Here is a 71,411-nt window from a genome sequence, read left to right on the forward strand (position 1 = left end):
GAGGAACTAACAGATGTATTTATTTTTTGGGGGTGTGTATGGAGAGGGGGGAGATATTTTAAAGTCAGCAGAGGAGGAGGGGGGGGTTCTGGCTGCAAGCCTCAAACCCCCTCCAGAAGAGGAAGCTGCGATCCATTAGCTCACCAAGGACTGGATGTTCCTCTCTCCAAGCTCACTTGCCTGCTCACAAATAATGATTAATTCATAATGGGAGTTGTTGGAGGCTGCCCAGGATTGGCCCAGCCAACCCAGGGAAAAGGAATATCTTCTGTTTGTCGTTGGGAGCATGGAAAGGAGAATCTGAAATGTGACAAGAGTTGGGCCCTTTGGGTCACGTAAAGAGTTGTGATGTGTGATCTCGGGGTGAGATCGACAAATTGAACAAGCTAGGAGTTGTTTTGAGGTCTTCCCTGTATGGCAGGAGTGTCCAACTTTGGAGACTTGTGGACATCAACTCCCAGAATTCCCCAGGCAGCATGGCTGCCTGGAGAATTCTGGGAGTTGATGTCCACAGGTCTTACATAATAGAATAGAAAAAGTGCAGAGAAGAGCAACAAAGAGGATTAAGGGACTGGAGGCTAAAACAAATGAAGAACGGTTGCAGGAACTGGGTAGGTCTATTTAATGAAAAGAAGGACCAGGGGAGACATGATAACAGTCTTCCAATATCTCAGGGGCTTCCACAAAGAAGAGGGAATCAAACTATTCTCCAAGGCACCTGAGAGTAGAACAAGAAGCAATGGGGGAAAACTAATCAAGGAGAGAAGCAACTTAGAACTAAGGAGAAATTTCATGACAGTGAGGACAATTAATCAGTGGAACTGCTTACCTCCAGAAGTTGTGAATGCTCCAACACTGGAAGTCTTTAAGATGATGTTGGATAACCATGTGTCTGAAGTGGTGTAGGGTTTCCTGCCTAAGCAGGGGGCTGGACTAGAAGACCTCCAAGATCCCTTCCAACTCAGTTATTCTATTCTATTGTAATATAGTGTTTCTTAATCTTGGCCACTTTTAAGATGGATGGACTTCAACTCCCAGAATTCTCTAGCTAGAGATGACAGAAACACTACTCCGAGAAGCTGCAAGCCCATGGAATCTCACTCCGCAAGATTTTGGTAATGGCCATCCCAGGAGATAAGACACGGTTGTGACAAATCGTGGCATCAGTGGCAACTTATCTTCCGTACGTGTCTCTCAAGAGTAGAAGTTACTTTGACTAAGATGTTGGCGGTGACCTCCTCTTTGCCAACTGCCCAGAAGTCTGATTGGCCATAATGTAAGAAGGAAGCCATGGGTGGATGGTTTGGGTGGGTCAGTGATCCCATCTTTTTCACGGGATAGTTGAAAACTTGATTCCTGGGAAGCAACAGCTAGTTTTACAGATTTAACAGATGAAAAGAGTTGGAAGGGGCCTTGTAGGTCATTTAGTCCATCCCTCCCCTGCCCAAGCAGGAGACCCTACACGGTTTCTGACAGAGGGCAGTCCAGTCTCTTCTTGAAAGCCTCCAGTGATGAAGCTCCCACAACTTCCGAAGGCAACTTTTGTTCCATGGGTTGATTGTTCTCACTGTCAGGAAATTCCTCCTTATTTCCAGGTTGAATTTCTCCTTGGTCGGTTTCCATCCATTATTCCTTGTCTGGCCTTTGGGGAGGGAGAGAATTTCATTGAAGGAAACCGTGGGGTGGCTGTAGATTCTTCAGAGGTGGATGCAGCCTACGGGTGGCTGCTTCCTGAGGAAGAGAGGCCTAGTTTTCACGCCCTTCGGTTAAGGAGGCCAATCATTATGAAACGAATGTCAGCCACAAAGGGTGCTTGATGGTGTTGCCAAGGCCCCAACTGGGGATCTCCAAGAAGTCTTGGAAAGTCCAAAAGAGAAACAGGCTCATGGATTCAAATGCTTCTACCCACTGGGCAAGAGAGCAATTCAGTAAAGAAAAGGATCAGATGCCCATGGCCACTAGCTTCTCCATTTATGGTCCAACGGCCCTCCTCAAATGCTTCTCCTATAAAAGAACCTAAAAGCGTGAAAAGATGTAACTATGAGAGGTCACTAAATAAATTGTACGTCAAGGAGTGTCTGTACCTGGAATCTGGTCATTTCCAGGTGCATTCCAAATTGAACAAGGAGAGATTCAACCTGGAAATAAGGAGAAACTTATCAATGGAACCGAAGTTTCCTTCGGAAGTTGTGGGAGCTTCATCCCTGGAGGCTTTCGAGAAGAGACTGGGCTGCCCTCTGTCAGAAATGGTGTAGAGTCTCCTGCTTGGGTGTGGGGTTGGACTAGATGACCTACAAGGTCTCTTCCAACTCTGTTAATCTATATTCAAAGGAATGATTTGCCTTCGGAAGTTGTGGGAGCTTCATCCCTGGAAGCTTTCAAGAAGAAACTGGACTGCCATCGGACAGAAATGGTGTAGGGTCTCCTGCTTGAGCAGGAGGGGTTGGGATAGAAGACCTTCGAGGTCTCTTCCAACTCTGTTATTCTATTATTCTGTTAGGGTGAAAAATGAGGCTATATTTTCCTCCCGTCTCCTTAGTTTTTCCTGTTTTTCCTGTTTAAAAGATATGTTGGCAGCTCACCCTTGCAAACCTTTAAACCTCTCCCAGAGATACAGAAGCCAGACAAAAATCAAGGACATCGTTGATTTATTTAGACTATTATTTGACCTCCAAGAAGACAAAACAATTCAGAAATGGCTTCTGTTTAAGGAGGAAAATCGAAAGAGGAAAAGTTAAAATCAAAGGGTGAATAATTGTTTGGGGGGGGGGAGACCAGGAGGTTCATTTTGGAGATGGCCGCGGGGAGGTGGGAGGTAGATTTGACTTTTCATGTCGATGAATCTTCCCTGCAGCTGATGTTCTTAGAAAGAACACGCACCAATTGAGGACAACCTCAAGAAGGGAAGCAGATGATCCAGAACTCATCCCTTGACTCATCCTTTGGCTTCGCACCTGGTGTCTGGAGGGAACACTGGTACTTACTGTAGGTGGTGCGAAGTACACAAACGCAGCTTTGGCAGGAGAGGAGGGGAGAACAGCATCCTTTTCCACGAGAAAACAACTAACTCTTTAAGGAGGCCAATCAGAGGGCAGTCCTCAGTTACTGGATCCACCAGGAGTCCAAACTCAACTCAAAGGAAGACAGAGAGCCCTAGCAACGGAGGATAGCAATAGCAGTTAGACTTATATACCGCTTCATAGGGCTTTCAGCCCTCTCTAAGCGGTTTACAGAGTCAGCATATTGCCCCCACAGTCTGGGTCCTCATTTCACCCACCTCGGAAGGATGGAAGGCTGAGTCAACCTTGAGCCGGTGAGATTAGAACCGCTGAACTGCAGATAAGAGTCGGCTGAAGTGGCCTGCAGTACTGCACTCTAACCACTGCGCCACCTCGGCTCTTGGACGTTAGAACGTAAAACCTAGAATAAGACAGTCTTCTAGTTCAACCCCCTACTTGAACAGGAGGTCCTACACCATTCCAGGCAAATGGTTGTCCAATCTCTTCTTGAAAACCTCCAGTGATGAAGCCCCCACAACTTCTGGAGGCAAGTTGTTCCAGCAATTGTTCTCACTTGTAGGAAATTTCTCCTTGATTCTGGGTTGGATCTCTCTTTGATAAGCTTAAACCTCTTGCTTCTTCTCCTGCCCTTGGGTATTTTGGAGAACAGGTCAAACTCCTCTTCTCTGTGGCAGCCCCTCAAGTACCAGAAGACAGCTGTCACGCCCTCCCTAGTCCTTCTCTTCACTAGACTAAATGTAAAGGTTCCTCTCGCACAGATGTGTTAGTCATTCCCGACTCTAGGGGGCGGTGCTTATCTCCGTTTCAAAGCTGAAGAGCCAGCACTGTCCGAAGACGTCTCCGTGGTCATGTGGCCGGCATGACTCAACGCCAAAGGGGCACAGAACGCTGTTCCCTTCCCACCAAAGGTGCTTCCTGTTTTTCTACTTGCATTTTTTACGTGCTTCCGAACTGCTAGGTTGGCAGAAGCTGGGACAAGTAACAGGAGCTCACTCCGTTACATGGCACTAGAGATTCGAACTGTCGAACTGCCGACTTTTCTGATCGAGGAGCTCAGCTTCTTAGCCACTGAGCCACCATGCCCCACTTCACTAGAGTAGACACCCCCAATTTCTGCAGCAGTTCTTTGTATATTTTAGCCTCCGGTCCCTTAATCATCTTTCTTGCTGTTCTCTGCACTCTTTCTAGAGTCTCCGCAATGCACTTGTCCACAGCCTTCCTCAGTGTTGTGAGATGACACTATGGGGAGTTTGATCTAGGATTATACCAATTCTTTCTAAACTTTCAATTACAGCTAGAAATTAACAACAGAGGCAGAATGCGAAGGAGTCGAACTACAACTCCGGGTAAGGTTGGAGAATACAGAGGTATAGCTGGTGTGTGCTAGAGGGTTGTGCATGGATATGAGTCAGGGAAAATTCATGTTTCAACTTTCCTCTTGTTTGACTCACATCTAATCTATAGCCTTTTCCTACAAAGGCACAACGTTAAAGCAGTATCACTACCCACTAGTCCAGTGATGGCTAACCCTTTTCCAGACCAAGTGCCCCAAGTGCAATGCACATGGGGCGGGGATGGGTTCGCTCATGTGCACTTCGCACACGTACACACTTGTGTGTCAAGCTGGACACGCTCACCCAGTTGGCCATGCCCAGTGTCAAACTGGCTGCACCCACAGTTGGCCACACCGAGTGAGTGGTGTCAAGCTGGCCACGCCCATCCTGTCAGCCACATCGAGTGGTGTCAAGATGGCCATGCCCACCCAGTCATCCACATCCAATGAGTGGTGTCAAACTGGCCACGCCCACCCTGTCAGCCACATCGAGTGGTGTCAAGCTGGCCACGCCCACCCAGTCATCCACATCCAATGAGTGGTGTCAAACTGGCCACGCCCACCCTGTCAGCCACATCCAGTGAGTGGTGTCAAGCTGGCCACGCCCACCCAGTCAGCCACATCCAGTGAGTGGTGTCAAGCTGGCCACGCCCACCCAGTCAGCCACATCATGAGTGGTGTCAAGCTGGCCACACCCACCCAGTCAGCCACATCCAGTGAGTGGTGTCAAGCTGGCCATGCCCACCCAGTCAGGCACATCCAGTGAGTGGTGTCAAGCTGGCCACGCCCACCCAGTCAGCCACATCCAGTGAGTGGTGTCAAGCTGGCCATGCCCACCCAGTCAGCCACATCCAGTGAGTGGTGTCAAGCTGGCCACGCCCACCCAGTCAGCCACATCCAGTGAGTGGTGTCAAGCTGGCCACGCCCACCCAGTCAGCCACATCCAGTGAGTGGTGTCAAGCTGGCCACGCCCACCCAGTCAGCCCCCCCCCTCCGAGATGAACCACAGCCCTGATGCGGCCCTCAATGAAATTAGAGTTTGACACTCCCAATCTAGACCTTCGGGGTGGAGGGGCTATTCCTTAGAGAACAAGTGAAAGCAAGAATGTCCATCATGAACCCCAGAGGTCACTCTCCTGAGGCTGCCCGGACACTCCTAATCCTGAATCCCTGAGCCACTCTATGCCACCTGCGTGCAGTTCGTGAAACCTTTGCTTCATATTCTCAATAACAACAACAACAACAACAACATTCTTGCTGATGCAAGCCTGCAGGAGGCAGCTTAAAAGGTAGATCACGTTCCAGAAGACGGTGCCAGCAGACGTAATGCGCCGTTGTTGGGCTGTGGCTGGGCTGGACAAGGTGCCAAGCGGTTTCTGGTAAGCAGCTAGACCGCAGCAGTAATGCAGCAACTGCACACCGAGGAGTAAACTGCGAGGCAGTTCGGTAAAAAGCCCGGAGAATCTCTGCTCCGTTCCCTGACACAAGGGATCCCGCAGCAAAGAGAAAAGGAAATAGTTTGCAGTTTTGGTAGCTTCCCCCCAAGGTGAGAGCACCGAGATTGCCAACGGAGTAGTAAATACTCCAAACATGATCGGAAACTGGATAGAGACGTCTTTAAGCAGGGGGAAATCCGGAAGGGGCCTGTAGCAGGGGTGAAATGCTACCGGTTTCACCCGAACCAGTAGTAAAAAAAATACTAAAAAAGAAAAAAAAGTTTCGATGATTGCACTTTGCACAGCTGATTTTCAGAACCTTTTTTTTTTAAAAAAATAAACTTTTTAAGCATTTTTTTTACTACAGGTTCTCCAGAAACACAGGGGTGGAGGTCCGTTTTTTCTCCCAGAAGGCCTGCTAGTCTAAAAAGGGGGGGGGAGACTGAGAAAGAAAGAAAGAAAGAAAGAAAGAAAGAAAGAAAGAAAGAAAGAAAGAAAGAAAGGAGGGCGGAAGGAAGGAGGGAAGAGAAAAGAAACAAAAGAAAGAAAGAAGGGAGAAAGAAAGAAAGAAAGAAAGAAAGAAAGAAAGAAAGAAAGAAAGAAAGAAAGGAGGGCGGAAGGAAGGAGGGAAGAGAAAAGAAACAAAAGAAAGAAAGAAGGGAGAAAGAAAAAGAAAGGGATGGAGGGGAAAAGGAGAGGAAGGAAGGACTACAAAACCTGGCACTAGACGCAGCTTCAGAGGATAATCTATGGCTCAAAGGTACCTGGAGGTCATCTAGTCCAACCCCGTTCCAGCAGGACATTGTAAAAGTGAGTTTCTGTCTTCCAGTTACATGACTACAGAGCCACGCCCACTCAGTCACATGATTCCACCAAGCCACGCCACGCCAAGCCACGCCCACAGCACCGGTACTAAAAAAAAAAAAAATAGATTTCACCACTGGCCTGTAGGATCTTTTCTAACACATTTTATATTCCTAAGTAGAAGCTTTCATGAGCTCAGTTCACCAGATGCTTTCCTATTTCTTAGTTGGATAAGATGCTCCCCCAGATCTTTGGCTTCATTGGATTAACATGGGGTCTCCCCCCACCTCCAATTTTTAACAGCAGCGAAACAGGGAGTCCTCAATTTACGGCCACCAGTGAGCTTATCGAGACGGTTGTTAAGGGAGTTTGCACCCATTTTACAGCTTTTCTTGCCACTGTTGGACTAGAAGACTTCTAAGATCCCTCCCAACTCTGCTACTCTACTCTACTCTACTCTACTCTACTCTACTCTACTCTACCCTACCCTACCCTACCCTACCCTACCCTACCCTACCCTACCCTACCCTACCCTACCTTAAATATGAGTCAATTGTCAAGCATTTGATCCAAAGACCATGGGGATGCTACAATGATTCTAAGTATGAAAAAGTTTTTCCTACTCATAAATAACTATTCTCAATGCTGTTGTAACTCTGAGAAGCCACTAAATAAATAGTTAGTTGTAGGTCAAGGAGTATCAGTACCTGGAATCTGGCCATTTCCAATTGCATTCCAAGTTGAACAAGGAGATTCAACCTGGAAATAAGGAGGGATTTCCTGACAGTGAGAACAATCAACCCATGGAGCAGAAGTGGCCTTCAGAGGTTGTGGGAGCTTCATCACTGGAGGCTTTCAAGAAGAGACTGGACTGCCATCTGCCAGAAATGGTGTAGGGTCTCCTGCTTAGATAGGGTGGTGGTGGACTAGATCAGTGGTCTCCAACCTTGGCTACTTTAAGACTTGCGGACTTCAACTCCCAGAGTTCCTCAGCCAGCAAAGCTGGCTGAGGAACTCTGGGAGTTGAAGTCCACAAGTCTTAAAGTGGCCAAGGTTGGAGACCACTGGACTAGATGACCTACAAGGTCCCTTCCAACTCTGTTAATCTGAATTTATCTCAGATGATCAAAGGCCTAGAGACTAAAACATATGATGAATGGTTGCAGGAACTGGGCATGGTTAATTTAGTGAAGAGAAGAATCAAGCAGTGTCTGAATATTTGAGGGGCTGCCACAAAGAGGAAGGGGTCAAGCTATTTTCCAAAGCACCCAAAGGCCAGACAAGGAAGAATGGATGGAAACTGACCAAGGAGAGATTCAACCTAGAAATAAGGAAGAACTTTCTGACAGTGAGAACCATCAACCCATGGAACAGAAGTTGCCTTTGTGGGAGCTTCATTACTGGAAGCTTTCAAGAAGAGACTGGACTGACACCTGTCAGAAATGGCGTAGGGTCTCCTGCTTGGGCGGGAGGGCTGGACTGGATGACCTACAAGGTCCCTTCCAACTCTATTAAATTGGAGGAGGAGAGTCCGGTTAATCCACCACAGCCAAACATCTGGAGGAAATCTGGTAGCCTCTTCTCCAACTAAAACATCCGAGGAACCGAGCTACAGTTCACGGCAGGGAATTCTGGGAGTTGAAGTCCACAGGTCTTAAAGTTGCCAAGGTTGGGCATCCCGGGAAAGATATTTCCAAAGGGAAAGATTTGGGAATCCTGGTTCCCTGCGAACCTCGAAGAGGACTAGAATGTCTCTGGCAGAATGCCTGTTCTGCTTCTCTTTTATCTATCCCTCCCCACAGGCTTGTGGCATGCAGACTTCCTCCAGTGCTCCCTTATCAGTCAACACTCTCCAAACACCAGGAGAAAACTGCACGTAGGGAAAAAAAAAACAAAATATTCCCTTGTGCAAACCTATTCATGGTAAGGGCAGTGCAAAAGCCTCATCCAACCCCTTGCGAGGAGAGGGGGGGAGAAGACTTCTGGGAATAAAGTTTAAACTCAACCTAAAAATATATTGCAGCCGAGGCAGAGAGATAAGTGCAATGCTTGGGAGGTTAAGATAAGAATTGAAACATGCTGGCTCGTTGCAAATTTACTACGTGCCCGAATGGCTCAGCTGACCTTGGGCCTGTTGTAAGGAAGCATTGTTGTAAGGAATTATTGTAAGGAAGCACTTACGGTGTTTTATTGTTGTAAGGAAGCATTTACGATGCTAGCTTGGTCTAGTGGTGAAGGCACCGGGCTAGAAACCAGGAGATGAGGGAATTCTGGTTCCACCTTCGGTGTGAAAACCGTCTGGGTGACTTTGGGCCAGTTCCCAGGAGATAGTGAATTCTAGTTCTGTTTTAGATAGCAAAGCCAGCTGGGTGACTTTGTGCCAATCCGCAGGAGACAGTGAGTTCTAGTTCCACCTTAGGTGTAAAAGCCTTAGGTGACTTTGGGCCCATCCCCAGGAGACAGTGAGTTCTAGTTCCACCCTAGGTGTGAAAGCTGTCTGGGTGACTTTGGCCCAATCACCAGGAGATAGTGAATTCTAGTTGGGTGACTTTGTGCCAATCCCCAGGAGACAGTGAGTTCTAGTTGCACAGGTGTGAAAGCTGTCTGGGTGACTTTAGCCCAATCACCAGGAGACAGTGAGTTCTAGTTCCACCTTAGGTGTGAAAGCTGTCTGGGTGATTTTGGCCCAATCACCAGGAGAGTGAATTCTAGTTGGGTGACTTTGTGCCAATCACCAGGAGACAGTGAATTCTAGTTCCGCCTCAAGTGTGAAAGCCATCTGGGTAACTTTGGGTCAATCCAGGAGACTGGGAATTCTAGTCCTATCTTAAACATGAAAAACTGGGCTGGGTGAATTTGGACCAACCCCTCTCTCAGCCCAACTCTACCTTCAAAGGGTTGAAAAAGAGGAGGAGGAGGAAGGAACATGAGATATGGTGCCACCTAGGTATAAAACGAATAAAAGCAAGATATAAATAGAGATTGGCAGAGGTAGTTTGGTATAATAATTAAGGCGCCGGGCCTAGAAACCAGGAAGCTGTGAATTCTAGATTCACCTTCGCCTTTGGCATGGAAGTTAATGTAGGTGACTATGGGTCAGTCGTACTCTCTCTGCCCAAGCCACCTCACAGGGTTGTTGTGAGAAAAATAGGAAAAGGAAGGAGTATGGTGTATGTTCACCACCTTGAGTTACTTATAAATGAACAAAGGCAGGATAAAATAATCTAAAACCCAAGGAACCCAGAATCAGGATGCCATCTTGACTGAGAAAACGGGACAGATTAAACAAATTGTTTTGGAAGGGAAAATAAACAAATAAATGCAAAGGCTCAAATATCTCTCAGCCACCAAAAGATACACAAGGCAGGGACCAAAGATTTGCACATACACTGAGCCTTACACAGTTACCTCACATTGCAAAAAAATAATTTTTTTTTTCTAAGCCAGGTGAGAGTCAGCATAAATTTGCTCCTTTAATTACTCCAAGCAACACAGACACACAAATGCTCATTTTGTTCCAACCAGTTTCCATAAAAGGCCACTGATAAATAGTTGCCCCCCCCCTCCCAAAAGTAAAATTGGGAGAACTCACCTCCAAAAGGTTTTTCAAGCCTGCACAATAAGGCCCAAATGCACATCTGGTATGAAAAAGGTAAAATAAAATGGCTGCAGGAAGACCCCCAAAGTTCACAGGTGTTGCTGGACGAAACCAGCAATTAACCCCTTAGCTGCAGAAGCTAAGCCTTCCATGCTTTTAAAGGAACAGAGCAGTTTTCCTGACCTGCATTTAAATGGCTTTTCCGAAACACTCTCTTTTTTGGAGACAGATTAACAGAGTTGGAAGGGACCTTGTAGGTCATCTAGTCCAACCCGCTGCCCAAGCAGGAGACTCTACGCCATTTCTGACAGACGGCAGTCCAGTCTCTTCTTGAAAGCTTCTATCAGAGTGCTATTAAGTCTGAGTAAGTGGAGCTTTAAAATAATAATCATAATAATATATTTTTTCTATTTATTTATTTTTTTTCCTCTTCTAGCTGCTCCTGTTTTATTTCTTGGCTGCTGAAGCAAAACTTCAACCAGGTCCGGAGGGCAAATAAGGTTAGACAGTTTGGCCTAGTGATTAAGGCACCAGATTAGAAACTAGGAGACTGTGAGTTCTAGTCCTGCTTTAGAGATGAAAGCTTACTGGGCTACTTCAGGCCAATCACTAGGAGACAGTGGGTTCTAGTCCCACCTTAGGCATGAAAGCCGACTGGGTGACTTCAGGCCAATCACCAGGAGACGGTGAGTTCTAGCCCCGCCTTAGGCATGAAAGCCAACTGGGTGACTTCAGGCCAATCACCAGGAGACGGTGAGTTCTAGCCCCGCCTTAGGCATGAAAACCGACTGGGTGATTTCAGGCCAATCACCTGGAGACGGTGAGTTCTAGTCTTGCCTTAGGCATGAAAACCGACTGGGTGATTTCAGGCCAATCACCTGGAGACGGTGAGTTCTAGTCCTGCCTTAGGCATGAAAACCGACTGGGTGATTTCAGGCCAAACATCTCGAGACGGTGAGTTCTAGTCTTGCCTTAGGCATGAAAGCTGACTGGGTCACTTCAGGCAAATTACCAGGAGACGGTGAGTTCTAGTCCCGCCTTAGGCATGAAAGCTGCCTGGGTGATTTCAGGCCAATCACCAGGAGACTGTGAGTTCTAGTCCCGCCTTAGGCATGAAAACCGACTCGGTGATTTCAGGCCAATTACCCGGAGACAGTGAGTTCTAGTCCCGCCTTAGGTGTGAACGCTGGCTGGGTGACTTCAGGCCAAACGCCAGACAGACAGATGAGGAGAATTGGAAGGGGCCTTGTAGGTCATCTAGTCCAACCCCCACACCCAAGCAGGAGACCCTACACCAGTGATGGCTAACCTTTTTCAAAAGGTGTGCCAAAACTGTGCACACCTTTAGAAAAAGGTGTGCATGCACACTTACCTGCACATGTGACCCCCTTCTGCCCCCACTGATGTCTGACTCTGAATGCAGCTGATAACTGTCAGATGGCCCTAGCCCCCTCTCTGTCTCCGACACAGAGTCCTCCTCAGAGCCTTCCCCAGACTCCAGGACTGGCCCATCTTCCTCCCCATCCTCCTCACTATCCGAATCTGCTGCCAGCTCCACTGGCCACTGATGAGGCCACAACAGACTGATCTGAAAAGCAATTTCAACATGTGTTTATGTATTTGTGGCATAGAGGCTGCCCTCCTTGGTCCTTTCCTTTCCTTCAATGCGCCCTGGGCTTTTATCAGCTGGAGCTCACTGACACAGCCGGGGCCTCTTAAATGACAAGGAGCCATCTTCCTCATGTCCCTGCAAGCCACTGCATTTGGCTTGGATCCATGCGCTCCTTAAAAGCCTCTTAATGATCTGCCAAAAAACCCTGGCCTGTCACATCCTTGATCGAGACAGTAACAATTAGACCGAACTATTACTTTCTGGGGAGACAAGGCAAGCCAGACGGAGGTGCATTCTGCCTGCAGGAGACAGCCTGGCTCGCTTTGATCTTTCAAAGCTCGATGGACAGCAAGGACCTGGTCATGAATACCCATCAGCCTGATCCTAAGGGTCTGATCCTAATTTGCACCATGGAAAAGACTGCAGAGCTGGTGGGAGGTGGAAGCCCTTTCCTACTCCCTGCTGCTCGGGGGGCAAGTATTCAGGTGAAAAGAGTTACTACGGATGGATGTCCAACCTCTGCTTGACCCATCCAGCTAGGTTCTAGTTAAATGTTCAGCCACAAATTCCCTTTCTCTAGCTCAGTGTTTCTCAACCTTGGCCTACCTGAAGATGCGTGGACTTCAACTTCCAGAATTCTGGGAGTTGAAGTCCACGCATCTTCAGGTGGGCCAAGGTTGAGAAGCACTGCATCTAGTTGAAAACTGTTAAGTGTTTCCTACAATCCAGGACAGACAAAAGTAAGACAAAAAAATCCCAAACAGGTCTTGATCTCTTTCAGATATCTGAAAAGTGCCAAATTATCTTCCATCCTTCATTCTGTTCTTCTCAACTACCCAACTCCTTCCATCAACCAACCAACCCAACCCTATCAACCAAACCAACCAACCAACCAACCCTACCAACCAACCCTACCAACCAACCCAACCCTACCAACCAACCCAACCCTACCAACCAACCCTACCAACCAGCCCTATCAACCCAACCCAACCAACCCAACCCAACCAACCAACCCATCCCAACCAACCAACCCAACCCTACCAACCAACCATACCAACCAACCCAACCAATCAACCAACCCAACCCTACCAATCAACCCAACCCTACCAACCAACCCAACCCTACCAACCAACCCAACCAATCAACCAACCCAAGCCAACCCAAACCTACCAACCCAACCCTACCAACCAACCCAACTAATCAACCAACCAACCAACCAACCCAACCAGCCAACCAACCAAAATAGAGCTGGAAAGGACCTTGGAAGTCTTCTAGTCCAGCCCCCTGCTCAAGCAGAAGATCCTATACCATTTCAGACAAGTGACTGTCTAATCTCTCCTTAGAAACCTCCAGTGATGAAGCAGCTACAACCTCTGAAGGCAAGCTGTTCCACTGATTAATTGTCCTCACTGTTAGGAAGTTTCTGTTTAGTTCTACGTTTCTTTTCTCCTTGATTACTTTCCATCCATTCTTTCTTGTCTGGCCTTCTGGTGCTTTGGACAATAAATTGACCCCCCCACTCTTCTCCGTGGCAGTCCCTCAAATACTGGAATGCTGCTATCATGTCACGCCCTAGTCCTTATTTTCTCTAGACTTTTCTCTAGACAAACTTTCTGAATTTATTTATTTAGCTCATGACGTTTCTTCAATCTTTCGGCATTTCCGAGTCCTACGACATTCCGAGTGCACTTTCCGGTTGTTCTCCACATTTCTGGCGCTCAGAAATTGGTCATTACACTTGAGCCGGTTCTGTTAAAACGGGGGAAATGTACAGGGACGGTTACTTCCCACGGTTTGGAAACCGAGTTGGTTCTTGTTTTGGCTGCTGCATTTCGCTGCTGAATCACGTTCAGCTTTGTCAACAAGCATCAAGCTTGAAGCTTTGGCTGCCGAAGGCTCAATCAAGAGTGTCGAGGAAATGGCAATGGCAATTTCAAAGCAATTTTAATGACATTGAAATGAGCGGCTTTGATTCACGGCTCGTCTGGAGAGAAAAAGTGCAGAGAAGAGCAACAAAGAGCATTAGGGGACCGGAGGCTAAAACATATGACGAACGGTTGCAGGAATTGGGTATGTCTAGCAAGGTGAAAAGAAGGACTAGGGGTGACATGATAGGAGTCTTCCAATGTTTGGGGGACTCCCAGAAAGAAGGGGGGGGTCAACCTATTTTCCAAAGCACCAGAAGGGAAGGGAAGAAACAATGGATGGAGGCTAATCAGGGAGAGAAGCAATCTAGAACTAAGGAGAAATTTCCTGATAGTGAAAACAATTAACCAATGGAACAGAAGTTGCCTCCAGAAGTTATGGGTGCTCCCAACACTGGAGGCTTTTAAGAAGAGACTGGACAGGCCCTTGTGTGGAATGGTATAAGGTTGCATGCTTCAGCAAGGGGTTGGACTAGAAGACCTCCAAGGTCCCTTCCAACTCGTTATTCTGTTATCAAAAGCAACCTACGACGGCCATTTCTGCACAAGGCCTTACTAGTCGTTTCCAAAGCGGATTATGGATGTCCACCACTTTTCTCCGAAACTACTCACCTTCTGCAACACAGACAAATGGTTTCAACAGCTGGGGGTGCAAGAGTGAGATGATTCTCTGTGTCCCAAACATAACACGTTTGTCGGTTTGCAAACTTTGCCTTCTGATTTCAGTTGAGATCGGGCCGAATTCAGCTGCACCTACATGTGCTCCTTGATTTACGACCACAATTGAGGCCAAAACCTCTGTTGGAAATCAAATGGTGAGCTAGGTGCAAATGACCAGAGCCTTACCTGTGGTTCCCTAAAACATCTGGCAGGGACCAGCCAGAAACAGATCCAGAATAAATAGCGCAGCTTGATTTAATCAATAAACCCAGCCCACGAAAGTTAAGACACTGTATATTTAGGGCAGGATGTGATGGCTCAGATGCTGAGCTTGTCAGTCAGAAAGGTCGGCAGTTCAAATCCCTAGCGCCGCATAACGGAGTGAGCTCCTGTTACTTGTCCAGGCTTCTGCCAACCAAACAGTTCAAACGCATGTAAAAAATGCAAGTAGAAGAAATAGGAACCACCTTTGGTGGGGACAGCGTTCCATGCGCCTTCGGGCGTTGAGTCATGCAGGCCACATGACCACGGAGACGTCTTTGGACAGAGCTGGCTCTTCTGCTTTGAAACGGAGATGAGCACCACCCTCTAGAGTCGGGAATGACTAGCACATACGCTATGTGCGAGGGGAACCTTTACCTTATTTATGGCGGACAAATCGTCATGATTACAATCCCCAAAAGGTGCTGAAGTCAGAACTGAAGAAGCTTCTGGGATGAGAAGCAAAATGTTTTCAATGAAAAAAACAAACCAAGAAAAGCCCAGTTGCCTTTTTGAAAAAGCACCTTTGGGGACAATCCTGGAAGGTTGAGAATTTCCATGGACATCGTGATTGTAAGAGGATACTTTCAACAGGAGGTCTATCTGAGGAAGAATGAGAGGGGAAATCCTGGGCTTTCATATTTGAAGCTTGAACCTTGAGACATCCGATTGGTCACTGCTAAAACAGCCAGTCTGCTCCTATAGCTGGCTACTCTCCTTTTTCTGCGTTCTCCTTGGTCAAGCTCAAATGCTTGAGAGCAAGTCCTCCTAAACTCAATGCAATACACTTCCAAATCTAAGCTCTTCTGACCGAGGCTTCCCAAGAGCAGGAAGCAACTCTTTGTCCTGACAAAAACCCCTTTTATGAATTGACTGTGAATTCTGCTCATTCACATCCAGCAAAAGTCTTTCGAGGGAGGATTTACAGTCACAGACCTTATCTGGCTTGGAGAGCTGCCAGGCCAATATCTGCAGAACTTTTGGCAAGCAGTCTCGGAGAGTCAGGAACCAATGAAGCGAACTAATTGTCTCCTGCAAACTCCACTCACCTTTCGCTCCTCTTTTATTTCCTCTGGGAGGGGCCATTCACCGTCCGTCTGTGGCCTTACTCCCAAGTCGACCCTTGTTCTTTAGCTGTTCCCTTCGTCTGGCAACTCTGCGCATGCACACACTGGGAACAGGCTCCAGCTGTTCTTCTGCCTCACTGTCTGACTCTGAACGCAGCTGATAACTGGCATATGGCTCTGGCCCCCTCTCTGCCTCCGACACAGAGCCCTCGTCCGAGCCTTCCCCAGACTCCAGGACTGGCCCATGTTCCTCCCCAACCTCCTCACTGTCCGAATCTGCTGCCAGCGCTGCTGCCCGCTGCCAGCTACGTGTCACATCCACCCAACCCACTAGAGTGGGGAAACAAGGAACATTGTGGGTCCCATCCCCTAAGGAGATACGTCTGGCGGGATGCAGAAGGGGGGCCTTCTCCGTGGTGGCTCCCTTTCTCTGGAACATTATCCCTCTGGATATTAGCTCAACTTTTGGAAGCCCCTGAAGACGTGGTGCTACCAGTGAGCCTGGGGAATCCAAACCTGGATGGAACCCATTAAATGGCTGATATGAGTGGGTGTGGTTGTTATTTTTATTTCTTTATATCGTGTTTGTATTTCCTGTAAGCCCCCTTGAGTCATTGTGAGCAAGTAGGCGGCAATATAATTTTTCCAAATAAATAAATTAAAGGTCGGGTAACAGTCTTTTAATTCTTTATGCTCCCCACCCCTCCTTTGAATGTGTCATATTTTTATGGATAAAGGTTTAGCGACTGTTGCGGAATCCAGGGGTCAACTGTTTTGAGACTTAAAGAGTTTATTTTCAGGAAACAAGAGTGCAGATTGTGAATATGAAGTGATCCAAGAAAAAAATAAAACACCTCTAGGAATGTACACAATGTGTGGTCTTTTTAAAAGGAAAGCCGAGAGCTTTTCCAGGACAGTTGGGATTTGGTTGAAGGCGGACAGAAAGGAAATTAATTCCAAACTGGCTTGGGCCCAAAACCCCTTTTCTCTTCTTGAGAAAAATATCATTATACAGCGTTTCAAAAAAGGCTTTTTGGAGAGTCAGTGACAGTCAGTTCAAATGTTCCCAACAATTACCGTGGATTCAGATTTCATAAATTGGTAATCACGGTTATCGAGTGTTTTTAGGAGGAGGACTTCCCATTGGCTTATGCCTAACTTCGATATAGAAAACGCCCCCAAGAAAAGAAATGGCTTGATATTAGAAAGAATATGGTACAGTTACAAGATGAAAAGGGTGTCATTTTATTCCAGAAATACCATTAAGTGCTAGGAAGGAGGGAGAGAAACATATCCCTTACATTTGTAACTCTCCTAAAAAATAAATAGTACATTTCACGTTCAAAACTGCATACGGGATTGATGGGCTGTACAAAGTCTGTTTTTTTTTTTTTGATATCTTCAAAATGCTTGAAGGTAACTAGAGGGATGGATAGATAGATGATAGAGATAGATAGATGGAAATAGGTAGGTAGATGATATAGTTAGATGATACAGATAGATGATATAGATTATCATCTATCTCATCTATCTATCTAGAGATAGATGGATGATATAGATATAGATAAGATAGATGATAGATAGAAGATAGAGATAGATGATAGAGAGATAGACAGACAGACAGAAAGAAGTAGATTGGTAGGTAGTTGTAGATAGATGATATAGATTATCATCTATCTCTATCATCTATCTAATCTATCTATATAGAGATAGATGATATAGATAAGATAGATGAGAGATAGATAGAAGATAGAGATATAGATGATAGAGAGATAAGATATAGATCATATAGATAGAAGTAGGTAGGTAGGTAGATATATGATATAGATACAGATAGATATAAATTATCATCTATATCTCTATCATGTATCTATCTATCTATCTATCTATCTATCTATCTATCTATCTATCTATCTATCTATCTATCTATCTATCTATCTATCTATCTATCTATATGATATATAGATCATACAGATAGATAGAAGTAGGTAGGTAGGTAGGTAGATAGATGATATAGATAGATGATACAGATAGATGATATAGATTATCATCTATATCTCTATCATCTATCTATATCTATCTATCTATCTATCTATCTATCTAGATGATAGAGATAGATAGAAGAGATATAGATGATAAGAGATAGATAAGATATAGATGATATAGAAGATAGAGATATGATAGATGATATAGATAGATGAGAGAGAGAGAGATGATATAAATAGATATATAGAGAGATGATAGAGATATAGGTCATAGAAAGAGAGAAAGAGATAGATAGAGACACAGATATGGATGGATTTATATAGCACCATTCAGATGAAGGAGGAATTCCAAGCGCTTTAGGGGAAAAAACGAGTTTAGGAGAGAAAGAGGCAGGCATGCACAACAATCCAGAGGGGGAAATGAAAACACTTCTGATCGAGCTTATCTGACCAGGGATAAGAGGGACCCGCAGCCAGCTGCAGGCTGAAGGGTGCAGTCTGAGGCAGCTTTGTGGTTCGTTTCTCAGCCGCACCGTCTCCCCATCGATGGGGGGGAGACCGTGCATGGCTAAAATAGGGAGGGGGTATTGCTAAAAACCCCTCACAAGTTAACGGGAGGGGGCGGTGCTGCGTGAACTGCATAGGTTAGTTCGTCCCATTGGGCTTTTGAGATTGGCTTTCGAGCAGCCGCGAAGGAAGGGGAGGGGTGGTCTTCGTAGCTCCCCCCCCCGCTTCTGCGTCTTCGTCGGTCACCTTCGTTGGATCTCGCAGGGTGATTCAGACAGGATCCTGCGCCTGGGAGTCAGCACGGGCTCCCGTTTCTAGGGAGGCGATCCCCGTGGGCGCCTGCCTTGGCAAGAGACAACAATGTCAGTCTGATGCAACCCACCAGTGGATTCGGCTGTCACCGCCACGATCCAAAGATCTACAGGTAGTCCTCGACTTACGACCGTTCCCTGTTCAAAATTTTGACTGTTCAAAATTACGCTGGACCTGCCAAGAGGTGTCTACGTCCTAGTTCTGAAGTTCCGAGGGACACTCCCATCCCTGCACCTGCATTTTGGGTGGTGGGCAATCATTTACAGTGTCCCGTGTGTGTGTGTGTGTGTGTGTGTGTGTGTGTGTGTGTGTGATGATTGCAATTGACAATGTGTTTGCTGAAAACAAGCATTTACTTTTGGTTTTTGGCACAAATGCCTCGTTGTGCCCAATGGCCTTGTTAGAACCACCATGGTGATTTGCTTAATTGCCACAGCACACAAGAGGCCGTAAAAATTGGGTTGGTTATGCGATGACCTGCTTTATGACACTGCGTGGTGTCAACCCTGAAGCTGACCTCACCGGGGCCATTTCGAAGCTTTAGTGTTGCCACACTGGAGCCGAGGGACAGGGAGGGAGGGGGAATAGAGATTGCTTGGGTTTTGTAGCCAAAACAAAATACTTTCTCCTGGGAACCAAGGACATTCTCACACCTAGTCAGAGGAGGAGGAGTGACGTTACCAGGCAACCAGCCCGGAAGTCATCTTTTGCACTGGGCCTTCTGGCCATGCAACATTTTATGCTGTGGGAAAATGAGAGGTGGGGGGAATTATATGGAGAATGGGAGATACATAGTCAAAACAGCATTCTTTTCTCAGAGAGTCAAGGACGTCTTGCCCTGCACCTGGAATGGCGTGACTGGGAGGCATCTCCAGTTTAGCATAGTGCCTGGTTGGGCCATATGATGGACATGTGGGTGCTGGGATTTGGGCTTTCATTTGGATGGGGAAAACCGGGAAGCTTTCAGATTCTGGTTTTCCCAGAGGTGCCAATAGGACATCTCTAATAAAATGGAGCTTTGAGGATCCTCAACCCTCGGAGTCTTCTCTCGTTGGGGGTGTCACTTGGAAACCCCGACACGGGACAGCACCTTGACATGACTGGATTGTTTGGGGACAAGGGGGAAAAAAACGTTTACTTTTAATTAGGTGAAAACCGTGGGAATCTTCAGAGTCGATTTTCACCAGAACTGTGCCAATATGATTATACCCAATAAAACTATTCTTTTGAGGAATCTACCTGCATCATATCGGCACGGTTCTGGTGAAAACCGACTCTGAAGATTCCCCCCGTTTTCACCTAATTAAAAGTAAAAGTTTTGTTTGTGATGGGTTGTATTGCTTGGAACCCCGACAGTAGGATCCAATAGGAGTTGGTCACCAGGACCAAAGGTTTATTCTTCCAGGTTTTGGGCCTCGAGTTGGAGCTCATCCTCAAGGGAACCCCTCCCTCTCTCTCCGGAATACGTCTTATGGACATAATGGGCAGGCTCCGTTACGGACTACCTGTACGCATGTCGAAGGGTGCACGCGTGTTGCCAGAGAGATAATCTAACTCGAACCTCCGAGCTGTTACTCCCTGTAGGTTAAACACTTAAATTTCACAGGGAAATGCGCTTGCAGAAGTGTATGAAAACACAGCATGCAAATGAAGGGGGTGATCCTGTGAAAATAGCAATTTCACTGCTACAAAACAGCAACGTTCAGGACTTAAAAAGATCGTAGAAGCGTATCATTTTATCCTTTTACAACGCGATAATTAAAAGCTTACCTCCTCTCTGTCCCTAAAAGGCGTGAATCCAGCCGGTGTCAGCGGCACTCTGCCCAGACACACCAGCTCAGAAAATTACATCTTCCAACCGCCTCGAAATATATTATTTACAACAACCGACGAAATCAGTTCTTTCTGCCAGACGGCGTGCAAAAAATCAAAACGGCGCCGATCTTTACCCTGAGAAAAGGACATTTTTAGACAATTAACGCCGCGTCCTTCAGTGGTTTCTGTTCCTCCCGGTTATGCTTGAGAAATACGCTGTTTTGTCCTCTTTTTTTTTTTTTTTTAATGGAGTGAGCAGCAAGCAAACAAGCAGAACGAAAGGAGAAGGATGCTCATCTCTGGCTTCATCACCCAGGTGATTTCTGTCTAACGGAATATTCTGTAGGAAAATGACATACAACCCAGGGCATTTTTTTTTTAAAAAAAAAATTGAGTTGTTGGCCTGAAGCAGTGAAGAGAGAGACCCTGACAATGTTTCTATAGGAGGATCTTTTGAGTAAGGAAGAAAATCAAATGTCATTCCTAAGATTTTGGCATCTCGTTGCTGGTCAAAGCTGAACCAAAGACAGATGTTGCGTTAGTTCCAGAAACGTCCTACCTAGAAATTATCCACAGCTTCCAATTGGCAGAATTTCCTGAATGAGAAGTTTTTTTAAGTCTCGGAAGTTCTTCATTTTGGAGCCCGGGGAAGGGGGGGCGGGAGAAGAAAGAACTTCAGAGAAGGTTTCTAAAACTCTGCACGACCCACGTGGGTTTTTGACAAGTGTCAGCACAACGCAGCCGAGGGGGGGTTACACAACACGGAGTTTCACTACTAGCTAGCAAAATGCAGTTCCTCAGACCAGCAGCTGCTTCCTCGTGATGAAATCCCCACCGCCGCTGTACGAAGTTTCTTCTGTCCTCGCAAAGGGGAAGGGCGTGGAAGAAAAGAGAGAGAGAGAGGGAGAGAGGGAAAGAGAGAGAGAGAGAGAGAGAAATCTCATTCTTTGCTCTCTTCTGTTTTCTGGCCAGCTAAACGCGTGAGCTCCATATCCTCGGGGTATCGGATCTCCAACTCCGGGTTGGCCAGGTAGTACGTGTTGGCAAACTCCTCAAAGTAGCGACCGATGTCTGGGTGAGGGATCTCGTGAGGTTCTGGGTTGAGTTCCAGATTCTCTGCAAAGGGAAAGAAGAGGGAACGTCTGCACGGAGGGCGGGAGGCTCATGGAGAGGGGCTTCAGAGAGAAGCAACCAAGAGAGAGGAAGCTTAACTCAATGGGGTCGCGTCAACGGGGAAGCCAGATTCGCTTAGCGGCCACGTTGCTAACTGCAGCGATTCGCTTAACCATCATGGCAACAAAGACCATCAAACGGAGCAAAACGTACACAAGTGTCTCGCTTAGCAACAAAAATCTGGGGGTGCATTGTGGTCGTAAGCCGAGGACTACCTATACGTTAGCCATGGTGCCGTGGTGGCGCAGTGGTTAGAGTGCAGTACTGTGGCTATTTCTGCTGGCTGCCTGCAATTTGGCAGTTCAAATCTCACCAGGCTCAAGGTTGACTCAGCCTCCCGTCCTTCCGAGGTGGGTAAAATGAGGACCCAGATTGTTGGGGGCAAGAGACTGACTCTGTAAACCGCTTAGAGAGGGCTGGACAGCACTGTGAAGCGGTATATAAGTGCAATTGCTATTTTCCTTCCTTCCTTCCTTCCTTCCGGTTGACTAAGCCTTCTGTCCTTCCGAGGTGGGTAAAAGAAGGACCTGGATTGTTGGGGGCAAGAGGCTGACTCTGTAAACCGCTTAGAGAGGGCTGGACAGCACTGTGAAGCAGTATATAAGTCTAAGTGCTATTGCTATTGTCCTTTCTTTCCTTCCTTCCTTCCTTCCTTCCTTCCTTCCTTCCAGTTGACTCAGCCTTCTGTCCTTCTGAGGTTGGTAAAAGGAGGACCCAGATTGTTGGGGGCAAGAGGCGGACTCTGTAAACCGCTTAGAGAGGGCCGGAAAGCACTGTGAAGCAGTATATAAGTCTAAGTGCTATTGCTATAGTCCGTCCTTCCTTCCTTCCTTCCTTCCTTCCTTCCTTCCTTCCTTCCTTCCTTCCTTCCAGTTGACTCAGCCTTCTGAGGTTGGTAAAAGGAGGACCCAGATTGTTGGGGGCAAGAGGCGGACTCTGTAAACCGCTTAGAGAGGGCCGGAAAGCACTGTGAAGCGGTATATAAGTCTAAGTGCTATTGCTATAGTCCGTCCTTCCTTCCTTCCTTCCTTCCGGTTGACTCAGCCTTCCGTCCTTCCGAGGTGGGTAAAATGAGGATTCAGATTGTTAGGGGTCAAGAGGCTGACTCTGTAAACTGCTTAGAGAGGGCTGTAAAAGCACTATGAAACGGTATATAACTCTATGTGCCATTGCCATTAAATTCACCTTCCTGAAATCTATTCAATTCCTCCTTTTTTTTTTTTTGAACTTGCCAAGCTGGGTGGGGCTTGACACCCATGGTTTTCCAGGAAAACCATGCTTGCTGCTCTCCATCAACTTCAGTTGTTATTTGAAACGAAGAGGCTGAATAAAATCCAAGGCTCATGCATGTTTTGATGAGATTCCTGGATGAAATTTCCCTAGAGGTGGAGATTTTTTTTAATATCCCTATCACCAAAGTTGAGTTGTAGACCAAGTTTACATTATTGGGGCAGGAGGATGACGAAGAGAAGAAAGAGAGACAGGAGGAAAAACTACCATATTTTTTGGAGTATAAGACACACCTTCCCCCCCCCCCAAAAAAAGAGGGTGAAAATCTGGGTGCATCTTATACACTGAATACAGCATTTTTGATGTCCCGAAACCCCGCCCCCTTCACAAAAATGGACATGCATAGCCTTTAGGAGCCTTGCAGAGTGCTCCTGGGGGCTGAGGAGGGCAAAAACAAGCGAAAAATGGGCTGGTTTTTTTGCTTGTTTTTGCTCCCCCCTCCCCCCAACAGCACCCTACAAGCCTCCTAAAGGCTATGTATGCCCTTTTTTTTGGCAAAAAACAGGCCCATTTTTGTGAAAAACAGGCAATTTTTTGCTCCTTTTTGCTTCCTCCCCACCCCCAGGAGCACTTTGTAGGTCTCTCAAACTCTGCATGCTCCATTTTTTACAAAAAACGAGGCGTGCAGAGGATTTGGGAGGTTCGCAGAGTGCAAAAACCTTTTAAAAAATTACCTCTTCAAAATCCTGGTGCGTCTTATACTCCAAAAAAATACGGTATTTGTCATCAAAATCTACAAGTGTACAGAACGCCCTCTGCTGGGAGAACGTTTTTTTCCTAAGCCTAAAGATAGCTAAATAATGATAAAAGGTCAAAATAACTGAAAAATAACAGGAAATGTGCAGATTGGTTTTCCTTCTGATGCTATTCTTATCCTGGAATGACCACTGTGAGAGGACGATCAGTTCCACAGATGTGAAAAAACCCCACCCACAACCGCTACGAAAACGTGTTCTGCAGGAAAGTTATCTTGGGTTGAACTACCATTTAAACCAGCACTGTGGATACGGGTTGGTTGGGTCACAGTGGTAGGTTTCAAATATTTTTAGAACCTCTTCTGTAGGTGTGGCCTGCTTTGTGGGAGTGGCTTGCCGGCCATGTGACCGGGTGGGAGTGGCTTGCCAGCCATGTGACTGGGTGGGAGTGGCCAACTTGCAAAATGTGGTGAAACTCAATTAATAATGCTCTTGCTTAGCAACCAAAATGTTGGCTCAGAAACTCTGGCATTTGAAGCACGCAAGTCTTAAAGCTGTCAAGTTACAAGACCCTCGCACCCCTAACCCTTTAGAAAAAAAAAAACCAGGAGTGTTCAAACTTGACAGCTTTAAGACTTGTGGACTTCAACTCCCAGAATTCCTCCTCTTGCTCTTCATCTTGATGATGTGCGGACAGGTGGGGGGAGGAAGTTGGAAACGGTTCTAAACGGTACTGTAGATTTGTGGAACCTCTTCTATAGAAGAGGTTGGAACTGGCAGGAACCCACCCCTGGGAATTACTGGGAGTTTTCCCCAGCTCTATCAAGAAGCAGCAGAGACTGAACGGAACGTGGCTCTACCCTTAGCCGTAAAAAAGAACCACCAAATCTCCTGCTGTTGAAATGACACAAGGGGTCCTTGGTGCTCTCTGAGCTCAGTGGTTTATGTGGCGCTGGGGATTCGAACCGTCGAACTGCCGACCTTTCTGATCTTAGCTGCTGAGTCTTAGCCACTGAGCCACCGCGCCAGAGGGTGGATAAGCAACCATAAATAAGCCTGTTGGAAATCCTGCCTGCCTACCTTGGGCGGCGTATCGGCACGAGCCATCTTCCACTAAAACATTGTAGAAAGGCTGGTGAGGGCCATGGGGCAGGCTGTGGACATTCATGTTTCGGATCCATTCGTGCCCCATCATGCACGCTGGGTCCCACCCGTAGATCACACAGTTGTAGCCGTATCTAAATGGAAGCAGAAAGAGGATACACAATGCCATCATCAAGGGTTGAAGGGAATCTACCACATTCAAATGGGGAAAAGAAAAAAATAATAACTGAGAACTATTACAACAACATGAGAGGATACCAGAAGGGAAAAATAAGACAGTCCTTAGAGAAAACTAGAATAACTAAAACCCCAGAAAAATTTATCAAGGCACTAGAAGAAAGAATAACAATGATGGGAATAATAGAAGGCATCAAAAGGCAAAAGAAGGGTAAAACACCAGGACCAGATGGATGATTGGGGGAACTGTAGCAAACACTACAAGAAGTAGCAAGGTAATGTTGGAACTATTTAATGACTTACTAAGGGAGGCAAAGATACCAGAAATGTGGATGGAGGCGTATATAACACTTATGCCAAAAGAAGATCTACAACAAGTAAAAAAAACTATGGACCTATTTAACTACTAAATGTGGATTATAAAATTTTTGCAGAAAGAATGAAGAGGCTTTTAAATGAACTTATGCACGTAGGCCAAAATGGATTTCTCTTAGGGAAGAAGGAAGGGAAAGAAGAGGAGGAAGGAAGGAAGGAAGGAAGGGAGGGAGAAAAGAAAAGGAAAATAAGGCGATGTCACAACAGGAGGAAGGGATGGTAAACAAAGCGACCCAAACTGTATATTATAACCTATTAAATGAAGTAGGCATCTGAGGGTAGAACAAGAAGCAATGGGTGGAAACTAATCAAGGAGAGAAGCAACTTAGAACTGAGGAGAAATTTCCTGACAGTTAGAACAATTAATCAGTGGAACAGAATTTGCCTCCAGAAGTTGTGAATACCCCAACAGTGGAAGTCTTTAAGAAGATGTTGGATAGCCATTTGTCTGAAACGGTATAGGGTTTCCTGTCTAGGCAGGGGGTTGGACTAGAAGACCTCCAAGGTCCCTTCCAACTCTGCTATATTATTGTATTAAATAATAAATGTATAAGAATGATAAGTGTCAAGAAGAATAACAATTATGTGAATGTATACTTAAAATGGTATTTAAGAGAATAAAAAATAAAAAAAAATTCTGAGGGAAAAAATGTTTGAAGGGCAGGCTGAGAGATTCTGTAATGAGAAGAAGGATGGGTATTGTGGAATATCATCGGAAGCAGTGTCTCTTGGGTGAAAACTCTTTGGCATGTTTGAGGAGGAAGAGGAGGAGGAGGAGGAGGAGGAGGAAGGCTGTGGGGTCCCTTGGGGCTCTCTGAGCTTGTTTTCTTGCAGACCCAAAGTAGGTTTACATCCTCAGTGCTAGTACTACCCTGTTTTCCCGAAAGTAAGACCTCCCCAGGTAATATGCCCAGTCGGGCTTTGGAGCGCATGCACTAAAAATAAGACGAAAATATTGCAACACAGCAGCAGCCATGAGGTGACCACACTCTCCGCCTGCTGCACCCCAAAAATAATAAGACCTCCCCGAAAATAAGGCCAAGTGCTTATTTCGGAGGTGGGGTTCCAAAAGAAAATAAGACCCTGTCTTATTTTTGGGGAAACATGGGATGGTATTACCTAGTTGAGTCATGAAAGAAAACACCTCAGAGAGCACCAAAGATCCCATAGATCTCCTCCTCCTCCTCCTCTTTGCAAACTTCACTCCCTTCTAGCACTGATGATGTTCCCTAGTTAGGTCATGAAACGTCTGCAAGAAAACAAGCAAGCTCAGAGAGCACCAAGGACCCCGCAGTCCTCCTTCTCCTGCTTCTCTCTCTCTCTCTCTCTCTTTCCTTCTTTCTCTTTCTTTCTCTGTCTGTTTCTTTCTATCTATCTATCTATCTATCTATCTATCTATCTATCTATCTATCTATCTATCTATCTATCTATCTATCTATCTCCAGACCCAATCCCTTCTAGCACTGATGATGTTCCCTAGCTGGGTCACGAAACGTCTGCAAGAAAACAAGCAAGCTCAGAGAGCACCAAGGGCCCCTCGTTTCAACACCAAATATTCTCCTTTATTGTAGACATATAAACTCACAGTCTCATTCATGACTTAGGGAAGATTTCACCCATATACTACAACTTAGAAATACTTATGTTCTCCCCTTGTTGCTAACCGTGGGAAACATTCTCTCCTACAAACACATTTATTACATATTTCTCCACTGATTATACACCTTCTAGAGCTGTTACTTATCAGCAGCTTCATTGAGCAGTTAAGGGTCTGTTTGTTTCGTTTGGCTTGGGCAAAAGTCAGGAAGCAAAGCTTGTTCTGAGCCAAAACCTTTCCCTCCAATATATATATTCTACTCTTAAAAAGTGTGGGATTTAAAAGACGGGCATTCACCACTATGTCCCTCTGCTCCCACCAAGTTCTCAGATTCACTTAACTATATGTTTTTTTTTAAAGTGATCAAAACGGAATGTAGATTATCGGCACTGGGGCTGCACCTTTATTTTCAGAAGATTTTAGCCTCAAGCTAGATTTCAAGTTCCAAGCAAACAGGAGATGGGAAAGGCTGGAGGTCAGAGCTGCATGGAAGTCTGCCCAGTTGCTGGCGGTGGGGAGGAGGATAAAAATAAACTAGGATGGTGGAGGAGGGCCTGGGAGATCAAGAAGCAGGGACAAGCAATTATCTCAAAAGTTTTGTCTTCTAGGAAATGTTAGTTGGGAAATGAGGGAGAGAATGAGAATGGGAACGAAAGAGGGAGAGAATGAGAAAGGGAGAGGGAGAATGAAAGAGAGGGAGAGAATGAAAGAGGGAGAGAGAGACAAAGAGAAAGGGGGAGAAGAAAGAGAGAGAAACAAAGGAGAGAGAAAGAGAGGGAGAGAAAGAGGGAGAAAGAGAAGAGAATGAGAAATAGAGAAATAAAGGAGAGAGAAAGAGTCAGAGAAAGAGAAAGAGAACAAAAGAGGGAGAGAACGAGAGATGGAGAGGGAGAATGAAAGAGGGAGAGAGAGACAAAGAGAAAGGGGGAGGAGAAAGAGAGAGAGAAACAAAGGAGAGAGAAAGAGAGGGAGAGAAAGAAAGAGAAGAGAATGAGAAATAGAGAAACAGAGAGAGAAAGAGTGAGAGAAAGAGAATGAAAGATGGAGAGAATGAAAGAGGGAGAGGGAGAGAATCAAAGAGTGAGAGAGATACAAAGAGAAAGGGGGAGAAGAGAGAGAGAAACAAAGGAGAGAGAAAGAGAGGGAGAGAAAGAGGGAGAAAGAGAAGAGAATGAGAAATAGAGAAACAAAGGAGAGAGAAAGAGTGAAAGAGAATGAGAGCGAGAACGAAAGAGGGAGAGAATGAGAGAGGGAGAGGGAGAATGAAAGAGAGGGAGAATGAAAGAGGGAGAGAGAGACAAAGAGAAAGGGGGAGAAGAGAGAAACAAAGGATAGAGAAAGAGAGGGAGAGGGAGAAAGAGAAGAGAATGAGAAATAGAGAAACAAAGGAGAAAGAGTCAGAGAAAGAGAGAGAACAAAAGAGGGAGAGAATGGGAGAGGGAGAATGAAAGAGAGGGAGAGAATGAAAGAGGGAGAGAGAGACAAAGAGAAAGGGGGAGAAGAAAGAGAGAGAGAAACAAAGGAGGGAGAGAGAAAGAGGGAGAAAGAGAAGAGAATGAGAAATAGAGAAACAAAGGAGAAAGAGTGAGAGAAAGAGTGAGAGAAAGAGAATGAGAGAGAGAAAGAAAGAGGGAGAGAACGAGAGATGGAGGGAGAATGAAAGAGAGGGAGAATGAAAGAGGGAGAGAGAGACAAAGAGAAAGGGGGAGGAGAAAGAGAGAAAGAAGGAGAGAGAAAGAGAGGGAGAGAGAAAGAGGATGAGAAATAGAGAAACAAAGGAGAGAGAAAGAGTGAGCGAAAGAGAATGAAAGAGGGAGAAAGAGAGAGGGAGAAAGAGAGAGGCAGGCAGGCAGGCAGATAGACTGACAGAAAGACAGATGAGATAATCTATTTAGGAATTCATTATTCTTGTTTCATCTCTTCTACTTATTACTCTAACAAAAAATAAAACAAGCGTCCCACTTGGTGATGTGTTTTCCTGGTCTACCTTACAAGGCTGACAAAAACACGCCTCTCTTGCACTGTTTGGAGTTGGGTTTTTTGTTGTTGTACAGATGTGGATTCCCACTTTTGCAGCTGGTGGTGGCTCTCACCTTTTGTGCTTCATAACCAGGCCGATGGAAAAGGTGATGTCTTTGTGTTTCTCGTCCGAATGGAGTTTCACATCGGGCCCGGCCTCGTCTTTCCGACGCTCGATGTGCTCGAGGGTGTGCTGGACTAGATACCCCACGGCTCCTTGCTGGGAAGGGTCCAAGGCCTGGATGTGCTGCAGGATGTCCAGAACCTTTAAGAGAGTTAAGCAGCTCTCAATCAATCAATCAATCCTCCTATAACTCGACATTTAGTAAGTCCAATCTAGGATATTCATTTCAGCCTTTTCAGAAGGTAGCATAGGGCGCCATAATCCTCAACTTACGACTATGATTGAGCCCAGTACATCATGCCGATCGTTAAACTTGTAAGAATAGAATAGAAAGATAGCATAGGATAAAATAGAATAGAAGGATAGCATAGGATAGGAATAGAATGGAATAGGATAGGATAGGATAGAAGGATAGGATAGAATAGCAGGATAGGATAGGATAGGATAGGATAGGATAGAAGGATAGGATAGAATAGAAGGATAGAATAGAATAGCAGGACAGGATAGGATAGAATAAAAAGGATAGGATAGGATAGAATAGAAGGATAGGATAGGATAGAAGGATAGGATAGAATAGAAGGATAGGATAGAATAGCAGGACAGGATAGGATAGAATAGAAGGATAGGATAGGATAGAAGGATAGGATAGAATAGAAGGATAGGATAGGATAGAAGGATAGGATAGAATAGCAGGATAGGATAGGATAGAATAAAAGGATAGGATAGGATAGGATAGAAGGATAGGATAGAATAGAAGGATAGGATAGGATAGAAGGATAGGATAGAATAGCAGGATAGGATAGGATAGAATAAAAGGATAGGATAGGATAGGATAGAAGGATAGGATAGAATAGCAGGATAGGATAGAATAAAAGGATAGGATAGGATAGAATAGAAGGATAGGACAGAATAGCAGGATAGGATAGGATAGAAGGATAGGATAGAATAGCAGGATAGGATAGGATAGGATAGAAGGATAGGATAGGATAGAATAGAAGGATAGGACAGAATAGCAGGACAGGATAGGATAGAAGGATAGGATAGAATAGCAGGATAGGATAGGATAGAATAAAAGGATAGGATAGGATAGAATAGAAGGATAGGATAGAATAGCAGGACAGGATAGGATAGAATAAAAAGGATAGGATAGGATAGAATAGAAGGATAGGATAGAATAGCAGGATAGGATAGGAATGGGATAGAATAGAAGGATAGGACAGGATAGGATAGGATAGAATAGCAGGATAGGATAGAATAAAAGGATAGAAGGATAGGATAGGATAGAATAGAAGGATAGGATAGAATAGCGGGATAGGATAGGATAGAATAGAGCTGGAAGGGACCTTAGAGGTCTTCTAGTCCAGCCCTCTGTCACTGTTTGAACAGTTCTAAGTCAAGGACTAGCTGTGATTGTGTACCTGAAATTCTGTGTATTTCCTTTTTGACACTGTTTTTATAAGTTAATTTTTTTAAAGGTTATTTATAATACAATGGATTGAAGCTTAAACCAATATATCTGGATCCTCTCCCTTTTTCCCATTTCACTTAATATAATATTTACAAAAGGGTGGAGTTAGAATGGGAGACAGAAACTGTGTTTTCTGATTTAGAGACAGGTCTAAAAACAGTTATTTTAGTCCAAAGTGAGCCACGTTTATCTGAATTTATGTAGTTGTTTTTTTTTACTACCGCCTTGCTGGATACACTGCCCTCTGAAGACGGTTCAAAAGGGTAAAACACACAAAATACTGTTATTGCCCAGCCCCAAATGATAAGTCAAATAGGTTAGAGCTGATTTTTTTAAAATTGCTTTTTCAGCAACGTAGATACTATCTGGCAACTGTTAACTTAAAACAAAAATCCTCATCCTGCAAGAAAAAATGAAGCTGAATTATACAGAAAAGGCAACAAGAGATGAAAAAAAATAAGTTACACAAAAAACAAAACAGCTAAAATAACAGCAGTAAATCAAAGCAAACAAACAAACAGCAGCGATACAGAGAATAATATCCAGATGGTGAAAACGACTCATTCAAAACCTGAATGGGATAAAAAAAAGAAAGTCCTTTTCAGCCACAAAGGACGATGAGAGAGAAATATATACATGAGAATTTTATAGAACAGTGCTTGCCAACAAGGGTTTTAAGGTTTGTAGGAGTTTAGCCAATTAAGAGAAGCAAGTACTGGGGGATATCAAAAATACAAACTGGTTGAGTTCAACACACTTTCAACTAAGTGGGGAAAGCCAGGACGTAAGTTAAGTTAGATACAGTTAAGTTTTGATTATTAGGGGTAACATGTTATGATACAGGATATAGTCAAATAAAGGAGGGATAATGATGACAACATGTATGTATGTATGTATGTATGTATGTATGTATGTATGTATGTATGTAAGAGCCGAGGTGGCGCAGTGGTTAAATGCAGCACTGCAGGCTACTTCAGCTGACTGCTGTTCTGCAGTTCGGCTGTTCAAATCTCACCGGCTCAGGGTTGACTCAGCCTTCCATCCTTCCGAGGTGGGTAAAATGAGGACCCGGATTGTTGTTGGGAGCGATATGCTGACTCTGTAAACCGCTTAGAGAGGGCTGAAAGCCCTATGAAGCGGTATATAAGTCTAACTGCTATTGCTATTGCTATGTATGTATGTATGTATAATATAAGGAAACTAGATGAAAATTGCCAACAGCGATTTGGAAAGGAGGATTAGAAAAGTCTGTTATTAAATATTATGGATGTTTAGCTAGAATAGGACATAAGGATTCAGTGTTATTGGAGGATTTTAGAAATATTAAATGAAATGCCAGTATGTGGTTATGTATTACATTTCGGTATATTTTATGATGGACATTTAAATAATTATAGTCAAATATAAATGGAGGTATAAGGGTAACATGTATAAATATTTGAGTTAAAATACTTGAGTTAATATGAATTATGCTTGATGACTGTGGAAGAGATGCACGAAAACTTTTTGTAACCAACTGATACACTTTCTACAGTATGTAAAGGAGGAAGATTTTATGTGTTGTGTTTGTTTTGAAAAAAAAATAATTCCCCCCCCCCCCCCAAATGGGGAAAGCCAGGAAGCTTTCAGATTTGGGTTAATGTCAGGGTTCCAAATAGCACCCAAAATGGATTGCTCAAAGTTCCAATTTATTAAGAGAGCCATGTTGGCACAACTGGGAAAACCCGAATTTGAAAGCTTCCCGGTTTCCCCCACCCCGTTGAAAGTTCAATATCTTGCCCCAACACCCACCAGTCCATCCCATGGTGCAATCTCCCACTGCCAAACTGGCAGCTTCCACCCATCCAATTCCGGTCAGGTGCAGAGACAAAGGATGACCTTGGCTTTCTAGAAAGAATGTTATTATGGCTACATCGCATCTCACTCCTACAACCCCCTCTCCCATTTTCCTCACAATAGAAAAGGCATAGTAGAATGATAGAAAAGTGTGGCAGGCCAAAGACCCAAAAGAAAAGATGGCTGCAGGCCTGACATCCAATTTTTCAAAAAGGAAGAGAAAGGAGCAGAGAAAACCAAACTCTTGAGGAGAAGCAACTTTCATCCATCCATCCTCATCATTTAATGACACTATAATCCCTTGGGTGGGGGGGGGCAGAGTCTGGGCAAATGACTGGAGCTAGCAGAGTGTTTTAATGGCCAGATGCCCTTCCTGTCGCCAATGAGTTTTGTTCAGCAGATATATCCTCATTGTGCCCAGAGAGAGAGAAATCTGCCTCTAGTTAGGATCGAACTCACGGCCTCCTGATTTTGAGGCGAGAGCGCCACCGCTAGGCCACTGCACCACTCCAACATCCATCCATCTCTCTGATTATTTCATGCATCGGATGCCTGCTCTACGTAGCGCGAATCCCAAGTACCTTTTCTGGCCAGATTCCCAGGTGAAAATAGAGTCTCGCTTGGAGCATTAGGTGCTGGACGTTGTCCGGATACATGGCCAAATACAAGTCCAGAGAGTCTCTCAGGAGCTGGTATGACTGGTCAGTGCTTTCCCTAGCAAACATACAGCAACACGTTCAAATCAAATCATGTTTTCACAGAGACATTTACCATCACGTAGCTGTGATGTCCCACTGTCAATCAACTACACTGTTAGCTGACCAACCACTAACCCAGACCTTGCATCCAATGCAATATTAATATTGTTGCTTATACAATGCCGCTGTGGTCACTAGTGATATATATAACTAGTCCTTTCTTCCATTGTCATACAAAACTGCTATTGCTTTGAAGTTTCTTTCAGTGGTTAGATCAGATGTTGCTGCCTTTCTAAACCACCCTTCTGTGTTCTGTAACAATAACAGAATAACACAGCTGGAAGAGACCTTGGTGGTCTTCTAGTCCAACCCTCTGCTCATTGGAAGCTTTCAGGAAGAGACTGGATGGACAATTGTCTGGAAGAGTTCAGCATCTCCACTCTATATTGTTCCTGGCAAATGGACATCCAGTCTCTTCTTAAGAGCCTCCAGTAGCGGAGCACTACAACTTCTCCATGGTCATGTGGGGAGCTGGACCTTGGTTAATGAGGACTTGGACCTCCATGGTCAATGAGAATCTAGTCCTCCATGGTCAATGAGAATCTAGTCCTCCATGGTTATTGAGAACTTGGAACCTCTTGGCAATGAGGACTTGGACCTCCATGGTCAATGAGAATCTAGTCCTCCATGGTCATTGAGAACTTGGAACCTCTTGGCAATGAGGACTTGGACCTCCATGGTCAATGAGAATCTAGTCCTCCATGGTCATTGAGAACTTGGAACCTCTTGGCAATGAGGACTTGGACCTCCATGGTCAATGAGAATCTAGTCCTCCATGGTCACTGAGAACTTGGAACCCCTTGGCAATGAGGACTTGGACCTCCATGGTCAATGAGAATCTAGTCCTCCATGGTCATTGAGAACTTGGAACCCCTTGGCAATGAGGACTTGGACCTCCATGGTCAATGGGGATCTTGACCTCCATGATCAATGAGGACTTGGACCTCCATGGTCAATGAGAATCTAGTCCTCCATGGTCATTGAGAACTTGGAACCCCTTGGCAATGAAGACTTGGACCTCCATGGTCAATGGGGATCTTGACCTCCATGATCAATGAGGACTTGGACCTCCATAGTCAATGACAATCTAGTCCTCCATGGTCAAGTGGGGACTTAGGCCTCCTCTAACACAACGGAACTGCTAAGGCTAATGCAATCTTTCCTAGATTCTTACCGCTTTCCAATATTTAGCAAGTTGCCCACCATCCGCTGCAGAACCTCTTTGGCTGTTGCCACGCCGTAAAACTCCTCCGTCACGTGGTGCCCAATCAAGTATTCACATTCTTTGACCGTCAGCTGCCGCCCCTTCCCAAAAGCATCGATGTACGTGTAGTCAAATATATTTGTGCTCCTGGCAAAAAGAAAAACGAAACCAAAAGGGAATTCCTTTCTGATCATGCTTCTCCTCCACATCTCTGGCCCCTGGTAGGGGCTCTCCCTAGTTCTCCAGAGAGGAAAGAAGGGGAGAAATACAGCAAGCCCTCAACATTTAGTTCATTTAGTGACTGTTGGAAGTTATGCCGGCTCTGAAAAAAGTGACTTATGACAGTTTTTCATACTTGTGACTGTTGTAGCAGCCCATGGTCACATGATCAAAATTTGGACACTTGGCAACTGGACTACATATAAAGATTCCAAATAGCATCCAAAAGTAAATCAGAATCCAAGGCAAAGTATTGCTCAAAGTTCCAATTTATTAAGAGAGCCATGTTGGCACATCTGGGAAAACCTGAATCTGAAAGCTTCCCGGTTTTCCCTACCCAGTTGAAAGTTCAATATCTTGTCCCCCACACCCACAAGTCCATCCCATGGTCCAATCTCCCACTGCCATGCTGGCACCCAGTTCCAGTAAGGTGGAGAGGTTGAGAGACAAAGGATGACCTTGGCTTTCTAGAAAGAATGTTGTTATGGCTACATCACATCTCACTCCATACAATCCTCCCTCCCATTTTCCCACACTAGAAAAGGCATACTAGAATAATAGAAAGTGTGGCAGGCTAAAGATCCAAAAAAAAAGATGGCTGCAGGCCTGACAATATATTTATGATGGTTGGGGTCATCTCCTTTCGCAACCTTCTGACAAGCAAACTCAATCATCCTCTTTTAACGACCCCATAATCCCTTGCCAGGTGGAGTCTGGTCAACTGAATGAAGCTAGCAGAGTGTTTTCATGGACGGATGCCCTTCCAGTTGCCAATGCGGAATTTTGTTCTGCAGATATATTCTCAGTGTGCCCAGAGAGAGAGAAAGATCTGCCTTTACCTAGGATTGAACTCACAGCCTCCCGATTGTGAGGCGAGAGCTCCCCCTCTAGGCCACCGCACTGCTCCGAGAAGCAAAATCAATGGGGAAGCCAAATTCATTCCACTAACTTAAAAACTGCAGTGATTGATTTAACGACTGCGTCAAGAAAGGTTGTCAAATAAGGCCAACATTAACAACCGCCTCATTTAGCAACAGAAGTTTTGGGCTCAACTGACCACATTAAGACAGAGCTAGTCCTCCCTCACTATTCTGCATGGTTGACCCAAAGCCCATCTCTTTTTTTTTTAGCCCTGCAGGAGGCTGATCTGGAGCTCCCCCTTTTGAAGCTTAAATGGAGGTTTTGCAAAAGGCAAAGGGGTGCCAGGCAAGCCCCCCCCTCCTGCCACAAGGCATGAAATGGTGCCACTGATAAAGAGAACCGATAGGGTTCTGAAAGCATCCTGGGCGGCCTACTGCTCTGACCCCAGGCTACCTTAAAAGCAAGAAGCAGAGTCTGGGTTCCTTTCATTCACAGCCAGCAAGGCTTTAGCAAACAGTCTTTCAGAGGAATATTTATCCACACGCACCTTATCTCATCTGGTGAGCTGCCAGATAACTAGTTACCAAACGCAGGGCAAGGCAAAACTTGGCACTTATCTCTTAGAATCACAGAACTTTCCAGACCGACTGAATGATTTGTTTCCTGCAAAAGCCCCCTCCCCATTCGCTCCTCTTTTGTTTCTTCTGGGAGGGGCCAATCACCTCTAAGGTGTGGCTTTACTCCCAAGTCCACCTTGCTTTCTTAGTTGTCCTTGTCTTCTGGCAGCTCTGCGCATATTGGGAACAGGCTCCAGCTGTTCCTCTGCCTCACTGCTGTATAGCTCCCTCTCTGCCCCCAACGTAGAGCCCACGTCTGCTGCTTTTCTCAGCCCCCAGGACCGGCCCATGTTCCTCCCTAACCTCCTCACTGTCTCGATTCTGCTGTCAGCTCTGCTGGCTGCCAGCGGGCCACAACATCCTCATCAGCCTGTAACATCGACAGAGCTCTTGGGAGGGCTGGATTGATAGCTTTCCGTTCCCACGCCAACCTCTTCTCCCCGAGTTAATGAGACTGTGGACGTTATTCGCGATGATGGATTTTTCTATCACTGAGTAACAGGGTCTTTCTAACTGAGCACCACCATTTTTCTTTCATGGGAGGAAACACATTTATACCCCCCACTTTTTTTTTTAAACGATGACTTCATCGTCTGGCAAGGCTGAACAAGAGAATTGCAACCTGGGATGTTTAAATGTAGCGGTGACTTGAAATACCATATTTTTTGGAGTATAAGATGCAATCCCCCCCCCCCCCCCCAAAGAGGGTGAAAATCTGGGTCGAGCCGAGGTGGCGCAGTGGTTAGGGTGCAGTACTGCAGGCCACTTCAGCTGACTGCTATCTGCAGTTCAGTGGTTCAAATCTCACCGGCTCAAGGTTGACTCAGCCTTCCATCCTTCCAAGGTGGGTGAAATGAGGACCCAGACTGTGGGGGCAATACGCTAACTCTGTAAACTGCTTAGAGAGGGCTGAAAGCCCTATGAAGCGGTATATAAGTCTAACTGCTATTGCTATCTTATACACACTGAATACAGCATTTTTGGCCTACTGAAACCCCGTCCCCTTTGCAAAAACGGAACATGCAGAGGATTTGGGAGGCTTGCAAAGTGCTTCTGGGGGCTGGGGATGGCAAAAATGAGCAAAAAACAGCCCCCTCCAGCCCCCAGGAGCACGCTATAAGTCCCCCAAAGGTCTGCATGCCCTCCCACACTTTTTCTTTTTGCAAAAAACCGAGGTGTGCAGAGATTTTCGGAGGCCTGCAGAGTGCAAAAACTTTTTTTAAAAAATGTACCTCTTCAAAATCATGCTGCATCTTATACTCTGGTGCGTCTTATAGTCCGAAAAATACGGTAAACCTTCCCTCTCGCTCCCTGGGGAGGAACTGCACAGAAGTGGAACAGATGGGGGATGGGGAGAAATGAAGCTTACCCTTCTTTTCCCTGGCACCATCTGAGCAGAAAGTGACTGGGGAAATTGACCGCTTCGAGCTGGACGCCCAACTGCTTGGCAATCGTCAAATACAACACCGACAAGCTGATTGGGATTCCAGTCCTGCGACTCAAAACCTGAAGGAAAGAGAGAAGAATGAGAAGGTCTGCGGAGATCCTCAGTCCTCCAGCTCAGGGTTGTCCCAAAGGTGCTTTTTTCAAGAGGCAACTGGACTTCCTTGTTTTTTCTTTGAAGACATTTCGCTTCTCATCCAAGAAGCTTCTTCAGTTCGTGAAGCGAAATGGCTGGGTGTCTTTGGGCCAATCACCGGGAGATGGTGAGTTCTAGTCTTGCCTTAAGCATGAAAACCGGCTGGGTGACTTTGGGCCAATCACCGGGAGATGGGGAGTTCTAGTCTTGCCTTAAGCATGAAAACCGGCTGGTGTCTTTGGGCTAATCACCAGGAGATGGGGAGTTCTAGTCTTGCCACTGACCAGGAGGCTGGGAGTTCTAGTCCTGCCTTAGCCATGAAAGGTAGCTTCTAATTCTAATACTAGAATTTTTAACTGTATATTTGGAGAGTGTTTTTATTTGTTCTGGTCTCTGGTCTGCAATAAACCGAATTGAATTGAAAACCAGAATGTGGGCTAGAAATACACCCTTGTCTGGTCAAAGGGAACGCCTTACCTGATGGATGTATGAATTCTGACAATTGTAATAATCCACCTCGTTCCCTCGGTACTTCAACTGCTCGTAGAGGACGCAGTTCATGGCATCCAGAACCTGCCTCTGAAGCTCCACCTGAGAGACGATCAAGACCTCGCCTTAAAAAAGAAAAAAGAAGCCAGAGGCAACAAAAATAAGAGAAAGGAAATGTTCTTATTCATTTGTACCTCATCTTTCTTCCATTAGCGTTGTCACCCCCTCCACCCAGTTTTCTCAGCAAGGCCAGTCGGGCTGATAAGTGGAGGGCGAGTCCCCAAAGGGACTTTGTAAACGAAATGGGCAGCATAAAAATTTAATAAAGAAATTAAAATAAAGGCATGAGAGTTTCCACCACATCATCTTGTTCGGTTTATTTGTTTAAACTAGCAAAGGAAATCGTTAGTTCGATAGTTTACTTCTCCCTTTGGAGTACGTTACCTTTCCTGTTTTTCCACAAAGCTACCAGAGGACAGAGACATTATATAACACTTAGCAACAGACTTACAGATTTTTCAGACTATAAGAGGCACCGGAGTATAAGACGCACCAAGATTGTGAAGAAGTACATTTTAAAAAAAGAAGGTTTTTGCACTCTGCAAGCCTCCCAAACCCTCTGCAGGCCTTGTTTTTTTGTGAAAGACGGGACATGCAGAGATTTTGAGAGGCCTGCAAAGTGCTCCTGGGGGGCTGGGGGCACAAACTGGCCCGTTTTTCACGAAAACAGGCCCAGGTTTTTTTCTCCCAAAAAACAGGGCATGCATAGACTTTGGGAGGCTTGTAGAGTGCTCCTGGGGGCAAAAAACAGCCCCAACCCCCAGGAGCACTTTGCAGGTCTCCCAAAGCCTATGCATGCCCTGTTTTTTTGCAAAAAAACGGGGCCATTTTTGTGAAGGGAGCAGGGTTTCGGGAGGCCAAACATGGTGTATAAGATGCACTCAGATTTTCACCCTTTTGGGGGGGGGGGGAGAGGTGCATCTTATACTGTGAAAAATACGGTATACCCGCTTCACACTGCTTTACAGCCCTCTCTAAGTGCTTTACAGAGTCAGCCTCTTGCCCTCAACAATTTGGTCCTCATTTTACCAACCGCGGAAGGATGGAAAGCTGAGTCAACCTATGCTCTTCAGGTATAGCTGAATCACAACCCCCAGCACGCTCTATTGCTGGATCTCATGCGGCTGGAAAAATGCCATGCAGTTAATATTTGTATTTCTCCAACTTCAGCAACTTTCAGGTGCGTGGATTTCAAATCCCAGAATGCTCAGCATTGACCATACTGGATGGTGGGGGGACTCTTGGGAATTAATTATCCACCCACGCCAAGTTGATCTCGAGAATCCAAGTTACTCATTCATGGGTTAAATTTATCAATGAGTGAGGCCCAAAACTGTCAGTGTATAAGAATTTATGAACGGGAATAGCCATTAACAGCAAGTCAGCCAATGGGAACTGTTTGGTGACTGAGGCACAGGATTTGTTTGTGAGCCATGTGAGACGGCTCAGAGCCTGGGCGTGGCTTAGCTTAAGTGCTCTGTGTATATAAGAGTAGGTTTGCCTTTGCCTGGTTCTTCTGGCTTCTTCCCTGCTGCTACTTCTCTCTAACACGCTGTAAGAGCTGCAGGGGTATTGTATACATGCATCATGTTTTATATTATTGTATATGAAGAAGCTTCTTCTATATAATGAATCTGGCTGAATTATTTGCTTGTGTACTGGCTGGATCGCTACAGACGGCGACAAAAAAATTTGCCACGGTTGGGTGGGCTTCACAGCAGGTCTACCGCAGAAAAAGCTGAGCCAAGAGAACTGTGCTTAAGGCCATACCTGCTTTTCGGTCTACAGTGGGATGCCTGGGGTTTTTGGATTTGAGGAATTTGCACACTTTAGCAGCAATGTCATCGATCTGAACTTGGATACACTTCAGGGAGATGTCCGATAAAGGGTTGCAGTATTGGTCAACCAGCACGGCCCCTGGGAAAAGACAAGAGAGGTGGGTTTGGGAGGGCAGACAGCAACAGCACTTGGGTCCTCATTTTACCAACCTCAGAAGGACGGAAGGCTGAGTCAATTTTCCATCAGCCTCTTGCCCCCAACAATCTAGGAAGGAAGGAAGGAAGGAAGGAAGGAAGGAAGGAAGGAAGGAAGGAAAGAAGGAAGGAATAGCAATAGCCATTAGACTTGTATATCACGTCACAGTGCTTTACAGCCCCCTTTAAGTGGTTTACATAGTCAGCCTCTTGCCCCCAACAATCTGGGAAGGAAGGAAGGAAGGAAGGAAGGAAGGAAGGAAGGAAGGAAGGAAGGAAGGAAGGCAAGCAATAGCAATAGTGCTTAGACTTATATACGGCTTCACAGTGTTTTATGGCCGTCTCTAAGCGGTTTACAGAGTCAGTCTATTGCCCCCAACATTTCTCAGTGAAAGATTTGTCCTTTTCACTGCTCTTCTTTGGGGTTTCTTTCCTCTTCAGTTTCAGAGTCATTCTATACTAATCTCCCATTCCTTTGAACAACCCTCCTCTCTTATTTTGTTACAATTCTTCAAATGTTACCTTGCTTCCTAAAAATGTGCCTTACAAACATTACACTGTGTCCCCATCAAGCTTTCTGGGACATTAAAGGAAAAGGTAAAGGTTCCCCTCGGACATATGTGCTAGTCGTTCCTGACTCTAGGGGGCATTGCCCAACTCCGTTTCAAAGCCGAAGAGCCAGCGCTGTCCGAAGATGTCTCCGTGGTCATGTGGCTGCCATGACTAAATGCTGAAGGAACACGAAACGCTGTTCCCTTCCCACCAAAGGTGGTCCCTATATTTCTACTTGCATTTTTACATGTTTTCGAACTGCTAGGTTGGCAGAAGCTGAGATAAGTAATGGGAGCTCACTCCGTTACGCGGCGCTAGGGATTCGAACCGCCAACTGCCGACCTTTCTGATCAACAGGCTCAAGTGTCTGAGCCACCGCATCCCACTCTCTGGGACATTACCAACCTTCTAAAAAGGATTGCTCATCGGCTGAGTACTCAAGATAAGTCTTCAGTTTCTTTAAAATGTTCTGTTGCCGCAGGAAGTAAAGGATTTTCTTTGCATAGTACTTCCAGGTCAGCCCTTTCCTGCAGAGTGAAGGAAACCACCTTGGTGAGCAAGATGGAAAGCATAGAGGTTTGATAATTCTATCTATCTTATCTATCTATCTATCTTATCTATCTTATCTATCTATCTAATCTATCTATCTATCTATCTATCTATCTATCCATCCATCCATCCATCCATCCATCCATCCATCCATCCATCCATCTATCTATAACACCCAGAAGAGTGGAAAACAAGCTACGATTGTAAAGAGGAATTGTGGACAAATGTTTAAAAGTGATTTTAGACATCCCAGAGAGAAAAGCAGGTCTTTTAAAATTAAAATATTAGCATTATTTTTTGTTTGTTTGTTTATAAAGGAAATTTCATCCTTGGATCATGATGTCAACTTATGTTAGGAAACTTACAGAAAGTAGCAATAGCAATAAGACTTATATACCATTTCACAGTGCTTCACAGCTCTCTTTATGTGGTTCACAGCCCTCAACAACCCGGGTCCTTGTTTTATCAACCTCGGAAAGATGGAAGGCTGAGTCAACCTTGAGCAGGTCATGATTGAACTGCTGGCAGTGGGCAGAGTTAGCCTGCAATGCTGCATTCTACATATCAGAAACATTTTCACAAATATATATATGAAAAGTTTCTGTATATATGTGTGTGTGTGTGTGTGTGTGTGTGTGTGTGTGTGTGTGTGTGTATGTATGTATGTATGTGTATATATATGACTTGAAAGTGGTTAGATCCCATCCAGCTTGTGACCCCTTGAGTTATCTTTTCAGAGGTATATTCTTACCAGATTCCTCAATGCCTTCAACAATGGCAGAGCTTGTAACGTACTGGGACAATTCTTAAAAATTCAAGGAGACGTTCAGATATTGCTGCATCTGCCTCGTAAATAGCCCTTGTTAAACTGGGCAGCCCAATCAAACATCAGCACAGGAATTCTTTTACGACATTTTATATGGGGCCATAAACTGCTTCATGGCCGTTTGCGTGTCATAAAATTTGCCAAACGAGAGTCCAGCATTTTGGATGTCAACCCATTTGAGGTACCTCAGTTCAAAACTGGATGCATCGTTTCGCACAGTTAAAGGTTACGAGAACGAGAGTTTTCAGTGGTATACAGAGGAATCCTTAATTCTTGTAAGATGTAACATGCTTTTTCAGCTGAATCTACCTCAAAGATTCGTCAGCAAGATGGGTAGGCTGGTTTTGAGCTCCTTGGGGAACAGGTAGGACACAAGTGTAATTTAAAAATAAAAGGTAAAGTCGATGTGTATGCTACGCACCCTGAAGAAACCGCCAAATATTCTTTCCTAGAGTTTTAGACTCAGCCTCACCTGCCTCCGGTATTAAGAATGGACATCAGCTCATCTTCAAAGAAATGGCTGGGGCAATCAAGAGTCTCAATATCAGTGAAGCCATCACAGGGCACCTAAATAGGAAAAACAGGGACATTAGTCGCTGCTAAAGCAGCTCTCTATAACAACCTCAAGAAGAATCAGACATTGGAGGTTTATTGAAATTGGGAATGAATGCCAGTAGGTGGTTGCGTCTTTAAATACAAATGATTTCAGATAAAAGCACGTTTAAATAATTAAGTTTAAGTTTTATTTTATTTATATGCCGCCCTATTCCCTAAAAGGGACTCAGGGCAGCGAACAACTTAAACGGGAAGGGGAAACATACAAGTACAAAATAAACATATTAAAATGACCAACAACCACACCTGTCGAGAGGGGAGGGGAGCTCATCAACCCCAGGCCTGCCAACACAGCCAGGTTTTTACGGCTTTTCGGAAAGCAGGGAGAGAGGTGAGGGTCCGAATCTCCACGGGGAGTTCGTTCCAAAGGGCTGAAGCTGCAACAGAGAAGGCCCTCCCCCGGGTCGTAGCCAGATGGCATTGGCTGGTGGATGGAACCCAGAGGAGGCCGGCCCTGTGCGATCTAATGGGTCTTTGGGAGGTAATTGGCAGCAGGCGGTCTCTACAATAATTGTAGTTAAATGAGAATTGTGGTACATGGATAGTAAAATACATAAAGATTTTTATTTAAAACGTCAATTCAATATGAATGAAGTATATGTAATGATTGTGGAAGAAATGCACGAAATGTATTTGTAACCAATCAACCCGCTTTCTACAAGATGTAATGAAGGATGATTCTTTTTTTGTCTTTTTTGTTTAATTAAAAGAACAAAAAAACTTTTCAAAGAAAAAAGAAGAATCAGACACAATTTCATCTGTCGCTGTTCGATTGGTTCGCTGTTATTAAAATAAATGGGACCACCTGTTGAACAAGATGTCCTTATAAGCTGCCTTGAGTTGCCATGTGCTAGTGGACAGCAACATAAAATGTCTAGATAAAGAAATGAAACCACTTTAGCAGATTTGACTTCTCCAAGCCCCAACGAAACCTTTTGAGAGTTTGAAGCAAAGCTGCTTAAATTATTGGGGGTGGGCGGGCAGAGTTTCCATGTTTGGGGGCTCCAAACCGAGAATGAAAACATCTTTTCTTTGATTCATGAGGCATATGCCTATTTTTTAAAAAAATTACAGGTAGTCCTCAACTTACAAACACAATTGAACCCAGAATTATGGTTGTAAGTTGTTGTGGTCATTAAGCAAGGTGTCCACACAATTCTGGCTCTCCTCATTTTGGTCATTATGTGGAGCATAGGGTTCCTCGGGGGATGGAAGAGGCCCTTGGCTGCTGAACAAATGGTCATAAGTTGAGGACTACTTGCATTCTCAACATTATTCTTAGATTTGATATCCAGGAGGAGCTCCAGGTAACAATCTCCATTTTATCCCCAGGTGTAAGATCTGTGGGAACGACCTTCGAAAGATGAAGAGGGAGAGCCACTGCTTAGGCTAGAGTTTTTCAATCTTGGCAACTTTAAGATGGGTGGACTTTGTCAAAATATTCATGAACTGGCAGAGACATGGTAACAGGTCAGCCAATGGGGCTTCTTTGGAAAACAGAAACTTAAGCAAAAGCTCTGGCCGTGGATTAGCTCTGTGCTCAGCTCTGAAACGCAATTAATCTAGTAGTCTGAACTGAAACAACCTCTCCTGTCTACTACATTGGACGAATCTGCTGTTGGTATTTAATTCATGTGCTGTCATGTGCTGTTATGTATATAAAGAGGTTGAGGAATCCTGCTGAATCGGTCATCTGGGTGTGCTTTCCGGATGCGATTTCTACTGCAAACTCGGACAGACTTCAACTCGCAGAATTCCTCAGCCAGTTTGCTGTACAAACAGATTAACGACAATACATTTGATTTCATTCGCGAGATCCAACCAGAAAAATCTTACGTGCTCTGAAAAGAACCTTTTGGAAAACGAGGCGACGACCGTTTGGGCTTTCAATCCTGCTTTATGCCGCTCTTTGTATTGCTCCAGCCAATTCACACCGTCTGCCTGATTGTAGTATTTCATTAAAGAAGGCCACCTGCGTCAGAGGAAGACAAACGGCACGGAAATTCATCTCCGGTCAACACACACGGTAGTTAAAAATCTAAACAAAATGATAAACCTTTGGCCGGACAGAAGCAAGGTTGTCCTTTGTGAGCAGATTACAGGGGAGAGGGGAGGAGTTTAACCATTTATCTTAGATTTGCTGTAGAGACTTTTTTTAAAAAAACAAAAACAAGTTTAAGTAGTTACCCATCTACCAAAAGTAATGGTAGAGCAGTGTTTCTTAACCATAGGAGCTTTATGCTGTGGCCCACCAGTGGAGCTGGCAGCAGAGTCGGACAGCGAGGAGATTGGGGAGGAACATGGGCCAGTCCCCGAGTCTGGGGAAGGCTCTGAGGAGGGCTCTGTGTCAGAGACAGAGGCAAGGCGGAGGCAGTCTGGCAGTGAACAGGTGCCTACAGAGCTAGACAGCAGTGAGGCAGAGGAACAGCTGGAGCCTGTTCCCAGTGTGCGCATGCGCAGAGCTGCCAGAAGAACAGTTAAGAAATCAGGGTAGATTTGGGAGTAAAGTCACAGGTAGAAGGTGATTGGCCCCTCGCACAGGAAGCAAAAGAGGAGCGAAAGGGGAGGGGGCTTTTGCAGAAAACAATTTGTTCACTCATTTCAGGAGTGTGAAGATCTGTCCGTGAATCTCAGAGACTCTGTGCCCAGCCTTTCCTTGCACAGCCCCTCATTTGGGAAAATATTGACATGGCAGCTTTCCAAGATAGAGGTGGTCAGTGGTCATAATTACCTTTGAAAGACTGTTTGCCAGGCCTTGCTGAGTGTGAATGAGAGGAATTCATATTCGTTTAATAAAAGGGTTTTTGTCGGGACCAGAAATCTGCTTCATGCTTTTTGGGGAAGCCTCGGTCAGAACACTTTAAGATGCATGGACTTCAATTCCTAGAATTCTGGGGGTTGAAGTCCACCCATCTTAAAGTTGCCAAGATTGAGAAACACTGCAATAGAGGGTCCATTGACTTTGGGTGAGCAGGAAGGGGTGGGGGAGAGATGGGGAAATTGTTCAGTTGGCTGCTGAGCCTGAACAAATGGCTTAGTATGGAAACAATCGTCTTCCCTTCAGCTCCGCAGAGCTGTTATTTTGGGAATCCCAATCCAGTAACAGCCTCACCATGTCCTCCTCAATGACAGAACCTTCTAATTACATAAAATAAACAGCTTAATGATATTATTCGGGTGCAGCCAGTGATGCCTCCTTCCTTTCCCATCCACTAGGGAAGCTGTTCATTCAAAAGTGCCCCGGTGCTTGAAAACCACTGCAAGGGCTAAGTCAAAGGGGGAAAAGAGCCATATACGTGTGTGACTAAATATCAAATTTATTTGCCATACTCTGTGAACGTTTATTTATTTATTTATTTATTAATTAGACATATACCGCTTCATAGGGCTTTCAGCCCTCTCTAAGCGGTTTACAGATTTTTTTAGCAAATTGAGTCAGCGAACTGCCCCCACAGTCTGGGTCCTCATTTCACCCACCTCGGAAGGATGGAAGGCTGAGTCGACCTTGAGCCGGTGAGATTTGAACTGCTGAACTGCAGATCACAGTCAGCTGAAGTGGCCTGCAGTACTGCACCCTAACCACTGCGCCACCTCGGCTCTAAAAGAATGTTCTAAAAGAAGTCATTGGATTAAGATCATCCATTACACCAAATTCTGTTTAATTTATTTATAACTGAGGTCCATGGAGCCACGATTCTCGGGATGGCCACGCAAACATTTTATTTATTAATAAAAGGATGCACCTCAAATAAACCCAGTCAGAGCTGAGGAAGTTTCTTGGATGAGAAGCGAAACGTCTTCTAGGGAAAAAGAACAAAGGAAGCCCAGTTGCCTCTTGAAAAAAAAACAAAAAACGGTTCCACCACAAAACCGCGTTCGACTAAAGGGCGCTCGACGAAACCGCGTAGCTGACGTCATCACAGCGTGACAACAGCACGGAGAAAAAAGTACGCTGTAAACCCTAAACCTAAAATTAACACCTAAACCTAAACCTAACCCCCCTAAACCTAATCCTAAACCTAACCCTGAACCTAACCCTTAACCTAACGCTAAACCTAATCCTAACCCTAACCCTTAACCTAACCCTAACCCTAACCCTTACATTAACTTGAATCGGCTTGCTTTCAAAGCGCTATTTAAAGTGCCCTTCTTTCTCCGCGCTTGCTGTTGTCGCCCTGTTGATGATGTCAGTGACGCGGTTTAATCAGGCGCGCTTTACTCGAGCGCGGTTTTGTCGTGCCACGAAAAAAAACATCTTTGGGACAACCATGGCCTGGATGGCCAAGAATCTCCACAGATAACACAAATAAACCACATCACACCATCTCTACTGAAGCTTGCAATGATGCCCCACAAATAATGTACTATCGTCACTTCTTGCTTTTTTAGTTTAGGGCTTTTACGGATATCTCTCTCTTCTTTCACTGCTGGAGAGCGAAGGACAACTCCCCAGCATTTGCATTAACACTTGCAGAGTCAATAATGACAAGGGTGTTGGGAAGGGATATATGTAAATTTTCTCTTCCAGGGAAGTTTGCCGGCTGCCTGGCTTGGTACATGTCTTGGCAAGGGAAGACAAGCTTTTTTTTTTTAAATCTTTTTCCTTTTTCCAACTGCCAATTGGCTTGTAAAACTCCGAATGAACAGCTCAAAGGAAGCAGATATCCTGTCTGCACCTGCAAATCAGGCCGAACCGTCGCCGAGTTCAGCAAAGCTAAAACTCGGAGTTTGCTTCCAAGCAGCGTCCGCGATTCACAGAGCGGCTTTAGCCTGCCAGCAGCCAAATTGGACGATCCAAAGATTCGGATCCAACCGTGTGGGCCTGGCGAGAAGAGGGGCCTGCCGTCCAAAAGCAGCCGTTTCTTTGAAGGCGAGACTTCCTGGCAAGCGGAAGAGTTATTGACCTGTTCCTCTGGGCCAGGTTCCATTTGAAGTAATTACATTGGAGGGCTTCTCCCTTGCAAATTCGGTTGGAGGAATTATTCTCTACCCCCACTGCCTTAAAATAAACAGTTGCAATAATAACGCAGCCGTGAGTTGTGGCAGAGTGTCATTTGGCACTTGCTGGCCTTCAGGCCACTAAATTCATCTATCCCTGAAAAGGAACTGCATAAGGCAGAGATGAAAGCAAGCAGATACAGGGGAGAGGGGGGAAAACACACACACACAAACACACAATAGAAGCTTTGGGAACGGCAAAGTCAGTTATTGGAAGCATTCCTCACAAAGGCTGCCTTTTGTCAACTCCAGATAGTAAAATATTTTTTTAAAAAAAGTTTATAAACAAGGACAACCAGATGCCTATTAAAGGGGATGGATAAAAGCATTCTAACTCTGGATTTTTAACTAGGATACGTGTCACTGGTGGCTGGGCAGAAAGAGCTTTTCAAGTCACAGAGAATAGCTAGGTAAATAATCTAGCATGGTTGTATGTATGTATGTATGTATGCATGCATGTATGTATGCATGTAGGGACATGGTGGCTCAGTGGGTAAGAGGCCGAGCTTGTCGATCCGAAAGGTCGGCAGTTTGGCAGTTCGAATCCCTAGCGCCGCTTAACAGAGTGAGCTCCCGTGACTTGTCCCAGCCTCTGCCAACCTAGCAGTTCGAAAGCATGTAAAAATGCAAGTAGAAAAATAGGGACCAACTTTGGTGGGAAGGAAACAGCGTTCCATGCGCCTTCGGCGTTGAATCATGCTGGCCACATGACCACGGAGACGTCTTTGGACAATGCTGGTGGCTCTTCGACTTTGAAAGAGATGAACACTGCTCCCTAGAGTCAGGAACAACTAGCACGCATGTGCGAGGGGAACTTTTACCTCTATGTATGTATGTATGTTTGTTTCATAAGAAGCAAAGGATGGAAACTCACTAAGAAGAGAAGCAACCTAGAATTAAGGAGAAATTTCCTGGCAGTGAGAACAATGAAACAGTGAGAACATCTTGCCTCCAAAAGTTATGGAGTTATATGAAGTTATACTGGAGGTTTTCAAGAGACTGGACAGCTATTTGTCTGAAATGGTATAGGGTTCCCTGCCTGAGCAGGGGGTTGGACTAGAAGACCTCCAAGCTCCCTTCCAACTTCATCATCCTGTTATTCTGTCTTGTTATTCATTCATTCCATTTCTATAGCCAACTCAACAAGTGACTTTGGGCGGTTTACACTTCTAAAATTATAAAACAATCAAAAAGAGACATTAAAACAGTAAAAACATCCACAAACAGCAGCCGTGATGATTAATCAACTAGGTGCAGCCAAATCACACAATCGGAGCTCCAGGCCTGAGTACATAGCCAAGTTTTTAAAGCCTCGAAAAAGGCCAACAGGATTGAATCATTCTAATCTCTGAAGAACTAAAAAAAAATGAAGCACGCAAAAGATATTTTAAAAGTGGCTTGGGGAAGGCAAGTGGCATCCACAGGCGGTCCTCGACTTACAACCGCAATGGAGCTCACAATTTCTGTTGTTAAGTGAGACGCTTGTTGAGCCTTGCCCCATTTAATGATCTCCCTTGCCACCGTTTTTAAGTGAATCACTGCAGTAAGCCGGTTGTTAAGTTGAATCTGGTTTCTCCGTTGACTTTGCTTGCCAGAAGGTCACAAATGGGGATCACACAACCCCGGGACACTACACAAGCGTCTGAATTGGGATCACATGACCCTGGGGATGCTGCAAAGGTTGTAAGTGTGAAAACGAGCTCCCCGTGGAGATTCGGACCCTCTCCACCCTTCAGGCCTTCCGGACGGCCGTGAAGACCTGGCTGTCCCAGCAAGCCTGGGGTTGAGTCCCCCCCCCACTCAAATTTGCTGTGTCTGTTGTGCTTTTAAACTGTTTGTATTGTCTGTTTGTCTTTGTCTCACTTTTGTAATTTCCCCTCCCTTGGCTTTGTTCAGCCGCCCTGAGTCCCTTCGGGGAATAGGGCGGCCTACAAATTGAATAAAATCCAAAATCCAAATCCAAATATGGTCATGTCACTTTTTAGAACAGAGTACGGTAGAATTCGTTCTTGGCCAGGTGGTGCAGTGGTTAAATGCAGCACTGCAGGCTACTTCAGCTGACTGCAGTTCTGCAGTTCGGCTGTTCAAATCTCACCGGCTCAGGGTTGACTCAGCCTTCCATCCTTCCGAGGTGGGTAAAATGAGGTCCCGGATTGTTGTTGGGGGCAATATGCTGACTCTGTAAACCGCTTAGAGAGGGCTGAAAGCCCTATGAAGCGGTGTATAAGTCTTAACTGCTATTGATTGGACACACAAGGAAATTTGTCTTTGGTGCAGATGCTCTCAAGTGTACATAAAAAGACAAGATACTTTTTTCAGTGCTGTTGGAACTTTGATCAGTCACTAAATGAAATGTTGTAAGTCGAGGATTGTCTCTGTGAGTGTGTGTGTGTTCCAAAGCCCAAGTTTCCCCATTGAATGCAGCCCAACAACCGCAACCACAAAATGCCTATCACAGCAGGAAAGAGCGAAGGGAAGGCCATGCTTCTCCCATCATTTAGGTTTAGGAACAGAATTTGACTTGATAGATCCTCAAGTTATGACTATTTGTTCAGGTCCCTCCTCCTTGCCCTCTGCCCATGCCCAGAGGCATCCCTTCGCAACCTAGCTGTGTGCTGCGAAACTGGGAAATCCCTTTGGCTTGGGGCATCACCTTCCTCTCTGCACATGACCAGAAGCACCCCGTTTCCCAACCTGACACCCCGATGCATCGCAAGCTGCAAATCCAATGAGGTTCTATCAGTCCTCCTTGCCCCCAAGCCCTCTGCCCATGCTCAGAAGCCTCATTGCTCTGTTCCTGGCCGTGCCCAAAAGCATCTCTTACCAATCTCTCTCCAGTCCTGGTGCACCACGAGCTGCAAAACCAGGCAGCTTTGCTGGGTCTTGGGAAGTCTTCCTCCTCCTCCTTGCCCCACCTGTCCTTTACACATGCTCAGAGGCCCTGGGGCACCCATGGTGCAAAACTTGGAAGCTCCTCCTGGTTGGGAGGAACCCCTCCCCTACCCCTGCACTCTACAAGTGCTCAGACACCTTGGTTAACCAGGATGCAAAGCACTGGAAGTTCCTCCTGTTTGGGAGTATACCATTCTCTACCCCTGCACTCTGCACATGCCCAGACACCCTGGTGCCCAACACTGGAAGTTCCTCTTCGTTGGGAGTATCCTGTCCTCTACACCCTGCACACGCCCAAACACCCTGGTGCACCCATGTCCGAAACCTGGACACTCCTCTTGGCTGGGAGAACCCTGTCTTCTATGCCTGCACTCTGCACATGCCCAGACACCTTGATGCACCTGTTGTAAAAAACAAACAAACCTGGGCACTCTTCCTGTACCTCTGCACTCTGCACATGCCCAGACACATTGATACACCTGTGGTGAAAAACCTGGACTCTCCTCCTCTACCCTTGCACTCTGCACATGCCCGGACACCCTGGTGCAAAATCTGGAAGCTCCTCCTGGTTGGGAGTAACCCCTCCCCTACCCCTGCACTCTGCATATGCCTAGAGTCCCTGGTGAACCAGGGTGCAAAACACTGTAAGTCCCTTCTGGTTAGGACTAACCCGCTTCTATCTCTGCACTCTGCACATGCCCAGACACCCTGATGCACTCATGTGTGAAACCTGGACACTCCTGGCTGGGAGTTCCCAGTCTTCTATTCCTGCACTTTGCACATGCCCAGACACTCTGGTGCAAAACCTGGAAGCTCCTCCTGGTTGGGAGTTCCCAGTCTTCTATCCCTGCACTCTGCACATGCCCAGACACCTTCATACACCTGTGGTTAAAAAAAAACAAACCCTCGACACACCTCCTGTATCCCTGCACTCTGTACATGCCCAGACACCCTGATGCACCTATGGTGCAAAACCTAGACACTCCTCCTATATCCCTGCCACTTTGCACATGCTCAGACACCCTGATGCACTCATGTGTGAAGCCTGAAAGCTCCTCCTGGTTGGGAGTTCCCAGTCTTCTACCCCTGCACTCTGTACATGCCCAGACACCTTCATACACCTATGGTGCAACACCTGGACACTCCTCCTGTATCCCTGCACTTTGTACATGCCCAGACACCCTAATGCACTCATGTCTGAAACCTGGACATTCCTGGTTGGGAGTTCCCAGTCTTCTATCCCTGCACTCTGTACATGCCCAGACATCTTCATACACCTATGGTGCAAAACCTAGACACTCCTCCTGTATCCCTGCACTTTGCACATGCTCAGACACCCTGATGCACTCATGTGTGAAGCCTGAAAGCTCCTCCTGGTTGGGAGTTCCCAGTCTTCTACCCCTGCACTCTGTACATGCCCAGACACCTTCATACACCTATGGTGCAACACCTGGACACTCCTCCTGTATCCCTGCACTTTGTACATGCCCAGACACCCTAATGCACTCATGTCTGAAACCTGGACATTCCTGGTTGGGAGTTCCCAGTCTTCTATCCCTGCACTCTGTACATGCCCAGACATCTTCATACACCTATGGTGCAAAACCTAGACACTCCTCCTGTATCCCTGCACTTTGTACATGCCCAGACACCCTAATGCACTCATGTCTGAAACCTGGACATTCCTGGTTGGGAGTTCCCAGTCTTCTATCCCTGCACTCTGTACATGCCCAGACATCTTCATACACCTATGGTGCAAAACCTAGACACTCCTCCTGTATCCCTGCACTTTGCACATGCTCAGACACCCTGATGCACTCATGTGTGAAGCCTGAAAGCTCCTCCTGGTTGGGAGTTCCCAGTCTTCTACCCCTGCACTCTGTACATGCCCAGACACCTTCATACACCTATGGTGCAACACCTGGACACTCCTCCTGTATCCCTGCACTTTGTACATGCCCAGACACCCTAATGCACTCATGTCTGAAACCTGGACATTCCTGGTTGGGAGTTCCCAGTCTTCTATCCCTGCACTCTGTACATGCCCAGACATCTTCATACACCTATGGTGCAAAACCTAGACACTCCTCCTGTATCCCTGCACTCTGCACATGCTCAGACACCCTGATGCACTCATGTGTGAAGCCTGAAAGCTCCTCCTGGTTGGGAGTTCCCAGTCTTCTACCCCTGCACTCTGCACATGCCCAGACACCTTCATGCACCTGTGGTGCAACACCTAGACACTCCTCCTGTATCCCTGCACTCTGCACATGCTCAGACACCCTGATGCACTCATGTGTGAAGCCTGAAAGCTCCTCCTGGTTGGGAGTTCCCAGTCTTCTACCCCTGCACTCTGCACATGCCCAGACACCTTCATGCACCTGTGGTGCAACACCTAGACACTCCTCCTGTATCCCTGCACTCTGCACATGCTCAGACACCCTGATGCACTCATGTGTGAAGCCTGAAAGCTCCTCCTGGTTGGGAGTTCCCAGTCTTCTACCCCTGCACTCTGCACATGCCCAGGCACCTTCATGCACCTGTGGTGCAACACCTAGACACTCCTCCTGTATCCCTGCACTCTGCACATGCTCAGACACCCTAATGCACTCATGTCTGAAACCTGGACATTCCTGGTTGGGAGTTCCCAGTCTTCTATCCCTGCACTCTGTACATGCCCAGACATCTTCATACACCTATGGTGCAAAACCTAGACACTCCTCCTGTATCCCTGCACTCTGCACATGCTCAGACACCCTGATGCACTCATGTGTGAAGCCTGAAAGCTCCTCCTGGTTGGGAGTTCCCAGTCTTCTATCCCTGCACTCTGCACATGCCCAGGCACCTTCATGCACCTGTGGTGCAAAACCTAGACACTCCTCCTGTATCCCTGCACTCTGCACATGCTCAGACACCCTGATGCACTCATGTGTGAAGCCTGAAAGCTCCTCCTGGTTGGGAGTTCCCAGTCTTCTACCCCTGCACTCTGCACATGCCCAGGCACCTTCATGCACCTGTGGTGCAAAACCTAGACACTCCTCCTGTATCCCTGCACTCTGCACATGCTCAGACACCCTGATGCACTCATGTGTGAAGCCTGAAAGCTCCTCCTGGTTGGGAGTTCCCAGTCTTCTACCCCTGCACTCTGCACATGCCCAGACACCCTGCCGCACCCGTGATGCAAAACCCGGACAATTCCGTCCTGCCTTCTCTCCCCCGCGCCCAGAGGCGCCCTCGCCCAGCCCGCCGCCACCCACCTGCGCCGCAGCTGCTCCCGCCAGACCTTCCCGCGGGGCTGGCAGGCGTCCCTCAGGTGGCGGCAGGAACAGGACAGGCGGCCCAGGTCGGCGGCGCCCAGCGAGCCGCAGCACAGGATGAGCTCCAGCAGCTCGCCCGGCAGCTCCGTCAGGCCGAGCGGGGCCGGGGCCGGGGCCGACGCGGGGCCCGCCCGCTGCTCCTCGGCCTCTTCGGCCGCCTCCTCACAGGCCTCCCGCTCGGCCGCCGCCATCTCTCGCGCCGCTGCCCTGAAGAGGCCGAGTGGAGGCCTGCGCATGCGCGGCGGGAGGGTTTCTCCCGCTCCCTCCCTCGGGGGGGCGTTTCCAAAGAGGCAGGGAGGCTTTCCTATGGATTTCACAATAGAGTTGGAAGGGACCTTGGAGGTCATCTAGTCCAACCCCCCGCCCAAGCAGGAGACCCTACACCCTTTCAGACACATGGCAGTCCAGCCTCTTCTTGAAATCCCCCAGTGATGAAGCCCCCATAACTTCCAAAATCAACTTCTGTTCCATGGGTTGATTGCTTTCGCTGTCAGAAAATTTCTCCTTATTTCTAGGTTGAATTTCTCCCCTTGGTCAGTTTCCATCCATTGTTCCTTCTCTGGCCTTCGGGTCCTTTGGAAAATAGCTTGACCCCCTCCTCTCTGTGACAGCCCCTCAAATATTGGAAGACTGCTATCCTGCCTCCCCATGTCCTTCTCTTCACTAGACTAGCCATGCCCAAGTTCCTGCAAGCATTCATCATGTTTTAGTCTTTAGGCTTTTGATCATCTTAGATAGATTCAAATTAACAGAGTTGGAAGGGACCTTGGAGGTCATCTAGACCAAACCCCTGCCTAAGCAGGAGACCCTACACCCTTTCAGGCACATGGCAGTCCAGTCTCTTCTTCAAAGCTTCCAGTGATGAAGCTCCCACAACTTCTGAAGGCAACTTCTGTTCCATGGGTTGATTGTTCTCACTGGCAGGACATTTTTTTCTTAATTTCTGTCCTTCATTAGTTTCCCTTCCATTGCTTCTTCTCCTGCCTTCAGGTGATTTGGAAAATAGCTTGACCCCCTCCTCTCTGTGGCAGCCCACCAGATATTGGAAGACTGCTATCATGTCTCCCCTGGTCCTTCTCTTCCCTAGACTAGCCATGCCCGGTTCCTGCAACCATCCATCGTATGTTTTAGCCTCCAGTCCCCTCATCATCCTGGTTGCTCTTCTCTGCTCTCTTTCTAGAGTCTCCACATCTTTTTTATAGTGTGGTGACCAAAACTGGATGCAGGATTCCAGGTATGGCCTTACCAAGGCTTTATAGAGTGGCATTAGTACCCCTCTTGATCTTGATTGTAACCCTTCGTGAATGCTGTTTCGGATTGCTTTTTTGACTGCCGCCGCACACTGCTGGCTTATATTTATATATTTGGGTGTCCACTAAGACTCCAAGATCTCTCTCACAGACTTTAATTGATCCTTATTTCATTTGCATCGGTGTTTCTCAATCTCTTGACTCCTTTGAGCCCTCTGGCTGGACTCCAACTCCCAGAATGCCCTGAGCTGGCTGGGCAGGGGTGTTCTGGGAGTTGAAGTCCACCCATCTTAAAAGATGCAAAGTGAACTGAGTGTCAGGTGCGAGAAGTCATGAACCAGGATAGAACCCAAAGGTGCTTTTTCACACACACACACCCACCCCAAGAAGCAATTGGACTTCCTTGTTTTTCTTTGAAGACTTTTCGCTTCTCATCCAAGAAGCTTCTTCGGCTCTGATGGGATGGTGACTTCCTTTCAGCAGTTCCAAGAAGACTTCATACCTTATTTGTACTACTCAGGTGACCCAAAGGACATAGACTCAAGTTACCTTAATGTATTCTGACCAAGGCTTCCCGAGAGCAGGAAGCAAACTCCTTGTCCCGACAAAAGCCCCTTTTATTAATTGACTGCGAATTCTGCTCATTCACATCCAGCAAAGTCTTTCAAAGGAGGATTTACAGTCACAGACCTTATCTGGCTTGGAGAGGTGCCAGGCTGATCTCTGCAGAACTTGGCAAGGAGTCTTGGAGAGTCACGAACCAATGAAGCGGACTAATGGTCTCCTGCAAACTCCACTCCCCTTTCGCTCCTCTTTTATTTCCTCTGGGAGGGGCCATTCATCGTCCACCTGTGGCCTTACTCCCAAGTCGGTCCCTGTTCTTTAGCACTTCCCTTCATCTGGCAGCTCTGTGCATGCGCACACTGGGAACAGGCTCCTGCTGTTCTTCTGCCTCACTGATGTCTGACTCTGAAGGCAGCTGATAAATGGCAGACAGCTCTGGCCCCCTCTCTGCCTCCGACACAGAGCCCTCATCCGAGCCTTCCCCAGACTCCAGGACTGGCCCATCTTCCTCCCCAACCTCCTCACTGTCCGAATCTGCTGCCAGCTCTGCTTGCTGCTGGTGGCGGGCCGCAACATAATGATTCTCTAAAAGGATGCAAATGACCAGCTGCCTGCAAGGAGTATAAATCCTTCCATTCCTCATTATTCCGTCAGAGCTGAACAAGCTTCTTGGCTGAGAAGTGAAAAGGGCTCGAATAAAAACCGAGTTGCCTCTTGGGAAAAAAAAACTCCTTTGGGACAACTGTGAGCTGGATGACTGAGAATCTCCATATATATTTAGCCAGAACCAGGATAGAGTTCAAAGGTACTTGCACATTTATTTCATACTACCAATTTTTGCAAGAATCCGAACTACTAATGGGGCAAGGCAAACTGGCATAGAAAACGGTCTGTTCTGTTAAGAACACAGAAGGATTGTAAGAAGAGATTGGACAGCCATTTGTCTGAAATGGTATAGGGTTTCCTGCTTTTGCAGGGGGGTGGGGTGGATTAGAAGATCTCCAAGGGCCCTTCCAACTCTTCTGATGATGCATTTGACCCCCACCCTCGGGTTCAGCCTACACTGACATTGAGAACCACTGATTTATACTGATAACTACCTGACAACTCAGTGTTATTTATTTATAGGGGGAAAACGTCCAGACCGAATATAATTTCTAATGGTGGATTTTCCCTTTTACCAGAAGGAGCCCTTTTGTGAGGGCGTTACCATGCCAACCCCACTGCGCTGTACAGTCAAAGACATTTTAAGGCACAACAGGCTGTATCTTAACTGAACACACATCCCGAGGGTTTTTAAGGGTGTCTTACCCCCGACAGTATTTGTTTCCAGAGAGGAAGTCATCTGTGTACCAAGTTTGGTTGAAATTGCTCCAGGCATTCCAGAGTTATGCTGGTATGTATGTATGTATGTATGTATGTATGTATGTATATATGTATATTTAAATAGATAGACAGACAGACAGACAGACAGACAGACAGACAGATTTATATGCTGCCCAATTCTCAGGGATTCTTAGCGGTCTGCACTAATCCCAAAAGTGGGTTGACATCTTTGTAGTTAGATGTCTGCTCTCCATGATGCGATCCTGATTGATTCGTGGTTAAGCAAGCCCTGGTTTGTCGGTGTGGACCTAAGCCCTAAGGTGAGGTGGGGGAATCCTGGGAGTTGAAGTCTAACCCTCATGAAATGACCACGTTTGAGAAGTGTTAGCTTAGAACGTGAATGTGAAGTAGGGCTTTTCAATGGCCCTGCAATATATCACAGGGAAGTTTTATTCACATTCATAGGTATGTTTCTTGATCCACTGGCTTTGTGGCCAAAACCATAGAATCACCAAAGGTTTCCTTGTTGATGTGCAATCACCTGATCCCTTCAGCATCTCGACTTTTTTTTTTTTTTTTTGATCCATTGTTCATGCTGCAATCTCATCCAGCCCGAGCCAGGGGTGGGATTGAAAAATGTTAGCCAGTTCTCTGCCCCCTTTGCTGGGTGGCCGTGGCGATGGTGGGCATAGCCAACTCAGCCTCCCGCATCATAGCGGTGTGTGTGTGTGTGTGTTTTCACCCTTTCCCCGGAGGCTTTCCTCGAGCCACCGGGAGGGCGAAAATGGCATCCCCCATGCTCTGGAGGCTGGAAATGGGCTCGTTTCCAGACTTCTGGGAGGCCCACTTTTTTGTCTTCCTGCGCGGGCCCTGCCCTTACCTGGAATCCAAAATGGGCTGCGTGGAGATTCCTGATCTCCACAAAACCCCTTTTATTAAATGAATGTGAATTCTTCCCATTCAAAGGCCTGGTAAACAGTCTTTCAAAGGTGACTTTAGGACCACAGACCTTATCTAGCTTGGAAAGCTGCCCTGTAAATTGTTTCCAAATGTGGTGCTGTGCAAGGAAAGACTGAGCACAGACTCGAGGTGTTGGGTTTCAAATTTGTTTTAGAACCTCTTCTGTAGGTGTGGCCTGCTTTGTGGGAGTGGCTTGCCGGCCATGTGGCCGGGTGGGAGTGGCCAACTTGTAAAGTGGTGAAACTTAACAACGCTCTTCCTTAGCAACCAAAATGTTGGCTCAGAAACTCTGGCATTTGAAGCACGCAAGTCTTAAAGCTGTCAAGTTACAAGACCCTTGCACCCCTAACCCTTTAGAAAAAAAAAACCCAGAGGTGTTCAAAGTTGACAGCTTTAAGACTTGTGGACTTCAATTCCCAGAATTCCTCCTCTCGCTCTTCATCTTAATGATGTCCGGACCGGCGGGGGAGGGAGCTGGAACCGGCTCTAAAAGGCACAGTAGATTTGTGGAACCTCTTCTATAGAAGAGGTTAGAACTGGCAGGAACCCACCCCTGGCACAGAGTCTCTGAGATTCATGGACAGATCTTCACACTCCTGAAACGAATGAGCGAACAAATTGTTTCCTGCAAAAGCCCACTCCCCTTTTGCTCCTTTTTTATTTCCTATGGGAGGGGCCGTTCACTGCCTACCTGTGGCTTTAATCCCAAGTTGACCCTGATATACTGAGCTGTTCTTTCTTTTTGGCAACTCTGCGCATGCACACACTGGGAACAGGCTCCAGCTGTTCTTCTGCTTCACTGATGTCTGACTCTGAAGGCAACTGATAACTGTCAGACGGCCTTGGCCCCCTCTCTGCCTCCAACACAGAGCCCTCATCAGAGCCTTCCCCGGACTCCAGGACTGGCCCATGTTCCTCCCCAACCTCCTCGCTGTCCGAATCTGCCGCCAGATCTGCTGGCCGCTGGAGGCCCACAACACAGTGCCTGTATATGATGCTAAATCATGATCAGAGTGCACAAAACCTCCAGGGGCTAGATTTCCTGCCATCCCCCTCTCCAGGCTAAGCCAAATGCATTATTAATATTATTATTATTATTAATAGCCAAATGCCGTATTAAGAGGACCCGTAGACCCACACAGAGGGTGAGTAAACCTCATCCAAATCCCAGCACTGCTAAAACACCACCCTAACGAATGAATCCAGAAGCAGCTTGAAAAACACAAGGGCCGGAGAAGCACGAGGCATGGAATTTATTATTGTTGTTGTTATTGTTATTATTATTATTTTTTAATCGATTGCAATGCGAACAGGCATAAGTATATTTTTTTCCTCTTTTTTTTTTCTTTTGAGTTCCATAAAATCAGATCGAAACTATACATAAAGGTGCATGCTTGTAGAACAGTTGTGGATACCTTGCAAACATGAGCATGAATCGGTCCATGAGAGAGAGAGGGAGAGGGAGAGGGAGAGAGAGCTGCTGAGCACATTATACAAATAGAGGTTTCTGCAGCATCCAGAGCTCGGAGGAGGAAAGGCGTGGAAGGGAGGCCAGCCGCTTGAAGCATTGTTATGATCGAACACAGCTCCTTCCTTCGCTCTCTCCTTCCCAAGATAGGGTTTCCTGGCGTGTAGAGTTGGATTGGGTTGGGGGTGCTTGTTTTCTAAGAGGCTGTGAAATCATATAGGGTCTCCTGCTTGAGCAGGGGGTTGGACTAGAAGACCTCCAAGGGTCCCTTCCAGCGCTCTTATTCTGCTATCCATCACTCGGCCCACCTGCGTTTGGAAATGCGGCTGGGATTTGAACATCTTCAATGGGTGGCAGCCACCAATAAAGTAAAGGCACATCAGGGAGACAAGGCAGAAGAGGACAGGGGATAAAAATTTGACAGGAGAAGGGCACCTCTAAATGTTTCGGCAGGGCTTGTGTTATATGGTTGCCATTTCCAGCCCAAAATTAGGTCTTCCTTCATCCCCAACGTGCCGAAACCAACAGAACAAAAGAGAATCCAGTTTGCCCAGTCCACGGAGCTGTTTTTGCATTAGATCAAGCTGGATTAAACTGCTTTTTTCTCTTCCATCGGGCCCCCTCTGTGCAAACCGATGATCCTGTCGGAAAAGATGCATGGTTTTCACTCCGTGGCGGTAGGCGCAGCCCTCCACCGTGCCCCAGATGAAGCAAGATCCACAAAGAGGCTTCGTGAACACAATGGGCCTTTTAACACGCTGGGGCAGGAAAGTGGTGGGTGGAGCACAGAGAAAACCTTTGCGGTGAAACGCTTCTTCACTTCTGTCGTCTCGTACACGAGGAGAGAAATCGAGAGCCGCATGGAGGGAAATGTAAACATCATTGGGTTCCTTAGTCCCAGTGAGGAGAAAAAGGAGGCCGCAGGCAAAAATGGATGAGGTCCCTTCTAATGTTTTGATTATCTTGTTTCAGGAGCATTTGAGGAACAAAGATTTGCACAACGGACTAAGCTGAATCCAGCCACAGCCATGGATAAAATATATGCGTAGATCAGCACCCCTCCAAACTTTGGGGCACCGGTTCGGTGTGTGTGTGTGGGGTCAATTAATTTTACTACTGGTTCACTCATGTGCGTCGGGCAGGTGGGTGGAGCCTCCCGCCACTGCTAATACTGGTTTGTCCGATCCGCGGAGAACCAGCAGAAATCCACCTCTGGACTGGTTCCATGGAGAGTTTTTTTTCCCCACAGGCTGAAGGGGGTTTTGTGTGCTGCATCCCACGAATGGGACGTTGCTTCTTTGCATGGCTTGGTTTCTTGCATGCTGTGGCCCAGTTCAAGTCCACGGCCCATCCACGGGTTGGGGATCCCTGACGTAGATGATACAGCAAATCGAAGCCGCTCAGTTTGCTGTTATCAGCACAGGGTTGCCCGTAGCTTAGCCACTTTTTCAGGACTACTTGCCACGGCCAATTCACCACAACTCACTACAGGCAGCTCGCCGCATCACAACTTCCCATGGCACAATTCGACATGTGTCAATTGTTTCATTCAGTGGCTGTTATTCCTGGTTATAAGCCCCGTTTCCGTCAAAATTACTGAAGCTCTTGTACTTTCTGGATTGATTTTCTTTATTATTATTTTTGATTATTATTGGCCACGGTTCCGTCCAAATTCATTTAACTTTTACATTTGTTGAATTGTCCTGTGGTGAGTTGTGCCACAGAGAGTTGGCCATGGTGAGTCATCCCATTCCCTTTTCCACAGTTGTCTGTTTTTTTTTTAAAAGCTCTAACTGCAAAATTAAAACTAAAAACAGTGGTAGCCTAAATTGTATCAGAACCACCTGATAGATGGAAAGGGTAAAGATAAAGGTTCCCCTTGCACATAAATGCTAGTTGTTCCCAACTCTAGGGGGCGCTGCTCATCTCCGTTTCAAAGCTGAAGAGCTAGCGCTGTCCAAAGACGACTCCGTGGTCATGTGGCCGGCATGACTCAATGTCGAAGGCGCACGGAACGCTGTTCCCTTCCCACCGAAGGTGGTCCCTATTTTTCTACTTGCATTTTTTACCTGCTTTCGAACTGCTAGGTTGGCAGAAGCTGGGGCAAGTCACGGGAGCTCACTCCGTTACGCGGCGCTAGGGATTCGACCCGCCGAACTTCCAACCTTTCTGATCGACAAGCTCAGCATCTTAGCCGCTGAGCCACCATGTCCCTGAAAAAACTGTGTTACACACAGGGAAATGTAACAGTATGGCTGCTCATACTTACTTAGCTAATTTAGCCACTGAGCCACCGCGTCCCTTGAGATTGATGGGATAGGAGAAGCTATTTCCTTCCCCACTCCTCTCGGACAAGGGGGAATAGGGAGAGGGAAAAAAAAAAAGAAATAAGAAGATGAGAGTTGCAGCTAAAATGGATCCCTTTTCCTAGCCATTCTAGCCTCCCAACTCTTTGGTTGTGAGGGATCCATAACTTCAGAGCACTCTTCCCATCCTGGTCCATGTGATCCAGGGAACAAAGGTTTAAAATTTAATGAACTATGATTGACCTCAGTTAGAGCATAGCTTGACCTTTCAGGCCTGGACAACGGGTCAGCTTAGTGAGTTGTGCAAATGTTAAATTCCTTGGTGGATTAGCTGATCCTCATTGACGGTGTTACTATAATGCTCTTTTCTTGTAGCGCGCTTCTCTCATATATTCTTTTTTTTTCCTGCTCATTTTTTATTTTATTTTTTTCAACCACGGAAAAGACTGATAATCCACAGAGGAGTACAAGTAAGTAAACACACATATAGGGACAGCCTTATGTAAACTCACAATTTACCAGCTCGCACTCCGGACATCCAAGCGATGCGGCTGCTGTAAAAGGCCACACCTAAGCAGTTGTGAGCCTACCTGGGGAAACACTGACATGCTAATAGAGTGCAAGAAATGATCCGGACCTATCACAGTGTGGTGGTTTGAATTTTTCCTCTTCTTTTTTCAGTTTCTCTTCTTTTCTTTTTTCCTTTTGAAATATATATATATTGAAGGCAACAAGCTATATTTCTTCTTTGATGACGAAGGCATGGTACAATCAAAAGTTTAGGAAGGCATGAATGAGGACTGAATTAGAATGCAACGTATTAGGGACTAAGAGGGGTTTTTTCCTAAAACGTAGACGATAGTGCAATGAAATAATAATAATTAAAAAAAGGTCTTGAGTTCACAGAGGCAAAGCTGGCCAATTCATTTTCCAAACAAACCACGGCCTTAAGAATGGAGCGTCATCTCACAGGATGTGCAAATCTAGGACAGATGACTAGGATGGGTTTTCAGACCTCGCATCCAAGGTGGCCAGTTCATTTCCCAACCCAACCCGACCACTACTACAAGTTCAGCATCAGTCCAGCTACTGGATTTACTCCAAGTATTAGTTTGTCCTCCGTTTCCGACATTTGTAGTTTCTCATCAACACGTGTTAAACTTGTTGTAAACTGCTAGGAAATAAAAATTGCACCCTCCAAAAAAATAAAGGGATGGGTTTTGCCATGATCTCTTTCGCTTATCCTAACCCCCCCAGTCTCTACCACCTCTCCCCCCCAATGCAAATTGTGCCCAAATTGTTTTTGGATATTTGACAGGGCTCCAATCTGAAAGCTAGAGAGAAGCGGGGGGGGGGGGGGAGAGGAAAATAAGGGGAGGGACCCATTCCCAACGTTGACAGTGTCTTCAATGGTCTTCCTCATCTCCAACCTCGATTATCCAATTTCAATTGAATGGATGAATCCAGCCATCGGTTTTAGGGGTTGTTTGGTGAAAAAGCTATAAAAGAACTCTCCCTCCCTGCTTTGAAGCTTTCTGCAAGGATTTGGGGGGGGGGGGGGCTCTCTGGCTTGTATTTATGTTTCCACAGAGTGGGCCTTTGGGCCACATCCCTGTTCTCTCTGCTTCTCTAACCCAGGGCTTTCTGTCTATCCAGCACGAAAACAAAAACCATTTCAGGGTTATGGAGTCCACTCATCATTCAGGGCATCTTTCCATCTCTCATAAATCTCTAGAAGGGAAGGCTGGAGTACCACTGCTTCTCGGTCAACGCCTTTACGGCTTGGTAAGTGCTGGGTTTTTGTAAACTTGCAAGGGATGGGAGAAGAGGAGGAAGGAGGAGGAGAAGGAGAGCCCCAAAGAGCACAGCGACATTAAGACAGTTCAAACAGAACACAGCATGCTGTGTGTGAAACAGCGGAGAGGCTGTGCAGGAGCAGAGATACAGAAAAAGCACGGGCCATCTCCCTTTCTCCCCAACCGTTCACCAAAGACGAGGGGACATCACCCCCCCCAAAAGGAAAAATAACATAGAGAAAGCGAGCGGATGATTTTGAAGCCAATCGTGCTGAGTGGACGGGCGGAGATTTTTGGGGAGCAATGCTACCCTTCTGGGTCGGGCATGCCACCAGAAAGCTTGGCCCTCCAAATCCCAAACTTGCAGAGAATGGATCGCTAAAGGAAGGGATTTCATGCAGAGCCTCGGAAACGGCCTTATCCACACCAAGAGGGAGGACGAAAGGCGGTGGCTTTGCTTTTTTTTCGGCGGGGGAAAAAAAAGCCACGGCAAAGTTGTTTTAAAAAGCCATCGCGCTTCAGCAGGGTTGCTCCAGAGAGGAAGGGCGAGAAAAGAAAAAAACGACCACAGGATGGGATGAGGGAGGGGTGGTGGTGGCGGAGGAGAAACGAGAATCAACTCCATCGGTCCGTTCCTTTTATCGCCCATCAGTGCACCATCAGTAGCCGCGCTTCCTTCAGGACACAATAACCGGACGGCACACAGAAGAGCAAAGGTCGTGAACTGCCGTGTCCCTGGAGAAAAGGAGTGGATGCGGAGCAGTCAGTTTACAGGATCCAGCCCCCCTCATAGCCTGGAACCGTGCAGCAGGAGCTGCCGTGATCGGCCTGGCTTGGCATCCCACCTCGGGGCCCCACCGTCCAGATTAGGAACAAAACACCCTGCAAGAAAGCTGGTGGTTAGGACTGGCGTCAGAGTTCCTTCTTGAGAATCAGGTGTAACCATGGCTGGCCCCAAAAATGCTGAGGTGTGCTCAGGGGTGTTTAACCCTTGGAAGTCCCCAGAGCTGTAAGATAGAGGGAGGAGCCCCCCTCCCCTTCCCCAAACAGAGAAGGCAGTGGCAGAACAGGTCTGGAGCAAGCCATCTATTCTTTTGGAACTTTGGCCTGCCGCACTTTCTATTATTCTACTATGCATTTTTCTATTGTGGGGAAATGGGATTGTATGGACTTAGATGCGATGTAGCCATAACAACATTCTTTCTAGAAAGCCAAGGTCATCCTTTGTCTCTGCACCTGACTGGAACTGGATGGGTGGAATTGCCAGCGTGGCAGTGGGAGATTGGACCATGGGATGGACTGGTGGGTGTGGGGGCAAGATCTTGAATTTTCAACTGGGTGGGGAAAACCGGAAAGGTTTCAGATTCGGGTTTTCCCAGCTGTGCCAACATGGCTCTCTTCATAAATTGGAACTTTGAGGAATCCTTTGCCTCGGACTCTGATTTACTTTTGGATGCTGTTTGGAATCCTGATACGTTGGAAGATTCTTCCCTTTTTACCTTCCATTTCATCGCAGGGGTATCGTAAGTCTTAAGTTGATTGCTCAAAGTTTACCCTTGGCACCAAGAGCTTAGCCACATCAGGAGTCTTTCTTAATTTTGCATTTTTGACAAACTGCCTATAAAGAGGATCTGGATCCAGCCAGATTTGTTTGCTGGTTTGTTTATATCCCATAATTCATACATTCACTTTAAATAACCTCTTTTTTCTGGCTCTGAGTTGTAATAGCAGGTTATTATGGCACGGTTTTCATATATATGAAAATATATATCCCATTATTATTATTATTATACAATTGTATCACAGCAGCCAGTTGTTTCGCCGGATTTGGCATTGGTTACTAGTCGGGCCCCACCCAGGGGCCTAGGACGTTGTAACGTATTTTCGTAATATGCATGCAGATCCAAGCAGTGCGGCTTTCTGCATTTGACTGATGGTGATTTTGTCAATTTTTAACTGTTTTAAATGTAATTCCAGTGCTTTTGGAATAGCACCCAGTGTGCCAATTACCACTGGAATTACCACTGCTGGTTTGTGCCATAGTCGTTGAATTTCAATTTTTAATTGAATAATAATAATAATAATAATAATAATAATTATTATTATTATTATTATTATTATTATTATTATTATTCCAGTGGTAATTGGCACACTGGGTGCTATTCCAAAAGCACTGGAATTACATTTAAAAGAGTTAAAAATTGACAAAATAACCATCAGTCAAATGCAAAAAGCCGCACTGCTTGGATCTGCACGCATATTACGAAAATACGTTACGACGTCCTAGGCCCCTGGGTGGGGCCCAACTAGTAACCAATGCCAAATCCGCCAAAACAACTGGCCGCTGTGATACAATTGTATAATAATAATAATGTCACAATCATAGACATCGCAATACCAGGTGATAGCAGGGTCGCCGAGAAGGAACATGAAAAAATCGCAAGATACCAGGACTTAAAAATTGAAATTCAACGACTAGGTGACTTGGGCTGAGAAGGGCAGACGGGCTCAAAGTCACCCAGCTGGGTTTCATAGTTAAGACGGGACTAGAACTCACAGTTGCCTGGAGATTAGTCCAAAGTTACTCGGCTGGGTTTCATGCCTAAGGTGGAACTGGAACTCATCATCTCCTGGTGATTGGTCCAAGATCATTGCTTGACTTTTGTTCCTAAGGTGGAACTAGAACTCACTGCCTCCTGGTGATGGCTCAAAGTCACCCAGCTGGCTTTCATGGCTATGAAGCTAGAACTAGAAGTCACCATCTCCTGGTGATTGGTCCAAGGTCGTCGGCTGACTTTTGTTCCTATGGTGGAACTAGAACTCACTGCCTCCTGGTGATGGCTCAAAGTCACCCAGCTGGCTTTCATGGCTATGAAGCTAGAACTAGAAGTCACCATCTCCTGGTGATTGGTCCAAGGTCGTTGGCTGACTTTTGTTCCTATGGTGGAACTAGAACTCACTGCCGCCTGGTGATGGCTCAAAGTCACCCAGCTGGCTTTCACGGTTATGAAACTAGAACTCACCATCTCCATCTCTTTCTATCCTGGTGCCTTAACTGCTAGACCAGGGGTTGGCAACTTTAAGCACTCAAAGAGCCATTTGGACCTGTTTCCCACAGAAAAGAAAACACCGGGAGTCACAAAACCCTTCCCGTGTCTGACTATTTCCTGAGCGTCCATAGAACTAGCATATGTAGTTGAATTAAACTTTCTGTTTTTCTTCCGAAACATTTCTTTCCTTGGATTTATCCATGGTTGGCCTACTTAGGTTGGCCTAAGAGCTGAGGTGGCGCAGTGGTTAGAGTACAGCACTGCAGGCTACTTCAGCTGACTGTTAGCTGCAGTTCGGCGGTTCAAATCTCACCGGCTCAGGGTTGACTCAGCCTTCCATCCTTCCGAGGTGGGTAAAATGAGGACCCAGATTGTTGGGGGCAATATGCTGACACTGTAAACCGCTTAGAGAGGGCTGAAAGCCCTATGAAGCGGTATATGTCTAACTGTTATTGCTATTGCTACTGGGGTCGAAAAGCTCAATAAATTGAATGCTGGTGGGTGTCACACTTTGGTGGTTGTGACGCATATTTTGAGCAACAGGGAGCCACAGCAGAGGGATGAAAGAGCCACATTGTGGCTCCAGAGCTGTGGGTTGCTGATCCCTCTGCTAGACCAAACTGGCTCAAATATTCTGTCCTGCTAGGAGTGTTCAAACTACAGGTGGGACACAACTGAATTTCTCCACCACAAATCTATGGGCCGAAAAATCCTCAACCAGGAGGACTCTTGGAGAAAGAGATTTTTTCTTCCTTCAGGATCCCAAGGAAGAAATTCCTTCTGGATTTCATCCCTTGAGGTGCAACAGGATGGGGGGGGGGGGGATGGCTGGGAGAAGCCCGGACAATGCAAAAGAGGACTTTCGCACCTGTTCATTGGTCACTTCCTTACAAAATAAGAGCAAGAAGATCATGCTCAAGAAAATACCTCCAAGATTGTCTTTGGAATAATTTCTAAAGCAAAACTCTGTATGTGAGATCTGGCAGGAGAAATGCAGGAGAATTTCTGATTCTCCTTTTAGCCCGCCTAAATTTTTTTATGAAAGTTTGAAAGTTGAGCAGTCTCTCATTTCGCTACTGATCCCTCCAAACTATGAAAGGTGTTCATTTCCCCCCAACACATTTTGAGAACCCAGAAGCCCAGGTGAGAAGGGAACATTTTGCAAAAGCTGGAAAAAGGCGCTCACTCATCTGTGTCTTTTTTGCTTTCCTCGATCTGCGCGATGGACTCTGATCGGAGGCGGTTGGTCACTTCGTATGTGCGTAGAGTGACCCCGAAGATATCTTCATGGTATCGGTTGTCATCCTGCAAAATGATATGTTTGTGGGGAGGGGAGGGGAGAGAGGGAGGGGAGGGGAGAGAGGGAGAGGAGGAGGAAGAGGAAGAGAAAAACAGAAGAAAGAGAGAGAAAAATAGAGAAAAAAGAAATGAGAGAAAGTTAGAAGGAAAGAGAATGAGAAATAGAGAAAAAAAGGAGAGAGAAAAAGGGGGAGAGAGAAAAAGAAAGAGACAGGAGAAGGAGAGTGAGAAAAAGAGAAAAAAGAAAGAGATAGAAGGAAAGAGAATGAGAAATAGAGAAACAAAGGAGAGGGAGAGAAACAGAAGAAAGAGAGTGAGAGTAGGAGAATGAGAGAAAGACGGGTGAGAGAGAGAGAGAAGAGAGAAAGTAAGAGAGAAAAAGAGAAGAGAGGAGAGAGAGAGAGAGAGAGAGATCAGGAAGAGTTTAGTAGCACCTTTTCTAACTGGCAAGTCTTATGAAGGCTAAAGGCAGCATTTTACCAAAGTGGCAAAGTGAAAGTGGCAAACTTTCACTTTCAAGAAGGTAAAAACCGCAAGAACTTTTGGAGTCGGTTTTCACCAGCTTTGTGCCAGTCTGATATATCCCAATGAATTGTTCTTTGAGGAACTTTCCTGGTATGGATTTATTTATTTACTTGGAACCTTGACATGGCGGCTCACCCTCAGTTTGCTAATGAACGCAATGCCTTCCTCGGCTGACAGCTTCCCCTGTTCCCGAACGATGCTTTGGATGGTCTTGAGGACATCTCCAGCCATGGTGACATCCCCGCACACATAGACATGGCCACCTTTCTCCTTCAGTGCTTTGTACACTGAGCTCGCCAATTGCTCCTGCAGGATGTCCTGCACATATTTCTATAAAAAGGAAAAGGAGTTTTACACCACATTGGCGGGTAGTCCTTGACTGAAGGCAGTTGTTAAATGAGTCACACCAGATTTGACAACCTTTTGCAGGTAAGGGAATCATGGAGCCGTTGAGCCAATCCAGCTCCCCTCCCCATTGACTTTGCTTTTTTACTCTCTTTGGAATGGTGTGTAGACATTGTTTATCTCGATGTGCCTGTCGATGGCTGACTTGTCTGAACGACAGAAATCTGGAAATGACCAGGAATCAGCTTGGGGTGGGATGTGGATAAGGGGGGGGGAATTACCTTTGGTTTTTCTGGTTCACGAGAATAGGCTGTGAACAGCTCTTTGAAGATCCCGCTGCTCTTGGCCAGTAGAGTCTCTTCTTTGTAAATGTGATCGATCTTGGATTGTCGGCAACCGAAGACCAGTGTCATGGGGCATGGTTTCAGCCCTGGTGAGAAGATTGGGAGGAGAAGAAGGGTCGGCTGAAGTTGGATCTCAGATTACTGCAGCAGGCTTGGGAGGGGTGCACCTCATTGGGGAATGTGATTTATGACACAGACTGAGGGGAGGGAAGGAACGGGGTAAAGTTCAGCTATAACTCAAACAAGGCTTAGATCTGACCGCGAAAATATCTTGCCTATGGTGCTCCTAATAAATGACTAGTTTTGTATTGAAACTTGGCTTGAGGCTCATGAATCAACTAGGACATTTTTAGGAAACCCGGCAGAGCATACATAGTACCTTCTTAAAACCTCCAGTGATGGAGCGCCTACAACTTCCATTTTCCACTGATTAATTGTTCTCACTATCAGGAAATTTCTCCTCAGTTCTAGATTGGATCTCTAATGATCTTCCATCCATTACTTCTTGTCCTGCCTTCAAGTGCTTTGGAGAATAGGAATGTTAGGAATATAATCTAACGGTTGGGTTGGTAATATATACATCATGTAACAATGCTGTACCTGTTTCTTTAAATCATACTGTAAAATGTGATTGGTTGCTGTTTCCTCAATCGGCCATAAGAGGGAGCCAGAATGACTGTTAGCTCTCTGTTTGTTAGATGCTGGGATGATCTGATCTGAGTGTTTTGGAAGCTGGCTGTTAGAAAGTGCCATGAGCTATTGTAAGTTTTGCAACTGCTAGCAAACTTTGAGTAGCGGACTGTTTGTATGATTATGGACTATGTTATTTGGAGTATCCCTTAACTGAAAGACATTGATGACTGACTGTCTTATCCGTGTATGACTTGGACTGTTTGATGGACTCTGATACCTCTATTTCCACGAAGGTAAAAGCCTATTTAAACTGCAGTGTCTCTGTATGCTGGTTTGTGTGTTCTCCAACACAACTCTCACAACGCTTCTCTGAAAGTACTTGCTCTCCCAACGGGGAGCTTATCTAACAGGTTAATCCCCTCTTCTCCATGACCGGCCCTCAAGTACTAGAAGGTTGGTATCATACCTCCCCTAGTCCTTCTCTTCATTAGACTAGACATATTTAATTAACTCAGTCATTCACTCATATGGTTTTGCCTCCAGATCTCTAATCCTTGGGTGAACCTTCTAACTTCCTCCGTATATTGATTCCACGCTGGTTTGTGCAGTCCTCTAAACTCAGGATAACGAAATGAAATATATCACATAGATTGCCTGAACATACAAACCAGGTGACAGCTCAAATTGATAACCAGGTTCATAAAAATTCTTAAGGCAACAGTTGGGTTCCTCTACAACATTGGAAATTAGAAGCTATCAAACCACATTTTAGCTTAGCCTGCCATGATATACAAATTAAACCAAAAGTCCAGTTGCCTATTGAAAAAAAAAAGCTTTAGGACCCCCATGACATGGACGATCGAGAATTTCCACAGAGACTCAATGTTCTAGTTCAGGGGGTCATCAACCTTTCGGACCTCAGGGACTATTAAATTCATACTTTTAAATTCTGCAGACCACTAATATGATCTGCCTACTGACTGGCCGGGTTGGTGTGGCTAGATGGTTATGTGACTGGGTGGGTGTGGGCAACTCGATGTCATTCACGTTGAGGGGCGCCTTGCCAGCCTCTACTCGCCACTCCTCGTTTGCCCGCCCGGGCTCCTTAGGGCCCCAACAGGAAGGAGTTGCTGGAGCTAAGCAGCCCCCAGGAGAAAGGAGTTGGCAAAACAGCTCAGTTCAAATTGGATCTGGCCAAGAAGGAGGCTCAGCAGAAGCATCTCACCGAGGACTACGAGCATGGGCTTTCCAAGCAGAGGGAAGACCTGCGGGAGTGCAAGGCCAGGTGCCGGCGCCTGGAGGCTCAGTGGGCTGAGATGGTCAGCCAGTTCCAGGCCATGATGCAGTCCCACTGGAACAAGGCCCTCCAGCTCTTCGCCACCAGCGGCTCTTCCCTCCAGCCTTCGCCCAAAGCCCCCCACCAGGAGGCTGAAGCAGACCCCAAGTTGGAATTTCTGCCCCGCTCCGACCCGCACAAAAAGACCCCAAAGGGGGAGACTCTCTGCAGCAACACAAGCGTTCATTGTACGTATCCGGCCCAGGGGCCGTAGTTTGAGGACCCCTGATTTAGTGCAATGTAAAAAATGCAAATAATTTTTCTGTGGACCACCAGTTGGTGACCACTGTTCTAGAGAGCCTCAATGATCAATCTTTCCAGACAGCGCAGGTGTTTTTGTCCATGGGAAGCAACACCTAAAATCAGATGCAAACACCCTCCAGATCATGGTCCAAAATTGCACACAACTGTGTGTGGTGGTGGTGGTGGTGGTGGTGGTGGTGGAGGAGGAGGAGGAGGAGGAGAGAAACAGAAGGAGAGAGAGAGATCCAAAGGCGAGAGAGATTT

At 46.2% G+C, this 71,411-nt stretch overlaps 2 protein-coding genes across 3 annotated transcripts in view; both read right to left on the reverse strand.

Annotated features, from left to right (window-relative positions):
• Positions 1-20,229: 20,229 nt before the first annotated feature.
• On the reverse strand, positions 20,230-53,922 carry FBXO21 (F-box protein 21). Of its 2 annotated transcripts, XM_032229329.1 has the most exons (12): positions 53,643-53,922; positions 44,332-44,467; positions 42,353-42,447; positions 40,911-41,032; positions 39,751-39,897; positions 37,909-38,045; positions 37,222-37,358; positions 34,126-34,302; positions 32,775-32,907; positions 28,840-29,030; positions 24,574-24,731; positions 20,230-21,451 (listed from the first exon to the last, which is right to left on the reverse strand). In XM_032229329.1, the coding sequence occupies exons 1-12, from the start codon at positions 53,891-53,893 to the stop codon at positions 21,276-21,278; spliced, it is 1,860 nt and encodes a 619-aa protein (XP_032085220.1). In that variant the 5' UTR covers positions 53,894-53,922; the 3' UTR covers positions 20,230-21,275. The 2 variants fall into 2 exon arrangements, with proteins under 2 accessions (XP_032085220.1, XP_032085221.1); XM_032229330.1 differs by lacking the exon at positions 53,643-53,922 and having other exon boundaries at positions 44,348-44,431.
• Positions 53,923-67,604: 13,682 nt separating this feature from the next.
• NOS1 (nitric oxide synthase 1) overlaps positions 67,605-71,411 on the reverse strand; it is an 83,044-nt gene continuing 79,237 nt past the window's right edge. The window contains 3 exon segments of the mRNA XM_032230122.1: positions 67,605-67,727; positions 68,382-68,576; positions 68,873-69,021. Coding sequence (XP_032086013.1) covers positions 67,605-67,727; positions 68,382-68,576; positions 68,873-69,021 — 467 coding nt within the window.

The sequence above is a fragment of the Thamnophis elegans genome, chromosome 13, assembly GCF_009769535.1.
Source record: "Thamnophis elegans isolate rThaEle1 chromosome 13, rThaEle1.pri, whole genome shotgun sequence".
Lineage (NCBI taxonomy): Eukaryota > Metazoa > Chordata > Lepidosauria > Squamata > Colubridae > Thamnophis > Thamnophis elegans.

What these genes read in the sequence shown, in the direction of transcription:
- FBXO21 (XM_032229329.1), bottom strand. Translation starts at nt 53,893, where the DNA reads ATGGCGGCGGCCGAGCGGGAGGCCTGTGAGGAGGCGGCCGAAGAGGCC. An exon ending in AAAGGTTCTTTTCAGAGCAC is followed by an intron (nt 42,448 to 44,331) that starts GTAAGATTTTTC and finishes TTTCCTATTTAG; the next exon opens with GTGCCCTGTGATGGCTTCAC. An exon ending in TGGGAATCTGGCCAGAAAAG is followed by an intron (nt 29,031 to 32,774) that starts GTACTTGGGATT and finishes ACTCTCTTAAAG; the next exon opens with GTTCTGGACATCCTGCAGCA.